Here is a 64,246-nt window from a genome sequence, read left to right on the forward strand (position 1 = left end):
ACTTCTACTTAGGAAACTCGTCGATATGTCAAATTGATCTCGATTCGCTTGGCTGAAGTCGTTAGCTCACTACTTGTTCGCATTCTTTGACACAGAAAGAAATCCATATTGAGCAGTTGGCCGGAATAAAAACGTTATTTGCGCTGAGCACGCAGCAAGATGCTTTAACTGGTTGCGCAGTTTCATAGCTACCCCCATGGCTAAATCCAACTTGCCATCGTAATTAAGGGCAAAGTTCCAATATTGTTCAAAACAATTCCTCTACGGCAATATTCCACTCAAAGCTGATCACCGAGGTAAAAATGATTTCGTTTCGATCATTAGCAGCCTGCTAGGAAGATTAAGTTCAGTTTTTCTTGTTTGTTTTTTTACCTTCCTCGTATATGCGCACCACTGATACGACGAAGTTGCTCCACGCTGCAACTGTCCATGTGCCTGCCTGGCGTGCCTTTTCCGTGGAGTGAATGCAACGAGACGTTCGCTTGAACGAGTTCAGGACAGCCGCGATGTTGCACCGGTGACTGGAGATTCCCCTTTCCGCTTTTGGATGTTGCAGAGACCGTGGGTTTGATAAGACCGTCCTTTTCGAGGCAACTGCAAGGTAGTCTTTCACTAAAAATAAATGATAGGATTATCCAGTACAAAGGAAAAAATGTAAATGCCACATAACATAGTTTGGTTATCAGTGCCCTCCTTATGTTTTTTTTTTTTTTTTTTTTTTGAAATCCTGAAAAGTTTATTTTTGGGTAATCCAGTCAATGACGTTTTCGTGGTAGACCCACCGGGTTGCAGGGACGCTCGACGTGACGGACTGGTTACAGCGAGAGGAGATTGTTGGTCGCTTAGTCCCAGCTCAAACAAACCCTGGGCCCTCCCTGAAATGGAATTCTAGGTAGCAAACTGATTTATTTGCACGCGCCGCTCTAGACTTTTCTCTCACCCTCCGAACGGTTATTAGATAACTATTGCCACCAAACGGAAAACTTTGGTGTTACATCCATTTATGTTATTATAATTTCGAATGACGAAGAGAACACAGTAGAACAGATTGTTTCTTTGTGTCGGGCATAATTTAGTTAATTATATGACATGACAGTCAAATATATGACGCAGTGGAGCTAGCTATATGACATGACACGTGACAGTTTATAATTTGCGCTAGTCTTCCTATTATAACCATGCGTATTTGTCGCCGTTGATGATAGTCACAGGCACATGAAGCCCTATCGGTCATGTGAATCGATCTGCATACGAGCGTACGCTAAATTGATTAACTAGATAATTCGTGTAAGACGTGTAACAACCCAAGTAGACAAAGTGCCAATTAGGCTAAGCTGCATTTGTATAATTACGCTCTGGACTAGGATAGGCCTGTCTGTTGCACGAATCGTTATGATTGTAAGTACATTAATCTTCCAAGACACTGACTCAAGATTTATTGGCTATATTGGAGATGTAACTGTAATGTCATTTAAATTCTGACAGGGGCACATTTGTGAGCACTTGCGCAAAGAGACTTTTCAGACAGCCTGCCAAGGCCAAACAAGTTTACATGTTAAGCTTAACATTCATTATTTGTGCACTGGTCTCCAAAGTTTCGGGAGTTATTGTAAAATTCGTTTTTGCGTTTTCTGGCTGCAGTGCCATGTTGTTCTGCAGTCAAATCAAATACGTGAATATGCCTTTGTTTTTGTAGCGGCTCCTTCTGGAAGAATATTTGTGGAAATTTGAAATTCTTTTTTTTTTAAAGAACTAGAGAGCATAACAACTGCAATGGGTAGGTTTCAGCTATCCAATCCTATGAAGTTTATGTCCAAAGGCATGACTCTGACGTAGATGTTATTTATGGTTTGATTAGATATGTTCAATTTGTTTCATATTCGGTTGTGTTTCTGAAGACCTGCACGGAATATCTTTCACTCGTCGTGTGTTTGATAAACTTTGAAGTTCTTGTCATTGTGTACGCTTAAAAATTTCGACTTCCTCGTTTCCCATGAGGCACGGACGGGGTTCGAACCCGCGATCTTCGGTTTACGAGACCGACGCCTTACCACTTGGCCACCGCGCCAGACGGCTTGCCCCATAGAGCAATTATGTTAATGCAAGATATCAGGAAGTTAGTTGTGTATCTGTGAAAAAAAATTACACAATACATTCTTCAAACCGCTAGCACATTGAAACGATGCATTTTGATTACAGTACATGGTGCAACTGTCCCCTATAGACAGGCCTCATGTATCACACTAATTACCCGAACGTCATCAATAAATCATAAACGTAGCTGGTTTGATGCTATTTTTAGGACACGCCTATGGCGCGTGCTCTGGACGCTCAGCGTACCGACGTGAAAGTCGGGAAAACCAACTGTGAGTGAGTGTGACACTAATTGAAATACTGTGTGTACTTTAGTTAGCGGGCGTGCATTGCTCTGATAATTGGTTACGGATGTTGAAGACATTCTTACAGATTTGTTTGTCAGCGGAAAGATTTCGGTAAGACTGCGCTATATGTGTTCTTTCTTTGGTGTGGCAAAGCATTGGATCGCTTGGTATTAGCTTGAGATCTTACTGATAATGGAAACTAATGTTGATTAAATGACGATTCTGAGATTACCGATAAATAGCAGTGTGCTACTTCCAACATCCGACATGACGAAGCACAGTATTAGCAAAGAATAAAACACACGCGTTTTGCAGGAATTAGCCTACATATAGGCCTAGGCTACTGGTGTTGTATCTGTTTAACAACCCTTATGTTGGCACCACTTGTATATACGTATAATCTCCAATTTGAGAGTTCTGTTGGTGGTTTGCATTTCTGTCGCGGTAAAAAGTGTTTCTAAACAACGGTTCTGTGAAAACTCACACTTCCTTGACGGATTACCTAATCCACTGAACACATGTTTGCTGTTTTTAAAATATGTTATGTAAATATCATCTAAGCATCTGTACTGACAAAAAAAGAACGTAAAATGAAATGCATTTTTAAAAACCTATAGCTGTCCGTCTCAATAGCCTACACTTTTTCAACCGCTGACGTAGAAGATGTAATTGAATTTTATTTTGCCCATCATTCCGACAATAAGGAATACCTTGGTGGCTATTTGCGTTTGACACGGGTTCGACGTTCCTACCACGGAAAATCTACTCATTGCTGCCGTTTCATTTTGTACAGTAATAATGGGGTCATTTTCATGTCCTACATTTCTGCGCGTACGTGCCTATGCATGCACGTGGACACGTGTATGCATTCAGGGATTGGGTATTCCTGTGTTGCATTTGTGCATGTGTACATACATGGATTCCTTGCGTGTGTTTGCACGCATTAATGAATTTACCCTTGTGTCTGTGTGTGGCTATGTACATTTGTGTGTGTGTGTATGTGTGCGTGTGTGTGAGCGTGTGTACGTGTGTGCACTCGCGTGTGTGTGTCTGCTCATGTATGTGTGTTTATGTGTGTGCGTGCGTGCATGTGTGTGCGTGCGTGCGTGCGTGTGTGTTTGTGCGTGTGTGCGTATGTGTGTGCGTGCGTACGTGTGTGTTTCTGCGTGCGTGCGTATGTGCATGTGTGTGTGTTTCTGCGTGCGTGTGTGTTTGTGCATGCGTGCGTGTTTCTGCGTGCGTGTGTGTTTGTGCATGCGTGCATGCATATGCGTGTGTGTGTTTCAGGTTGGCTGCAGCGCGCTCTATGCGGCCCTTCCCCGGGTCAGGGTGGCCCTCTCCATGGTGTCCCCCACCATGAAGGCCGTGGTGGACGCTGTCTGGGTGGTGTGGGGCATCGGCGCCTCCGTCTACGACTACCTGACCACCAGCGCCATGGAGGAGCGCATCCACGCGCTGGAGAGCGCCATCACGCTCCATCAGGTCATCATCGGTCTGCTGACGGCCAGCCTGGTCCTGCTCTTCACCTACATCCTGCTGAGGAAACGTTGAGGAAGCGTTGGGGAAACACTGAGGGAACGCTGAGGGAACAGGAGCACGCCAGCACCAGGGGGGATATGCACTGACCACATGACAGCTTAGCCGGCTACACACAACAGGCAGTGGCATGTATTTTGTGTAAAAAGTGTGTGTGTGTGTGTGTGTGTGTGTGTGTGTGTGTGTGTGTGTGTGTGTGTGTGTGTGTGAAGGGGGATATGATTTCTGACCTATTAGCTGCCCGTCATCTTTTCAAGTGATCTTAGTAGAGCAGTGGCCTAAGTAGAGCAATCCTGTTCCTGGAGATCTACTGTCCCGTAGGTTTTCATTTCATACCTGACTGGTTTCCACTTGGCACACCTGACTCTACTGATTAGCAGCTCAACAAGATCTCTTGCTGTTGAATGAGGCGTGCTTTGTTAGGTTTGGAGTGAAAACCTACAGGATGGTAGATCTCTAGCTGTTGAATGAGGTGTGGCTTTGTTAGGGTTGGAGTGAAAACCTTCAGGACGGTAGATCTCTCGCTGTTGAAGGTGGCGACATAGCTCTGGACCGATTGTCTGGCAGTCGGAGGGTTGCCGGTTCAAACCCTGCCCTGGGCATGTCGAAGTGTCCTTGAGCAAGACACCTAACCCCTAACTGCTCTGGCGAATGAGAGGCATCAATTGTAAAGCGCTTTGGATAAAAGCGCTATATAAATGCAGTCCATTTACCATTTGAATGAGGTGTGCTTTGTTAGGGTTGGAGTGAAAACCTCCAGGATGGTAGATGTCCAGGAACAGGGTTGGTTACCATTGTAATAGCGCATGGACTACACGGTACAATTGGAAGGAGAAATAGAACGCTGGATTGCACTAAACCTAAATCAGCCAATTGGGCATGGCGTTTCAGGCACTGGTTTGTCTGCAGTGCCTTCCTTTAAAGGGGGATGGGTAAGCTATGGAGCCAGTTGGAGAGCTGGAGGTGTGGACCTGGGACTCTATGGAGGGGCCTGGGGGGTCAGGCTTGTGTGCAGTAGACTTCCTGTTGAAACCAGGGACAGGCAGCTCCCTCTGCACGAGAAACACAGTTTCTGGAAGATGTCCGACCTGCTAAATTTCAGAGAAATTTGGGGCGTGCCGGTCATGAGCTGCAGTTTCCCTGTGTCAACATGCGTATTTCCAGAAACTTCTGCACACTCCTGGGGCCACACACGGAGGGAAATGTGTTCGTTTTCGGATTTGTGTCCCGTACAGTAAATGCCCCTTTTCGTGCCGTGTCCTGCACCACAGCCTCGTAGCTCCTCCCCCACAGCATGGCCACCAGCTCAGTGGATCCAAGGAGTCCCCAAATCTTTTGGTTCCAGTGTGGAGGGGCGAAGGGGTGTGCCCCGACCCTGCTTCCACCTGAGAGCCAGGGTCACAAGCCATATGGACCAAATTATTAATTCAATTAGCATAATTAATTATTATTAATTACACTGCTGTGGAAAAAAAAATCATGGATGTGCAGTTCTGCAAGGACAACAGAATTCTCTTGAAAAACTGGACTCTTGAATTTTATTCTGGACATTCAACAAGTTGGAATGTTCATAAACGTATAGGGAACAATTCTCGTGACTCAAAAACCAGAAAATGTATTTAAAGTGACCTTAATCAGTGTTAATATGTGGCCAAAATGCATTGGATTGTAGGTGATAATATGTGAAATCTGTGCTTTATGCTTCCTCCATATTTATTCCCTACTCTGTTTGCAAAGGCATTTTCATAATGCATTCAACAATGCAAGGGCCTGTAATTATTTTATTAGGTATAACAGTGAAGGCTTACGCTGCATTAGTTATTTGAATGTAGCTTTTTGTAAAAAGTCAAAACACTGGCTTATCAGTGTGCTGCTATGAAATGCCTTGCATTTCTCCAAACTGTCGATGTGACTGTATTTTTCCATGAGCTCGGTTTTCTGATTTTTGACAACAGTACAGGGCTTTCAATTTAAAAAAATAAATAAAAAACATTATGAACTCATGCTCAGGATGTATATGTACACCTTGTCTCTAAAAATGTGTGTATAGTTGTACAAATCAATATAGAGATTTAATTAATAAAACTGAAAAAGATCACAAAATAGATACAAAGCGGTTGAGTTTTTGTGACTCTTGTCCAGGCTACAGTTTCAAGTCTTGACGGTGATCATTTCCAGAAGAAGCAGCAGGGGTGAGGGGGTGGGGGGGTGGGGGGCTCTCGGTAGCGGTCACTGGGCTGTCAGGGCCACTGTTGTCTCTTGATGATTAAGCGATGAACGACGACTGAATACTCGACTAGAACGTGCACTTACAGAAGATGCCGGATGGTCCATAGGCCGTGACTGTGATGCGGTCTAGTTGCCCTTTCGGACCCAGTGTCCAGTGTCAAAACTGTTTGAATGTCAGAGGGGTTGAGGGCCAATCTGTCATCGTGCCTACACGGTGAAAAAAGTGCGTCTACAGGCAGGAAAAGGGAGACGTGGAAAAATGTCTTCCCTCTGTTTCTATATGAAGTATTTTGGGGGTATGGTGAGTTGCTGTCACAGAGGGTGGGAAAAAAAGGCAGCTAGCTGGCTAGCATTTCTTTTGCACCATAGGGAAAGCAACCACACCCTCATAGATTGCTAGTACATGGGGAAAGCCATGCCGTGGCGCAGAGAAAGTTAGCATTTCTCTGCTCACTCTGGAGAGGCTCTTAATGGACTCCCTTGGTCGTGGGTTGGGGTGAGGATGTATCTTACCATTTTTACACCTGCCCATTATTGCTGGTGTGTTTTTGGCTGGGCCGCAACAGCGTGGCCAGCCCTACAAACGCAAACGTCGGTGACTGAGTGAGTGACTGAATGATGAAGTTACGCCATTGGTCGGCCGAGTTATGAAGTCACACCATTGGTCGGCCGGTCCAGCCATATGCTAGGTTTTGACCTGGTCTTGTTTCTTTTGTGAACATTTCCATCTGTACAGTCTTACAGGCTTGATCCAGGAATGTGAGTCTATGTGACAGGGTGGACCAGGGGTGGGCAATTCCGGTGCTGGAGGGCCGTTGTTTACGCAGGTTTTTGTTTACATCAGTTACCCTGACTAAATGAGCTAACTGGCTGTATACGCCAAACACTGGTTCACTCATAGATTAGATCTCAGTAAAATGTTTCGTGGAGGGAGGCAAGAACAGTCTTTGGCTGTCGTTCGTGCGCTTAACGAGAAATGTAGCTAAAATGTCAGGTGGCGTAAACGTTAGGGGCTAATTAAGTAATTAAGGCCAGAAGCCGGCATGAAAACCGGAAACAGAGACGGCCCTCGTTGCCCACCTCTGCGGTTAGACTGTGTGTACACTTCACCGTCAGACAGCATTTCTGTTCTGAGAATAAGAGGAACATTTCTATTTCTGTAGATGGGAACAGGGTGTTCTGTCAGCAGAATGTGAATGGGAACCAAAATTTGAGTGCAAATGGTATGAGTGTGTACTGAAAAGGAGACAATGGGAGAAGCAAAGAAATCTTATACACACACACACACATAGATATATATATATATATATATATATATATATATACGTATAGCCAGAGAAACTGCTGAATTAACAGCTTTACCACCCATTCAACAAGGGAGGAAGGTTTTCTGTCTTCACTGAAGTGGGTTTAGAGCAGGAGCAGTGCGGGGATCGGAAGTCTTTATGTTGTGGGGGTGATAATCCAATCATCTGCAGACTTTGCCAGAAAGAGAAAACAAGACATTTTCCATAATGTCGCAAAAATGAAGCTACAGGTAGGATCGCTGAGGTCTCCTGCGACTGAACGTTTGTTTACACTTTCTCATTGCAGTGACGGTGAACGCGCTGCGTCCGGCATCACGCCGAACGCATTTTGTGTGTCGAAACAGCAGTTTCGTTTTTTTTTTTTTTTTTTTGCTCTCAGGCACAACCTCAGCTGAGGTTTTAACGTGAGCGGCCTTACGGTTGCATCAGAATCCGAAAACAACGGCGAATTTCCACGCGGCTGTAACCGTGTATGGGACCGTTGTGAAAAGGGGGCTGACGCAATGAAAACAAGCGCTCAATTGCATTAAGCCCTCTGGACTGTGTGGGGGCCTAACAGGTCAGCGAAGGACAGTCGCTCGATAGTCAGGCCTGGGCGGTTTCTATAAGCCCTTTATGTGGTGGTAATGGCGGTGCCTGGGCGGGGGGCGGGGGTTACGTAAGGGCAGTCGTAATCCTGAACACACAAACGACCAAGTGTGTGGGATTACGCTCTGTCCCTTTACATTACGTTACTGGCATTTAGCAGACGGTCTTATCCAGAGCGACTTACACAACTATTACATAGCATATACAGCTGGATGTATACTGAAGCAGTGAAGGTTAAGTACCTTTGCTCAAGGACACAATCGTAGTGTCCTACCCAGGAATTGAACCTGTGACCTTCAGGTTACCAGACCAGCTCATTACCCCATGACACTACACTACACATGATATTTAACAATGGGGAGGTAAGACCGGAGATGAGCACACAGCCTCACTTTTTTCGTTTTCTAAAATGATTTCTTCTGCCTTTTTAAATAGGGCAGGGGATTCGGAGAGCTGCCCCAATTTCTTCACCAGTGATTGAGGTTCCATTGGGGGGGTGTGGTGGGGGGTGGTGGGGGGGGGGGTTTCGGGGCATTTTGGGGCCTCCTGGGATAGCCTCGACCGCGTCTGGCCTCCGCGAGTGTTCCATCATCTCCGGTCCAGAGCGTCACGTCTTTGGGGTCGTTTCACGGCAGTTCGCCGGCTGTTAAAACTCTTTTAATGTTTATTTCTGGGAGATTCTGCTGACTACACCGCCACCATTACAAGGGCTGCAAGTGAGATGCAAGTTACATGTTTCATATTCAAGCAAGCATGTGAAAAATGCACAATGCCATGTAAAAGTATATTTGCCCCCATCCTGATTTCCTCTATTTTTGCATATTTGTCACACAAACTGTAATATTAGACTAAGGGAAACTGAATAAGCACAAAATCATACAATCATTTTTAAAATGTGTTTTGAGTTTGCCTAGGTTCCCCTTGTCTAATATTACATTTTGTGTAAAGATCTGAAACCATTCAGTGTGACAACAAATATGCAATAATGGAGGAAATCAGGAAAGGGGAAAATACTTTTACCAAGCCACACTTTTAAAGGCAGTAAATTGTGTGTGTGTGTGAGTGCGAGCATGTGCATGAGTGTGAAAATGATATAAGAAGTGTGTGTTATGAGGTTGATAAAATTGGAACTGATACCTGGGTTTGTTTCCTGCTGCTGTTTAAATCAGTGATGTACAAATTTATGTAGCACACAGATTGGCAATATAGTGAAGATATAAAGATGAGTGAACAAGCTATAATGTTTCAGGGCTTGGCATCTGAGGGGATCCAGCATTATCATCATTAACATTAGTACAGGTTACGTTTCATAAGTTACCTGAACTATCATATTGCTTAAAAATGAGATAATATTTAAAGTAAGCTTGCTTTTCTTAAGATGGTTGACTTTATGATGTGATTTTGAGTTATTCCTGTGTGGTGCTAATGATCAATTAAACAGAGAATTTGAGACCCTGTATATTGTTTCTGGATTATTACCACCCATGAATTGGTCGAATAGTTGAAGCTTCTCACTTATTCCACTGATTTTCTCAGTTTCCACAAGATATTGAACATGCAGGAATCTCTGCAGTGAATCAAGGTTAAGCCACAGAAACTTCTTTTTATCACTAATGACACTGCCAATGCCGATGCCAAACCTGAAATAGGCTACTTGTTTCTGCCATAGTGTGTTTCATCTATCTGGGAATGCTACAATGTTCCATCGGGAAGTCAGATGTAGAATTTAAACACTGAAACGCGCTGGCATTCTTCTCTGAGTGATTTCGGGAGTTACACAAAAAGAAAACGTGCAAGCAAATAGTACTGTTAAACATTTATCAATAGGGGCCGTCTAATTTGACGGCCGCTGTGCCCATAATGCACCATGGCATTCGTACACAGCGATTTCCCGCAAAATAGTTTCAAAGAGGAAAGGAGCGCGAGCGGCAAATTCTCCTCTCTACCGAACTTGTTTGTGGTGTCTGCGGGTGGATTGAAAACGCGTCAGACCAATTACAGTCGATAGAGTTCAAACAACCTCTTCTATTCGGTTACATTTTGAAAGAGGGCGGGTAATGTGTTCACAGCAAGTCACACTTGCCTTGTCCGCGAGGGAGTCAAACGGGAGTTCTGTCTGTTTTGGGGGGAAGCAATGATCTTAACATATTTATTTTAATCTTGAAAACTGCTTCCTATTATATACACATCTTTTCAGAAATAGAGAAAGGGGGTATCAAATGCTTAAACTGGACTTACATATACATTCAAGTGATTTCTAGCGACACTATTTATATCTCACCATTGAAAAACCGCCTGCAACAATTATTTCATGGCTTCTCCCGAGCAACTGGCTATAGAGCTATCTGTATCTGCTTTGCTAGCAAGCTAGCTACAGGACTTAGCTAGCTAGCTATCTAGTTGTTAGGTTCCGATAAGTAAACAGAGATTATTTCTCGTTGAGAGATAACTAGCTAGCTAGCTAGCTAAACCACAACAGGGATCACGCACAGCTATTTTCAAGCTAGCTAGCTAGCTTTCTAACGTTGTATTATTCTAAAGCCGGACGTTAAAACGTTAGCAAGTAGACAGCTAGCTACACACTTTAGCTAGCTGGCCACTGTTTTTGGCTGAAGAAGACTAGCTAGGTCTCTGTGTCCTTTGTTTTAAAAAAGGACTAGCTGAATTATTTCCGTCATCTGTGCAATCCGCCGTTTTCATGGCTCCTCAAAAGCACGGCGCGGGGAGTGGTGGTTCTGCTTCGGGTCCTGGTTTGGGTTGTACTAGTGGTAAAGCCAATGGTGGTGTGTACCAGTCCTCCGCTGTTGTGATGGCCCCGGTGAAGAAGCCGAAAATGGAACTCATACAAGCCGATCATGAGCTTTTCCTCCAGGCCTTCGAAAGTGAGTTAACGTTTCCCGTCCTCGGACTTTATTTTGATCAACGCTAATGATAAAAAAGTGGCTACTAGCTACATAGCATACCTGTAATTTAATTTAGCTTACCAGTTGTTTAACTTAAGTCGACTGCTATGCGGCGATAATGTGGTTGACTATAGAATACCTAGAAGATGGGCCAAGATTAACTTTAAACACTGGCATGATAACGTTAGCTGCTTTAAGATGATTGACGTGCTCAGTGGAATGTGCCTCCTGTCTTTGGCACTAGCGACGTGCTCTTCTATATTCCGAAAAACTGTCTTTGCCTGCATTTACTAACGTTAACGTTAACTGGCATAACCAGCTAGCCAGTTAAAGCTTTGCGGTTTGCTTGCTTGATATTGTGCTTGTTATCTAGCTAGCTAGCTGGGTAATGATACTTCATCAGTTGGATAACTTCGCTAGCTAACGTTTACCAGCTATCTAACCTCATGATGATTAACGCTATTTCATAACGCTAATTGTTAGTGGAATGGTTATGCGCTTTGTGGAATAAGTCGCTAGCAACCTCAGCTGACTAGCTAACGTGGCAGTATTCCACAAGTTATTGGCGTTATTTAAACGGCTAACGAGTTTGTGTTACGTTGAATAAATCAAGTCACTGACTAGCTGGCTGACTGTTTTATTTGGTGAACTAGCTACAAACTTGGTCAACCACTGCCTAAAACATGCCTTTACTATCTGGTGCATAAATTAGCCTAATAGTAATAGGTAACTAGCTAACGTTGTATGTAGAATCAAGGCTCTAATTTCGGTTCACCTTTTTGGTTTTCTCATAGCCAGCTAAGATTTTTTGAAATTGACGTTATGTTCTTCGCATACAAACGTTGGATACCTAAGGCCAAGGGTCGTCTTGATAGAATTCGTATGTTGTTCGCTTGTCAAATAATTAGCAGCATCTTACTTGAGTTTGTGGATGAAAAATTGACAGTCGACTCAGCGCACGAGGCCCTCCGGTTTAATGGTACATTTCAAACCAAATTTGAAAGGGACCATTGTTCAACCTGACAAAAACAAAAGTATCGAGCGGATCTTAAATTCTGCTGTCATATTGCATGCGTTGTAATGAACGTGTAGAGGTATACAGGTTGAGCCCACTTATCTCTGTTCTTGTGCGTGAGATCCATATCACCCAGGTGTGGACACATTAACCGGCACAAAGCTGTAAAATTAATTCTTGAGTGGCATCTATTTGCATTTAACAGTTCAAACGCTTAGCCAGGTTACCAATGTTTTATGAAATACCCTTTGACTGAGTGAGTCTGAAAATGGACAGGGAGGTGGGACCTTTCCATGTGGAGATGGTGAACGGTTGTGTTTCCATATTTTCTGTTCCTTGCAGAACCAACACAAATCTACAGATTCCTTCGCACCAGGAACCTGATTGCGGTACGTTTTTTTCTTTAACTAATAGAGATGTATTGCTCCAATACTTCCACACAGTAAGGTTGTGTGTGGAAGTGTCTGTATAGGCGATGGGTTGTTCTGCTGTGAACCTGAGGTGGTCTTGTGTCTGCTGTCCCAATTAACACTGGGAAATTTTTTTGTCCCTTTTTTTCATTTCAGCCCATTTTCTTGCACAGGACGCTCACGTACATGTCCCACCGGAACTCACGAACAAATGCCAAAAGGTAAACACAGGGAGCCGAACGGTGCTATTTTTTTTTTTTTTGAGCATTGTGCACAGATTGTATTTGAATGCTTTTGCTTAGAAAGGCACCCATTTGGCTGTTTTGCTGTTCGGTGTTGCCAGGACGCAGAAAGTTGGCTACTGTTTTCTGATGGAGTTCAACAGATTAAGAGTTGCCCGCAAGTGGAAAATTCAATTTCATGCACGCAGATTCATTCAGAAATGGAATTGGTCGTTTAAGCCCCCTGTCTAAGAGGCCCAGTGGATTAGAAATGTACAATCCTGGAACATACAGTAGCCAAATACTTTTCTGAATGTAGTAAAATATAAAATTCTGAAATGATCTGTTTCCTGTTAACATGAATTCACATTGTGCCTGCTTTACATTTCCTTGCATCTTTGTGGAATTAGCCTTCTTGCGTTCAGCCTTCCTCACACACTTGCAGTATGAGGCCAGTGGGGTTTCTTTTCCTTTTTAAAAAAAATAACATAGCACTTTGCAAAGCTTGACGAGTGATCTGACTAAATCATCTGCTGCGTTTGATGAAAGCGTCTGAAGATCTTGCCTTAGACACATTTGGAATCGGCTGAGATTTCTGAGGTCTCGCTCTTTGGGGGGGAGAAAAAAAACATCTGAATTGTATCATCAGCACGAGTGGGGGATGTTGGAATTGTTTTATTTGGCCTAATGATTTAAGACTGTGATTTCCGGCTCTTTTCAAGTGGGAAGACCTCCATGTGCACGGGCTGTTTCCAGCCCCTGACACCCCCCCCCCCCCGAGCCGTAAAGTATAAATGAAAGGAGGCGTACTGAGGCCGGGTCCTGCTCGGGCGCTGGGAGCCACCCGCCGCCAGTGCAGCAGACGCAGGCGGCTGCGTTTCGTACCAGAGTGTGCTTTCGCACCGAAGGCAACCCAAAGGGACGCTCGTTTACTTGGAACCGACGCTAAACCACAGCACGTCTTCCGACCGTTTGGATTTTTACTATTCCTCCTCGTTCCGAGAGAGCTTTGCAGGTTTTTTTTATTAAGCGCTAGCTGAGGAGAGGGAGTGGGATTCCGAACTCAAAGCAGTTTGTCCTGAATTGGTCGCTTACCTTGCGGTAGCTTGCCTAAGTGCTGAATTGCAAAACTTCGCTACTAGTTAGCTTTGACTTGAACTTTGCAAGCTTACGCATATAAGTATTGTTATTTTTTTAATACTAAGATGTGCACGGCTTTCTGTTATTACCTGTGTGCCTGCTGGAGTTCAGAATAATTATTTTAAGATCCACTGAGGGCTGCAAGAGTTTTAGAAAACAGTATTCCAAATATTCCATCCATTATCTATAGCTGCTTATCCTGGGCAAGGGTCGTGGGTGGGTGCTGGAGCCTATCCCAGCATGCATTGGGCGAGAGGCAGGAATACACCCTGGACAGGCCGCCAATCTATCGCCAGGACAAAAATATGACGCTATGAATTTCGTTTAGATTTTCAGGAAGGACTGTAGTTTAAAATGAGTTGTCAGTCTGTGTGTAAATGTGTGTACGTATGAGAATGTTATGTGGATGCTGTGATGATGTACTCTGACTGAGCTCCTGTGTTTTACTGGACTTTTACACAAGCAGGGCTGGAAGTTTGCACTGTTGACAAATAACTCCGGGCACATTAGTTCATATTGGCCTGAAATGGGATGAAACACAAGCCTTATGTGTCATTGCAATTTGCGAGCCCAAACTGTGTTTTTGTTGAGCATTTCAGGAAGAGAATCTGTTTTAGAAAACCGTAACTTTCTACATACTAATTCTTTGTAAAAAAAAATAAAATAAAAAAATATCATCAGATAAGCCATTTCAAAATAGTTGTGCATGTGTGAATATCATGATGATGGTTTACTGACAGGTTTTGCTTATGGTGAAAGTGCTACTATTTATTTCGATATTTAGGTAGGCTATTTCTTGAAAAGAACTTGCGCCGCTGGTTAAAATGAGACTGGCATGTTCACACTGGGGTAAAATTATAGCGTAAGAATTTTTGACTGGAATACACTGTGGGCTGTACCGGCTTGTCATTCGCTTACTGTTACGCGGCTGTTAGCAGAGGAGGGCGGTGAGAACCCGGTTGTTTCCACTCCGTGTAATCAACCACACTGCGGGAACTGCACAGTCATCAAAGAACAGGAAGGTGTACTTCCTTGGGTGAAAATTCTGACCGAAAATTCTGACGTTTTTCCGTCTGCATCTTGGAAACCTGGACCGCTTTGAGTTCGTAATACTGCTGCCAGACTAAATATTTTGTTTGTGAATGCAATCGTTTTTTAAAAAATATAATATGGTTCAGTTGACTTAGTCTGACTGGAGAGAAATGAAGTGGAAAGTGGTAAACCCTAACTGCTGCTGCTGAAGGTGAAGTGAGTCGCCTGCTCTCTGCCTTTTGGTGCCGCGCTGAATTGCGCGGCTTGCAGATGAACCGGCATGTGAGAGCTGGAAGTGCTGTTTTTTTTGTTCTCTGTAGATCTTTGTGGCGGTGGAGCTGGTTCCCGGCAGGATGCTGAGCTTTGTGTCGATGTGCTCTGAGTGGCTTTAAGTGTCAGTGAGCAGACGTGACGGCAGAGAGATTTTTACTTTAATGAAACAATCAGCAAGTTGATGATCTTGAAAAAGAAACTACCACTGAATTGTCCTTCCTAAGTTAACTTTTTTTTTGCGCTTTTTACACATATTAAAAGGTCTCATCCAGCTCTGTGTGAGCCCTGTAAATGCCATAACACAGTAACTAGCAAAGGCTTAAAAAAAACCTCACCTCACAACCTCACTACAATGCTGTTTTGGATCAGTTGTGTTAAGGAACTTTTTTGATGCTGTAAATTCCTCTCTTTTTATTTTTTTGGAAATGAGAAGTTTTTCTGCAGCAGTGGGCAATGCCTGTGTGTGTTTCTCTGCATTTCACGAGTGCAGTAGTCTGCGGAACCCCTGATGTGATATTAACCCCTGATTTTGTCTGTGGCTCCAGGAAGTCCTTTAAAGTGGACGACTTGCTGTTCAAAGTGGAGAAGATGAGAGGAGAGCAGGAGTCCCACAGGTAACAGCTGCCGTCGGGTTGCACGTGTGTTCACTGCTTCTGCCTGTGGTCGCTTAAAACTCAAACCTAGTTTTAAAAAACGATTTATATTTTCTCCTCGATTTAGATTTTTTTTTCAGGAGGAGAGGGCGGTCACGTGACTCCTCTGGGTCATGTGATGCGTGTTCTCGCTTCTTTTTCCACGCTTGCAGACGCACCGCCGATCACGCGCTGGCCCGTGTTGTCGGAGGACAACGAGGCCAGCGCGTTCCCGGTTTGTGCGTCCGCACGCGCCTGGTCTGACCAGCAGTGGCCGCTAGAGAGCGATGAGCCCAGCGGACCTAGCCGGCTCACCCGCTAACATTCCCCTGTGAGGCTGGCCCTGTTGTTGCCTCGCCAGCGTGACCTCCAGCCGTAGCCGGCACTGGTGCGACCGGGCCTCCAGCACCCGGTCACCGGGCTCACGTTTGGGTTTGGGACCGACCATCTTTAGAACCCGGCGTCTCAGAACCTAGTTTTCACCTGTCCGCCTCTCTCTCTCTCTCTCTCTCTCTCTCTCTCTCGTTTATATCGACTACTGCTCCCTGTCACAGACTGAATAAGCGTCTAACATGTTTTTTTTCCTGTCTCTCTTTCTCTCTCTCATTCTCTGGATCACTCTCTCTTTCTGTCTCATTCTCTGTCTCACCCTCTCTCTCTCTACAGCCTGGCTTCACACCTTCAGCTCACATTCACTGGATTCTTCCATAAAATAGGTAAGCTCTCCTTTTACGCTCAGGCTATGGGGGGATGATCCCTGCTTTGTTTTTAAAGTTTGGTGACTTGACCACCAATGCCTGAGATGCCTGCTGACATCCCATCGTTTTTATTCTTCACTGGATCCAGGGCAGCTGGAGTTGGGTTAATGTTGCCAAACTTTACAAAGTTCCTCTCTCTCTCACTCTCTCTCTCTCATTCCCCCCCCCCCCCCCCCCCCGCAGAAAAGCCATCGCAGAACTCAGAGAACGAACAAAACTCTGTGTCTTTAGAGGTGCTACTCGTCAAAGTCTGCCACAAAAAACGCAAGGTAAAAAAAAAAAGTGAACGCCAGCTTTCATTGTGTGACCACCTTGGGTCCCTTCAGCTCACATAAGATAACGCTGAGCGTTTAACGGTTAAATTGCCTCAGTCAGTCAGTCCTGGTAAGCATGTGAGAGTTAACACCGGTAGTACTACAGGGCTGGATTTGAGTATCCCTGGTGTAGGGCGTGTAAACGCACTGAATTTGTTCTGAATGCGATTTGTGCTCTTCCCCAGGACGTCAGCTGCCCGGTCAAGCAAGTGCCCACCGGTAAGAAGCAGGTGCCTTTGAACCCTGACGGCGGCCAGCCCAAGCCGGGAGCCTTCCCCTCGCTGGTGGTGTCCAGCAACGAGTTCGAGCCCAGCAACAGCCACATGGTCAAGTCCTACTCGCTGCTGTTCCGCGTGTCCCGGCCGGGGAGGCGGGACCTCAACGGCCTAGCCAACGGCGAAACCAACGAGAACATCGGCAAGTGCCCCGCACCCCGAGTCCTCTCGCCCGCACCCCGAGTCCTCTCACCCGTGCCCGCACCCCGAATCCTCTCGCCCGCGCCTGCTCCCCGAGTCATCTCGCCCGCGCCTCAAACAGCCATGTCCGCACCCCCTGAGTCATCCCCTGAATCATCCCCTGAGTCATCCCCTGAATCATCCCGAGTCACATAGCTGCATCTCGACTCCATCCTTTCCGAAATGCGTGGGTGGGTGGTGCGTGAAGCTCGGAATGCCTCGCAACTGAGCGCCTCATTGCATTCCACTTCAGAACATTATGGACGTTTTTTAATTCGTGAAATGGATTTCGGGTCATTTCTGGCATGAAATGACCCCAGCCCTAGTCTCAGTGTGTGTTTCTCTTTATCTTCTCAGCACACAGCCTTACCCAGGCTGCTTACGATACCATCTCTATGAGTTTATCAGCAATGCCCCGGATGGGATGTGAACCAGCAACCTCTGCAATTGCAACCCCTCTTCTACCGACTGTCGTATTTATAGTGCTGGCCCTTAAACTCGCAATTTGCTGTACTGTGACACTGTGGAGGTTAACACCGGTTGCGCGAGCTTATCTCTAAATTTCCTTTCCCTAGATGTCATGGAGGAGCTTCCAAACAGGAGGAGGAGGAACATGTCTCATCGAGAGGACGGGGAGACCACCTTCGTCGCCCAGATGACTGTCTTCGATAAAAACAGGTAACAGACGACCTTATTTTGAATGTCCTCTGTCTCGTAGTTGTGTGCTGATTGCACCCAGAGGTGATTAAATGCCGTGGCGTGGATATGTGGACAAAACCACAATTTCAGAATGTTAAGTAGTCAAGTACGACCATTTAAACATTGATATAAAGGATCATGGTACTTGTAGTATTATAGAGTACCTGGGAAGGCTTTGGATATCCTGTCCTGTTTTGCTGGACAGGCATTGCCAATTTGCATAGTTTGTCAGGGCAAATAAGCATACGCATGGATTTGCTTGTGTGAGTGATTGAGTTAGTGTGTGAGTTTAGCATATGCGTGTGTCTGCGGGTGTGCGTGCGTGTGTCTGCGTGTGTGCGTGCGTGTGTGTGTGTGCTTGTGTACGTATGTGTATGTGTGTGTGTGATTCCTGCGTGGTTGTGTCTGTTCTTTATTAAGCCTCACGGCTCTCAGTGGCAGTCTTAGTGCCTGGCTGGGGCATGCTGGGTAAATGGGCCTCGTCCCGTTCCAGGCGTCTGCAGTTGCTGGATGGGGAGTATGAAGTGTCCATGCAGGAGATGGAGGACTGCCCGGTCAGCAAGAAGAGAGCCACCTGGGAGACCATCCTGGATGGGAAGGTCTGTCTGTCTGTCTGTCTACCTGTCTGTATGTATGTCTGTCTGTCTGCCTGTCTGCCTGTCTACCTGTCTACCTGTCTGTCTGTCTGGCTATCTGTCTGCCTGTTGGTCTGGCTTTGTCTGGTTAATACATTGTTGAGGCATCTGCAGGAGTGTTGTCTAACTGTAGCGCGAACAAGGTCATGTGATCGTGTATTTCACACGCCTGATTGGCCTGAGGCATTGTGAGACTGTAGGGAAGGGTGAGAAGGGGGTGAGACTGTAGGGAAGGGTGAGAGGGGGGTGAGACTGTAGGGAAGGGTGAGAGGGGGGTGAGACTGTAGGGAAGGGTGAGGCGGGGGTGAGACTGTAGGGAAGGGTGAGAGGGGGGTGAGACTGTAGGGAAGGGTGAGAGGGGGGTGAGACTGTATGGAAGGGTGAGAGGGGGGTGAGATGTGAGGGAGTGCTGAGAGGTGGGGTGTGGTATGATGTCAGCTCCGCCCCCCTCTCCCCCCAGTGGCTGCCCCCTTTCGAGACGTTCTCTCAGGGACCCACGCTGCAGTTCACCCTGCGCTGGACGGGCGACTCCGCCGACAAGTCCACCGCCCCCGTGGCCAAGCCCCTGGCCACCCGCAACTCGGACTCCAGCGCCGTGGAGAGCCGGCCCAGCGCCGTCAAGCCCGCGCAGGCCCTAGGTGAGGAGAGGGGGCGGAGCCCCGTGGCCGTCCGTTTGCCCGTCCGTTTGTCCGGGAGGGACCGGCGGCGTGGCGCTCTGCGTCCCGGGCTCACCGGCACTTTGAGCGGGTCTGTGAGAGCGTCTGACTTCATTTGAGCTGCTGCGCTGATTTGATTCTTCTCCCTCTCTCTCTCTCTCTCTCTCTCCCCCTCTGTATCTCTCTCTCTCTCTCTCTCTCTCTCTGTCTCTCTCTCTGTATCTCTCTCTCTCTCTCCCCTATGTATATCTCTCTCTCTCTCTCCCCCTCTGTATCTCTCTCTCTCTCTCTGTCTCTCTCTCTCTCTCCCTCTGTATCTCTCTCTCTGTATCTCTCTCTCTCTCTCTCCCCCTCTGTATCTCTCTCTCTCTCTCTCCCCCTCTGTATCTCTCTCTCCCCCTCTGTATCTCTCTCTCTCTCTCCCCCCCCTGTATCTCTCTCTCTCCCTCTCCCTCTGTATCTCTCTCTCTGTCTCTCTCTCTCCCTCTGTATCTCTCTCTCTCTCTCTCTCCCCCTCTGTATCTCTCTCTCTCTCTCTCCCTGCCCCCTCTCTCCCTCTGTATCTCTCTCTCTCTCCCCCTCTGTATCTCTCTCTCTCCCTCTGTATCTCTCTCTCCCCCTTTGTATCTCTCTCTCTCTCTCTCTCTCTGTCTCTCTCTCTCTCTCTCCCTCTGTATCTCTCTCTCTCCCCCTCTCTCTCCCTCTCTGTCTCTCTCTCTCTCTGTCTCCCTCTGTATCTCTCTCTCTCTCTCTCTCTCTCCCCTGCAGCTGTTAAGGACTCCATTAGCACAGATATCCAGACGAGGAGAGAGCAGATTTCCGTTGAGCCGCGGCAGAAGCTGCGCATATTTTATCAGGTGAGCTGCGCAACTCCAACCGCCCCCCCCGCGGCCCCTCCCTGTCCCCCCCCGGGTTCACATCAGGCAGCCTGAAGTATTATGGGCTGGTTTGTACTCTTAAGTTCCACAGGATCAATTACTGATCCGATGCTTGGATACCGATGAATATTCATTACATAACATTACATTACAGGCATTTAGCAGACACTCTTATCCAGAGCGACGTACAACAAGTGCATTAGTTCAAGGTGCAGAGGTGCAAAAGAAACACACTAGAGTGAAGTAAGGATTGTAGTGCCAGAAGTGACCACATAGATCAGGACTCCAACCCTGTAGAGTAACCTGTTCAGCAAACAACAATCCTACCAAGTGCAAACTAGCACTGGAATCACATTTGCCTAATCAGACAAAAACAATCCTGCCAAATAAAAACTAACGTAATCGTATTAGCCTAACTAGGTACATTGAGCTAAACTATAGGCTAGGGAGGGGTGGGGAGAGGTGCAGCCTGAAGAGATGAGTCTTTAGTCTTTAGTATTCAACTCCGTCCTTCCTGTATGCGTCGTCATTGATTGGGCAAGAAAATGTTTTTTTTTTTTTTTTTTGAGTGGCATTCTGAGTATGCATTAGCCATTAAAAATATGGGATTATTCCTGGTGCATGCTGCACTCTGATCCATTCGGCTGAATAGCCACTGCAGGTTTGGCCGTGTGCCCTTCATCTTAAACACACGTCTCATTAAAAATGCATGCATGCGCTCGGAAGAGATGCAAACCAGAGCAGAACTCGCTTGCTGTCATGTCTTGCTCCATCACTGTGCTGATGGTGCTTGCAAATTGGACAGGCCAGGCCCACTGGTTTGTACATTCATTTCACTACAACCTAAAGGTTATTGGTCACTGGAAAATGAAGTGTGTTCCTTTGTAGACACAACATATTTTAGTTGTGGATCTCTAAATGTAGTTCCACTGTGAAACATTAACCATATAGCTCAAGGTATTCCTGACTGTTCTACCAACAAAATCCTTAAAATTATGCACTCTTCCATAGCTCTTTTTGGAATGTTGGTTTTTTAAATTTATTTAAAGCCAGTGTTCTAAAACTCTGTTGCCTTCAGTTACCAGTAGTGATTGTGACATCAGCACTGGAATGATTCGTTAAGATTCTAATCACGTATTTGTGACCTCACACCATAGAGTTAAAACATCATTGAAAATATATGCACCTGATCAGGGTGGCAAACCTGTTTCGACAACGGTCTGAAATGTCGCCCCCTGCAGTTCTTGTACAATAACAACACCCGGCAGCAGACGGAGGCGCGGGATGACCTGCACTGCCCCTGGTGCACTCTCAACTGCCGCAAGCTCTACAGTCTGCTCAAGCACCTCAAGCTGTCCCACAGCCGCTTCATCTTCAACTATGTGGTGAGTGCCCCGCCCGCACTGGGACCTTCAAAACCCCTCCCTCCCGCCCGCACTGGGACCTTCAAAACCCCTCCCCCCCGCCCGCAATGGGACCTTCAAACCCCCCCCCCCCCCCCCCCCCCCCGCCCGCAATGGGACCTTCAAAACCCCTCCCCCCCGCCCGTAATGGGTCCTTCAAAACCCCTCCCCCCCCGCCCGCAATGGGACCTTCAAAACCCCTCCCCCCCGCCCACAATGGGACTTTCAAAACCCCTCCCCCCCGCCCGCAATGGGACCTTCAAAACCCCTCCCCCCTGCCCGCAATGGGACCTTCAAAACCCCTCTCCCCCGCCCGCAATGGGACCTTCTCTACGCCCCTGTACCCGCGCTACCTCCCCCCACCCCCCCCTCCTATGCTGGGATCTTCCTTCCCCCCCACCCCCCAACCCATTCCTTGAGTGATTTCAGTTTTCCCACTTTGTCACCTTATAACAGGGGTTATAAGGTAATATTCAGCAGTAAAGCCTGTTGCTCAAAAACCTAGAGACTCCACCACCAGGCCTGATTGATCCTGTTGTGTGGATGTGGTTTACAAATCTCTGGGCTGTGGGGATGGTGGGGGGAGGGGCTTCTTTCTGACTCCGCCTCCCCTGTCTCTTTGTCCAGCCTCACCCGAAGGGAGCCCGGATAGACGTGTCCATTAACGAGTGCTACGACGGCTCGTACGTGGGGAACCCTCAGGACATCCACAGCCAGCCCGGCTTCGCCTTCAGCCGCAATGGCCCCGTCAAGAGGACCGCCGTCACCCACGTCCTGGTCTGCAGGTAGGAGCTCTACAGGGACACCAGCCACACACACACCCTACAGGGACACCAGCCACACACACACACACACACCCTACAGGGACACCAGCCACACACACGCTACAGGGACACCAGCCACACACACACCCTACAGGGACACCAGCCACACACACACACACCCTACAGGGACACCAGCCACACACACACCCTACAGGGACACCAGCCACACACGCTACAGGGACACCAGCCACAGTGTAGGTTTGTGGGGCGGGGCTCTGGGGTGGTTTTGTGGGGCGGGGCTCCAGGATGTTTTTTCGTGGGGCTTTAAGCGCTCTCTCTCTCTCTCTGCCCCCGCAGGCCCAAGCGCACGAAGCCCAGCCTGTCGGAGTTCCTGGAGTCGGAGGACGGGGAGCGGGAGCAGCAGCGCACCTACATCAGCGGCCACAACCGCCTGTACTTCCACAGCGACAGCTGCATGCCCCTGCGGCCGCAGGAGATGGAGGTGGACAGCGAGGACGAGCGAGACCCCGAGTGGCTGAGGGAGAAGACCATCACGGTGAGAGAGGGAGCGCACCCGCACCCGCACCCGCACCCGCACCCACCATGTGCTGCGGTGTTGGGGTCAGGCAGGTTGGGGTCAGACAGGTTGTGGTGTTGGGGTGAGGCAGGGTCTGGTGTTGGGGTCAAGCAGGGTCTGGTGTTGGGGTCAGACAGGATCTGGTGTTGGGGTCAGGCAGGGTCTGGTGTTGGGGTGAGGCAGGTTGTGCTGTTGGGGGTCAGACAGGATCTGGTGTTGGGGTCAGGCAGGTTGTGCTGTTGGGGGTCAGACAGGATCTGGTGTTGGGGTCAAGCAGGGTCTGGTGTTGGTGTTAGGCAGGGTCTGGTGTTGGGGTCAGACAGGTTGTGGTGTTTGGGTCAGAAAGGATCTGGTGTTGGGGTGAGGCAGGGTCTGATGTTGGGGTGAGGCAGGTTGTGTTGTTGGGGTTAGGCAGGGTCTGGTGTTATGGTGTTATGGTGTTGTCGCTGTGGTAACTGGCTTCTCTGTGTGTCTCACTGTTCGGGTAACAAATTTCTAATGACTATATCCCCCCCCCCCCCCCCCACAGCAAATAGAAGAGTTCACAGACGTGAACGAGGGCGAGAAGGAGGTCATGAAGCTGTGGAACCTGCACGTGATGAAGTACGGGTACGTATGATATTACGCTGTCACTTCAGACGCTGGAAACCAGATCTTACAATTTCAGCCTTTCATTCAAAGTAAAAATAAATAAAAAGTTAATATTGTAAATTGGACTTGGCGGTATCAGCCAGTAATCTGAAATTATGTTCAGTCAGGTCAAGAATTATTGGCATAATTGGACTGAATGAGGAAAGACCGGGCGTATGAAGACATGTGAAATCATTTTTCATGCTGTCGGTCGGGTGCTCTGCTCTAGAGGTTGTTTCTGGCGTCTGAACGTGACCAGAGCAGCGGCGAACGCCCTGCGTTGCGTGGTCACTCACCGTGAATCCCCCCCCCCCCCCCGCAGGTTCATAGCGGACAATCAGATGAACCTGGCCTGCATGCTGTTCGTGGAGAAGTGCGGGCCCTACATCGTGGAGAAGAACCTGTGCAGGAACTTCCTGCTGCACCTGGTCAGCATGCACGACTTCAACCTGGTCAGCATCGTCACCATCGACAAGATCATGGCCCGCATGCGCGACATGCAGGCGCGCAGCGGCAAGGAGGGGGAGGGGGTGGCGGAGGAGCCGCCCGAGCCTGAGCCCCAGCTGAACGGAGGCCACGCCCCCTGCGCCGAGGCGCCCTGTCGCCACGACAACCGCGAGGACGATGAGGAGGAAGAGGATGAGGAAGAGGAGGAGGAGGAGGAGGACGACGAGGCCTCCCTGCCAGGCGTTCCCAAGCACAGCAAGCGCCAGAAACTCTGAAGCTCCGCGCCCCCCTCCTTTAACCTCGCCCCCCCCCCCCCCCACCACCACCCTTTCCTCCGCCCTGTGACTTGGCTGGGCTTCTGGGGGCCTGCAGTTGGCTGGAAAAACAGGTTTTTTTGGGCATCAGCCACATAAAGTCCAGTCGGCTCCGGCCGTGGCGTTGGATTTGCGTCGCGGCGAACCGTATTTCCTGTCGTACTGAACAAAGGAAGGGGTTAACCCTTCTGCCACAGCCACCACGCTTTCCTTTCCTTTCCCGGGTCGGGGTAGGTAACTAAACGACGCAGCTAGAGATAGATGTTAATGCATAATGTGTTTGGGAAGGGAAAGGATCAAAAGATTTTTTTTTTTGTGTCGTCATCTTCCCCCTTTCTTCCGAGCCCCGGTGATCATGACGTGTTTCAGCACTTCTCTCGTTTTAGGTGCTGGTTTGGAAAGATGCAACTTTTTGTTTTTTTAATATATATATTTTGAATAGAGAGAAACTCAAAGATTTTCGATTTTTGATGGCTTTTGTTTTTGCTCATCAAATGTGGGGTCGTGTTTGATGCATTCTTGAAAACTTGAACTTTTTTTTTGTTTGTTTTTTTTTTTGTACACTTTGTTTAGTTTGTTGAAGTTTTGAGACGGTCCCTTCGTGGCCTCTGTCCGCCTGACTCTGAAACGCCAGCGCAGCCGTGTCCTGTCCCACCCTGTTCTGCTCTGGACCCGGAGCCAAGGACCCCCAAAGTGGTCCCCAAAGAGAAGGAGAGTCCATGCCCACCGGCTCCCCCCCCGCCCCCTCAGCTTTGCCTGCCCTCCTCTGCCTATGCAAGGCCACAATCGGCCCCCCCCCCCCCCCCCCATTCATAGGGTATTTTGGCGTGGCAGAAAACGGACCCCCCCCCGCCACGCCCGGATTACCCGGCCGGAAGCTGTTTACAGGTCTCCCCGCCCGTTTCCGCGGAAACACGGAAGGTTCTTTCGTCATCGCCGCTGCCGCCTGCTCCGTTTGCTGGACCCTTCTTTTCACGTCGCCAACGGCGGGGGGAGTTCGGGAGCTGTGGGATTGGGGAAGGCCAGCGAGCCAGGGCCTTCCCCACCGCACCTGTGACCCCGCCCCGCCCCGCCCCTCCCTCCACCGCCATCGCTCCGCACTTCCTGCGCTCATGCGCATTTGCGCTGCAAAGGGTTAACGTTTTTGCCCAGACCCCCCCCCCCCCCCCTTCTTTCTCTCTGGTTTTAAGATGCTGGAGTGACCCCCCCCCCACTCCCCTTTAAATGATTTTTTTTGAAGTCTTTTAGAACCTATAAACTCTTGTTAGAACAATGTGTATATACAGTATATATATAAGTCGAAGAAGAATAAAATGTTTGCTCACCATGAATATATTGGATTATAAAATGTTGGGATTTATAAGGGCAGGATCTTTTTTATAAACTCAAGAGGCTTTGAATGGACAGCAGACCAAAGGGGGGGAGGAACATACGTTTCAGCAAACTTTCTTTCTTTCTTTCTTTTCTAAATCCTGATACCACGCCAGCAGTAACACATCAGTGATGACTGTCAGGTTGCATTTTGAAGGACTGGTAACAAAAGCTTTTCTCTATTTTTTTTTGCTTTAATTTGCTTAAAGCAGCCCACGGGTGTGTGAGAAGGGGGTGGGACTTGGGATGACGGACAGGTGCGGGAGCCACTCGTGTGGCCTCACTGCTGGCTGCTTTCGCCGCTTCCGGAAGAAAAGACTGGCAGTATTTGCACAAGATAATTTTCTGTTTGCTTCTGAACGGCCCGGAAAAAGAGGGGAAATGGAGGAGAGGAGGGTGGAAAAAAGAAAAAAAAAAGTCAAAACTTCATGAACCAACATTATGTGAAAACCAGCTTATTAAAAGTTGTGAATTTTGTAATAAAGGAGGCATAGAAAATGTTTGTTTTCTATTTAAAATAAAGAATTTTTTTACCATTGTCATTTGGAGGTTGAGTGGCATCAGTGGAGGTGGTTTGACTGACATGGGCACTAGTGTGGGGTTTGGGAGGGGGTGGGGTGTGGTGGGGAGGGGAGGGGAGGCAATCCACAACATCAGCACTTTAGCCACCCAATTTATTCAAATGCAAACACAATGTGTGGCTCTCAAACACAGTAAAAAATAAGCGTTTTAGTGAACACAGGCACCGAGGGTGAGGTAAGCATCTCATACGTTGGTACATTCAGTGAAATGCGTCCGTTGTCCAGCGAAGGTGCAAATGATGCCATTTTTTTTTCGTGTTTTGTCTTTGCAGACGGTGGCGCCCGGTTGAGGTCCCAGGGTTTGGACGTACCTGTGAGGAGGAGGAGGGGGGGGGGGGGGTTGCGAACGCGCCGCGCTGGCCCTTCGCCCCGTTTCGGACGAGGACCCGGCCCGTCGCTGCGGTAACGTCCCAGCGGTGCCGCCGGGCGACTCTCCGCAGTCCGTTTCCAGTACCGTGGCCCTATTGGTCAGAAAATGCTGCCGAGGAGCCTGAGCCCGATCTGGCTGCTGGGAGGCCTGGGGGTCCATTTTGTTTTATGATTGGGCCAAAAAGCCTCAAACTGTTTTAGTCAATTACTTTTTTTTTTTTTTTGGTTTGTCTGCTTAGGCTGTTTAATCATTCATAAGTTCTGCTTGATTTTTTTTTCATGGCCAATTCAACAATACCCCCCCCCCCCCCCCACCCCATTCAAGATTTGATGGTAGAATAAAACTCATCTCAGAAGAAGTAGGCCTACACCCTGTTCACAGCATTTAACTAGAGTAAGTATGTGCACTGTGTCAACGATTTTAAAGACATGGTTGAAACCTACTAAACCGCACCAGGTTAAATTGGATATATGTACACCTGTTCTTGGCAGTTGATCGTGAAGGTCATGAGGAAATGTTTTAACAAGGAGCAGTGCAGTAGCAGAATGATTTCAAATACTGAACCCTTTTAGACACCAGTAACGTCCTGCAAATTACCAACCGTTTTAAGACATTTACCCAAATGAGAAATAAAAATCTTACATTGTACACTTTCGTCAGTACCGAGTTTCACCGAAATTCCTCAGGGATCTAAAGAAGTATTTTCAGAACTTGAGGTTCATCTTAGGGACCCAGTTCTGTGATGGTACTTTGCCATTCAGTGTCTGAATTGGGAGGGGAGTTAAAACATTTGTAAATACTGTTAAGATTGTCTCAGCAAAAAAGTAAACAACAAACTACTACTATTTTTGTAAAAAAAAAATTTTAAAAAAGGAACACAAAAAAACAACTCTTCCCCCCCCCCCCCCCCCCCCCCCCCCTCAAAAAAAGAGTAAACCGGATCAAAATAGCAGTACTGCGAGCCCTTACTCACCCGTCCAGATTGGAGGCTCCGAGCTAGTAATCCTCTCTTGAGCCTCAGCCTGTTGCTATGGAAATGTGGCTCTGGGCGTTCTCAGGTTCATAATCCACCCCCCCCCCCCCCCCACCCCCCACCCCAAAAAAAAAAGCAAGATTGTTTGCAGGCGAGCAGATGCTGTGCTAATAATGAGCTACTGGGCTCAGGTAAACAGCCTGCTGACCAAGCATCAACGTTCTTCTGCGGAGTTAAATCTGTAAACGTAGCGGCTCGTCGCTGTTCGCCCCGACGCTTGGGGGGAAATTAAAAGCACGTTGTTCTTGACGCTTTGTGATCTTCCTCTTCCTGCCCGTCCCGTCCCGTTGTGTCGAGTTTAGCGACGCTGGAGATTCGGGGCGGGAGGGGGGGGAATCAGAACACCAGAACCTTCCAGTTGGGGTAGGTGAAGGAGCAGCCGAAGAACAGGCAGTCCACACTCTGATCCAGCAGCCAATCAAATACCACCTCCCGGTTCCCTGAGCCAATGGTCACCCTCAGCTTGAAGTTGCCCCCGTCACCGAGGTTGTTGCCGACAGGGAAGAGGTTGACCACTTCCATGTCAAAGGTCACAGTGGAGCCGGTGGTGATGGCCGGTAGCTGGTTGGTCATCTCTTTCCCATTCACAAACACAGCACCTGGAGACATGGTCAGGGAGTGGGTAAAAGGATGGTTAAAAACACAGATGTATGCTTTTTTTATTTTAAAAAATTTGTGTTACTGTGTACTGTGGATACATATGAACTGTTCAGTATCCAGAAACAGCGCGCACAGCCATTTTGGGAGTGCAGGTTGTTAACTCACCGTTGGTGGAGATGCAGACGGCCTTGTCCCGCTGCAGAGACTCCGCCCCGCTCTGGTTGTCCACACACACCCCAACGCTGTCCCACCTGTCCCCCTGACCAGCTGCAGTGAACCTGAAACCCGCAGACACGACGTCCTCCGCGTTAGCGCTTGGAATGCATAGACATGTACGCTACGTTCATTAGTACATTTACACACTCGGTCAGTTAAGCAGGCCGCACTCACATTACACTTGTGTTTCATTTTAGACCAGGGATACTCAAATTTGGCCCTTTGAATCCAAAAATGGCCCTAGTTTTCTCTTCTCCCAGGTAATTACTACCTGAACAATTAGTGCTGCTGACAGGTCTGACTGTCCTCACAGGCAGTAGCAGAAAGTTGGTGTAGCAGGTAAGGAGGGGTCATAGACAAAGGCAGATGCTGGAAGTGGGTGGAACTGGTAAGGAGAGGGGGCGGGGTCACAGAAAGACAGGCACAAGCTGGAAGTGGGTGGAGCTGGTAAGGAGAGGGGGCGGGGCCTGAGAAGGACAGGCACAAGCTGGAAGAGAGACTGACTTGAAAGTGAGGGTCTGCCCGCAGAAGTAGGTGGCGGAGTTGGAGTACAGAACGCCAGCGTTGGAAGGGGAGGAGTCACTGCGCATGGCGATGTTCCTCCGGCTGCTCAGGATGTAGCCGTCAGTGCCAGGACACCACTCTGAGGAGAGAGCGACAGAGAGAGGCACAGGTAAGTACAGGTAAACGCACAGCGAGGTCTTCAAATAGTGTGAGTATATACGACTGTACAAGTCCCTATCATGTGTACCTGCTAGTGGGAAATACCACTGTGGTCATACAAACTGAACTTGTAAAAAAAACACTTAGTATTGTCACTTGGTAATTTGATTGGCTGTTACTAGTCTGTGATTGACAGCACACAGCACCTTCACTTGACATAGGGTTCATGAAACTTCACACCATCCGACCAATTATCCTGCAACACCAGGGTTGATGCCAACTCGTTTTTAAATTCGGTTAGTTCGAGAAATGCATCGAAATTTAATTTGTCAATGGGAAAAATGTTCATAAATGCTCCATGGAACTTTTTTTCAATGAAAATAATTCTGTTTTATTGGCTGTTTTTTTTCCAGGTTTCAGAAAGTGCAGGAAGTGTTTTAAAGGCCCGGGGCCCGGATTGAGCGGGCGGAGGGGGTACCGTGGGGAGCTAGCGTGGTGTAGCCCGTTTGTGGGACGCTCCAGGGGCTCCACTCGGTGCGCCCCTCGCCCCTGGCGCACACGCGGAACTGGTGGTCGGTGTGGGGGTCCAGGTGCAGCACCAGGTAATCCGTTTCCTTGCCGATGTAGGCGTCCTCGTACTGGGAGGAGGGGCTGCGGCGGAACTGCAGCCGGTAGTCCTGCACCGCGAAATCATCGTCCACCTACAGAGGGCGAGAGAGAGCTCACACTGTTATACACACACACACACACACACACACACACAGCTAGTACAGTAATCCTTCACCACAAAATCTTTGTCCACCTACAGAGAGAGAGAGACCTCACACTGTTACACGCACACACTTCTAGTACAGTAATACTGCGCTGTGAAGTCATCGACCACCTACAGAGAGTGACCTCACACTGTTATAAAAACACACACACACACACACAGCTAGTACAGTAATCCTGCACTGTGAAGTCATCGTCCACCTACAGAGAGAGGGACCTCACACTGTTAGACACACACACACACACACACACACACACACACACACACAGTAGTCCTGCACAGAAGCAGCGAGCACTGGCACAGTTGGGTTGATCAGCTGTTATTGGACAGGCAGTCTGAACCGGTTCTGTTGCAGCCACGAGTAAACTGCAGGTGCTCACTGGACCACTAGGGGTGCTATTGCACAACAATGCAGGTATAACCCCATCAACCGAAACCCTTGCCCTTTAATTATGGTCATTATTAGTAGGACTTTTAATAACAATAAAAATTCTAATTTCAAGAATCAGTATTATTGAGGATAGTAGAACAAATTACACTTTTTATTAATTCCTTTGCTTTTCCTGGATCTTCTTCCAGGGGGTGCGATTCAGAGATTCAGCCTCTCAGCACAGACTTCACTCAGCAGACCCACCCTTCCCTTCTCGGCTGGTACAGTACATCTCCTCTCCGCTCGGAACTGGGTGCTCCTGTTTTTCATGTTTCTTCCCTGCTTTGGTGCTTCCTCGGGGGAGAGCGCTAGCTGGATTTCTCAGGCCTGTTCAGACCTCAGCTGTGTGCCTGTGCTGTGATTTTGGATCCTGGCAAAGTTTAACTCTTTAACTCTGGCTCACAAAAGGAATGCGAGTATTACTGTGTGATTGTGCTACCCACTGGCTAGCCAATCAATCGCCAGATGTAATCAGCTCATCAAACTGTGTTTGTGAACGCTTTAATTACTAATTCAGCTTGTGTGCGTGAACATTTAATTGTGAGGGCAGAGGTTGACTGAATCAAGGCCGGGGTCAGGGGTGACCGGTATTCCTGTGGGAATCGGGGAGAGCCGTGATATCGGGGCGAGTCACCGTCAGTCCTGGACGACTGCATTCCGACACAGTTTCCCGCTCTTTTCAGCTCCCGGCAGTCTCATAGCTGGGGGGTTTTGGGGGGGGGGGGGGCTCCAATAACCAAATAACCAAAGGAGTCAGAGTGTTGCCATGGGCGTGGTTAGGAGTCAGAGTGTTGCCATGGATGCGGTTGAGAGTCAGAGTGTTGCCATGGGCACAGTTAGGAGTCAGAGCGTTGCCATGGGCGCAGTTGGGAGGAAGAGCGTTGCCATGGGTGCGGTTGGGAGGCAGAGTGTTGCCATGGCTACAGTTAGTAGTCAAGAGTGTTGCCATGTATGCGGTTGGGAGGCAGAGCGTTGCCATGGATGCGGTTGGGAGGCAGAGCGTTGCCATGGATGCGGTTGGGAGGCAGAGCGTTGCCATGGATGCGGTTGGGAGGCAGAGCGTTGCCATGGATGCGGTTAGGAGGCTCACCTTGCACCAGCGCACCAGCATGCTGCCGGGACGCTCCACCAGCTCCTCGATCTGCACGGGAGGGTGGGAGGCGACACTGGCGTGCCTCGCCACGCGCTCCCGCACCGTCTGCAGCAGCGAGTCGTCCAGCTGCGCAGACAGGCAGGGGACGTCCACCAGGACCGGCACCTCGGGGAGACTGAGAGAGAGAGAGACAGAGCGAGAGAGAGAGAGAGGCAGAGAGAGACAGAGACAGAGAGACAGAGAGAGGCAGAGACAGAGAGACAGAGAGAGAGAGAGAGAGAGAGACAGAGAGACACAGAGACACATACACAGGATCAGTACAGAGGTTTAGAGCACTTGTCACAGCCTGTTATAATGGCCTGACTTACCAAAAGGATTCCACCCAGCTCACAGTGCCCAGCGCACACGCTTCAACTCACAAGGCAGGACCAACATCTGGAGATCAACGAGGCCACCCACCAGTGGCCATTTACTCCTGCATAGTCACGTGCAATATGCCCAAAGCAGTGTGTGCAGAAATGATTGACATTTGCTGACAGGGGGCCAAACCTGCTGCAAAATCTAATTCATCCCGACTCCGGAGAGACTGTATTCCGTACTCCGCTCCGCTCCGCTCCGCTCCACTCCTCTCTCTCTCTCTCTCTCTCTCTCTCTCTCTCTCTCGGTAATCGGACCTGTCGAGGCTAGAACTCAAACGCTGGCTGGGCCTTCCGCAAAATTCCGAACGCTGCTGCCAGATTCCACAGCCCGCAGCAACCAACCCCGCTGTCCCGTCCGCGCACAGCCAGGAAGCAGGAAGCAATGCCTCATTCCGTCACCTCTGACCTCCTCCGACAGAGTGTCAAACTGCTCTTAACTCCGAACGCTGCTGCTGCTGCCGGGGTGATAACGATCCCCAGGAGCAGGTTCCGATTCGGAGACTTTGCTACCGAAAACTCCGGTTACCGTGGCGATACCGGAGCTGGGTCTGTCCGGGCCTGCGCCGTCTGCGGAACGCGTGGCCCCCCCCGGGTTACGCTCGGCCGAGGGGCAGGCAGCGAACCCCAGACAGCACAAATTCCACGCGAGGCTCCGACTGAAAAGCTCAGCCACCGCACCCCCGTTCTGCTTAAAACACCTGGGATGTGACCTAAGGTGTCTGTGAAAGAGTAGACTGCACATTCATAAAAAAATAAAATAAAATGCTTCGGTCTCCATTGCCGTGTGGATATTGCAAACTAAACCTGCTTCACCATTTTTCCTTCTTTCATCTGTTCCAAGTCGCTTATTTCAATTTAATTGAAAGTGGAAAAAAAAAATTGAAATTGCCTTTCAGGTTTGGGTCAGATTCTTTGCCTGCACTTAATCAGCTACTTGAACCACTTCCCTTGCACCCGTCCTAAAGTTAGTAAAGGTTTAGTAAAGCCTGCAATGGGTGGACTATGGGCCAAGCCACAGTACCACTGTGATGTCACTCATTGACACGTAAGAGCCAATCAAAAGACTTTTCTCTGTGCAGCATAGCACGATTGGTCCAAATCGTTAAGTCATGGATCTCCATCTAGTGTTCAGCCCTGGGCTTGTAACTCAAATGTTAAAAGCTAAAACCCAAGATGGGAGACTGTCGTTGTATCCTTGAAAAAAAATGTATTTAACCAAAATTGCTTCCTCTAAGTGTCCTGTTGTATGAAGTGACCTTTGACCTTTGAGCTGTCGATCCCACCTAGCGGTTTCGCTAGCTTTGCTCTGTGTGCCCTTCACTGTGCAGCTCACCTGTCCAGCTGGATCTGCAGAGCCTTCTTGGTGAATCTGCCCAGCATGTCGTCCTCCCCCGCTATGCCACAGCGAATGGCGGCCTCGCCTGCGGGCACGGGCAGAAGCAACGCGCTCAGACACCCAGCAGCTCTCATATTAACACAGGCACAACGCGCTGAGGCAATTTACATGAACCACATCAGATTATCTAAAAACTGTCACAGGAGTGTGTAAAGTGGTCATAGTGGTATGTATAGTTATACGTGGTCATAGGGGTGTGTAAAGTGGTCATAGTGGTATGTATAGTTATACGTGGTCATAGGGGTGTGTAAAGTGGTCATTGTGGTATGTATAGTTATACGTGGTCATAGGGGTGTGTAAAGTGGTCATAGTGGTATGTATAGTTATACGTGGTCATAGGGGTGTGTGTAGTTATACGTGGCCACAGGGGTGTGTAAAGCAGTCGTAGGTGTATGTAAAGACGTCATAGCGATGTGTAAAACAGACATAGCGGTGTGTAAAATTGTCATAAGGGTGTCTAAAGTGGTCTTAGGTGTATGTATAGTTATACGTGGTCAAGGGGGTTTGTAAAGTGGTCATACGGGTGTGTAATGGTTATAAGTGGCCATAGGAATGTGTCATAGATATAAGTGGTCTTAGGGGTGTGTAAAGTGTCTTAGGGGAATGTACAGTTATAAGCAGTCATAGGAGTGCGTAGAGCAGCCACGGAGCCCAACCCCGCGCTCACCTTCCTTCAGCAGCTCGTCGGCGGTGCTGACGCCCTGCTCGATGAGCTTCTGGCAGTCGTCGAGCGGCCGCACGCTGTCCTGCTCGATGGCGTCCACCTCCTGCAGCAGCGCCGCCAGCCGCTCGCCCAGCAGCCGCGTCACCATCGCCTGCAGGTCCTGGAAGTGCCGCTTCAGCGCCTCCCGCGTCTGGCTGGCGCTGCCGCGCACCTGCAGCCAGTGAGTGAGTACCGCCATCAGGCATCAGTAATCAACAGCCATCCATCAGGCATCAGTAGTCAACAGTCATAAGTAATCATCCATCACCCATCAGTAATCAGGCATCATCCATCATCAGTAATCATCTGTCATCCATCATCTGTCATCAAGTCATCCATCAGTAATCAGGCATCAATAATCATCTGTCATCAGGCATCAATAATCATCCATCATCAGTAATTAATCATCAGTAATCAGGCATCAATAATCATCAATAATCAGTCATCTATATGCAATCATCAATTACTAAATAAACCAGAGATCAATCATCAGTAAATTTAAGACAATTTAAAAACAAATCCTGGGTCAAGTACTTTATGCGAAATACTTCAGCAGTGTAAATGTGTAAATAAATGTATATAAATATATATAAATGTAACCCCCTCAGGGGAAAAAAAACTGGGAGGGGGTTAAACAAATATATAAAAGTCGATGGAAAGTCTGATGAGTGAAATGGAGAAGGATGTGAAGGAGGAAGTGATGTCGAGACTGGTAGCTCGCTCTCTCTCTCTCTCTCTCTCTCTCACTCTCTCTCTCTCTCTCTCTCTCTCTCTCTCTCTCTCTCTCTCCGAGCTCTTGTGTAGCGCTGCTGCTGCTAACGGCTACGCTGGCAGGTACCATTTTGAGGCAGAAACGCTCCTAGCTTGACAGGAAGCCATGCGGTTTCCAGTAAGAGCACCCGCTACAGTTCCTCTTAAAAAGGCAGCATTAATCATAACAAGACGTCCCCCCCCCCGCCCTTCCCCCTCTCCAAAACCCTTTCTGAAGCACCCCAAGCTGAGGGGAACGTGGTTGTTCTACCACTGAGAAACGAGGCCTGGTTGTAGTCATATCGATCGATAAACCGCTCGATCTCATTTATTATTCATAACGAGAGGCCGCGCTTTATGAAGCAAATGATGGGTAAGAATAGATTCATCTGCCCTTGAAAAGGCTGCAGCAACCGGGACGAGAATCTTGACGGACTCGCTGCATATTAACATGTGGAGTACAGTGTCACAGTGTCGTTCTGCTTTTAGCCCAGGGCAGTGGTGTCAAACTCGTGCCATGGAGGGCCGTGAGTATGCAGGTTTTCATTCCAGCCTCAGATCTTGATTATATAATTAGTTAAATTATTTGCTGAATTAGGGATGCAGGTTTGTGCACAATGGTGACCCGACTTAATTGGTTGGAATGAAAACCTGCATACACACGGCCCTCCATGGCACGGGTTTGACACCACTGGCCCAGGGCATGCTCCAAAACAGGAAGCAGACCTGGGTCAAATACGTATTTGTTTCGGATTCAAATACTTTTCTGTGCTCTGTTGATCTTGCCTGGTGTAACTGAGCCTGCCAATATGACCAGAAGGCGGGGTGTTTGCACTTTTTGAGGGTATTTCATTGGTTCCAATGCACCAGACAAGATAAGTAATTAAGCATAGAAAAGTATTTGAATCCAAAACTAATACGTATTTGACCCAGGTCTGACAGGAAGCAGGTAAAGTCATGTCGTGCACTGAACGGTAGACACTGTGTCCCAGGTAATCTGATAGCCAGCCAGCTAGCCCTGCAGGGAGCTGGCTGCAGCTAAAGCAGTCAAAAGGTGTAGTTAGAAGTTCGCGAGTTATGCTACATTAACTTTAAACTGAAGAGATCAGTTTTTTTTTTGTAGCGCAGTGGTCGGTTGTGAGTTTGGAGTTTTGCGTCTAGTGTTCTTTCCAGCCCCCCCCCCCCCCGACCCCCCCCCATACACAGAAACCAGGCCCCACCCCCCCTTTAGAACCACAAGTAATGAACTCAAACACAATCTGCAGGAGCGCCAAATAGATGGAGGGAATGAGGGGGAGAGAGAGAGAGAGCGTGAGAGAGTGAGAGAGAGAGAGAGAGAGAGAGAGAGAGAGATGGTTGAAAGGCGAGGGGAAGCGGAAGGGCCTGTGGCAGGAGCCGCTCACACTATCGTAGAGGATGCGCGGAGCCGATAAGCGGCAGAAGCAGACACGCGGGACAGGAGCGTAAACGGCCTCAGCGCTTCTGTATGCAAAGCCCCTCCCCCTCCCCCTCCCCCCCCCCCCCCCTGCTGCCGCTGCGGTCCTGAGGAGCGCCGCCCCCACAGACGCGTACCGCTAACGCTGTAGCGCTGCTCTCACCATCGCTGCGCTCCTGATATGACTGCGCTCCTGATATGACTCCACCCTGAACTGCACACACTTAAGAACGTTGTGACCAGCGCGCGTCAATATCCCCCATCTGCCAACTTCGCCGTGGCGAGCTGGAGAGTAGAGGGGAGGGGACGTCTGAGCAGGATGTTTAGACTAACCCCTTGCCTCAAGGGGGTCAGGGTTCATGCTGGGATGCAAGAGTCACGTCTTGCTTCACACCTCCCCCCCCCCCCCCCCCCCCCCCCCCCCCATCACCAAAATGATCTCAGGTTGCAGAAGTGTGATGTTACTCAGACAGTCTGGGAATGCCTGTGTGTGACCTGACTCATGTGGGGGGTGGAAGCTAGCCCCCATCTTCTCTCCGTCTGGTGTCCCTTAGCAGGGCAGGAAATAACAGCATTGTTTACGATGAGCGAGAGCGAAGGGGGAGGGAGACAGGAAGTCGGGGAGGATATCGAAGAGGCCTCCGAAAAAATTGTGCTAAAAAAAAAAAAACCCAAAAACTTCTGATTTCAGCCTACATCTGCAAGGGTGCAGTGGCCTGGCTCCATGAACACAAGTCAGATTTGACTCTAATCTCACACAGCGATCTACGCTCCTTTAGAGGAACTAAAATCTGCACTGCTCTGATGCAGATTTGAAGGAGGAGGGGGGCTGGAGGCCAGCAGGCTTGGAGTATGCACAGGTGTGGAAGGTGTGCCGCACCTGTTTGGGTTCGGGTTCGGGTGTGGGCGGAGGTGGACAGAGGTGGACAGAGAAGCCGGTACCTGTTTGCGGGCCTGGCTGAGTCCATGTAGCCGATGCTGCAGTTCAGTCCTGTAGTTCTGTGCTGCCTCGATGCTCTCCTTCGCTTCCTGCAGCAAAGCCTCTGTCTCAATCGACATCCTCCAGGCTCCTAACAACACAAGCGAACAGACACAGGTCCCCACGTACAATTACACACTACAAACTCATATACAGGTCCCCATGTAAAATTACATACCGCAAAGTCCTATACAGGTCCCCACGTACAATTACACACCACAGACTCCTATACAGGTCCCCATGTAAAATGACACACCACAAACTCCTATACAGGTCCCCATGTAAATTTACACACCACAAACTCCTATACAGGTCCCCATGTACAATTACACACCACAGACTCCTATACAGGTCCCCACGTACAATTACACACCACAGACTCCTATACAGGTCCCCATGTACAATTACACACCACAAACTCCTATACAGGTCCCCACGTACAATTACACACCACAGACTCCTATACAGGTCCCCATGTAAATTTACACACCACAAACTCCTATACAGGTCCCCATGTACAATTACACACCACAAACTCCTATACAGGTCCCCACGTACAATTACACACCACAGACTCCTATACAGGTCCCCATGTAAATTTACACACCACAAACTCCTATACAGGTCCCCATGTAAATTTACACACCACAAACTCCTATACAGGTCCCCATGTAAAATGACACACCACAAACTCCTATACAGGTCCCCACATACAAATACACACCACAAACTCTTACACAGGTCCCCACATACAATTACACATCATAAACTCATATACAGGCACCCAAGTACAAATACACACCACAAACCCCTATACTATGCACTAAATATGCAAAGGTACATACACACAGAAATATGGATTCCATTACCCCCCGATTCCCCCAACACACACATGCTAACAGGTAATATCTCCCCAGTGCATACTTGCATTCTAGACTTTTATGATTCAATATACAAAAACACGCAAGACAAAACTCCTTTCGTGCTACTTTACATTCGCACAGAGGAAATATTCACAAAGCATGTGCATGTATTCTCAATAAATCCCTTCAGTGCCGATGCCCACAGGACAGATGCCCATTGCATACACTCATTTCTTTCCAGTGTTCCACTTCCCAGCAGCATTAGTTACCCTCTCACACAAACAGTCCCATGCTGCTTTGCGCGTTTTGACTGCTTACTTCAGAATATCTCCCATTGACAAAACGCACGGACAACCGAGAGCTGGAGACATATTTAACCGTTATTTTACCACAATATCTTTTTATTCCGGCTTTTCGGCTCTCAAGAAGGTTCCGGAAAGTGCCCAGGGCCTCGCTTCCGTCTCACATGAGAGACGCCGTAAACTCTGTGCGGCATCGGTGATGTCATTTCAGCGATCGGAACTCTGGTAACAGCTCCCTGAGTAGCGTCAGCACCTTTACTGGCAGTGCTAGTCGCCTGACGTGCATTTCTGACACAACGCCAAAACCCAGCCAGCGTCTCGGCGCATCCATTATCGTTCAGACATCCACCCGCCGTCCATTATCGTTATGCGTTATCCATTGTCGTTTTTTCTGTTTGGCCAAAAAAAGTATTGCCAATACCATTGTGATGCTAGAAGGTGGAAGTACCGGCAAGAAAGTGCAAGACAGACCTAGGCCCAAAAGACGCCAAAACCACTTCCGTGAGCTGAGCAGAAAAACAAGCAGCCAAATGCCACAAACAGTTAAAACTATCATCCTCTTGCATGCTGTGGTGTGTTTTACGAAATTCACTGAAAGGTTTTCAGAAGAGATTTTTTTTTAATTGCCCATTGCCATTTTTATGGTATTGTCAAAAAGCAACAGCACAGTCTGCTTCTGAATTGCTTCTCTCTGAAGAAATGTCCAAACTGTTTACATACAAATTCAGGTGAAAGAAAAAAAGTGCTTTTATGATCATTAGCCCATTCTGAGACTAGAACGGGCCCCACGTGACTCTTTGGATCAAACGTGGAAAACAACTAAGAAAAACAAGGGCCGTCCCTGACAGGGTCATGGGGAGCAGAAGGGGGGTGGACGCTTAGCTGTTTTTCTAAAAAAAAAAAAGTTATCTTTGTTTACTCCTAACCGTCTGACTACGGCACCTTCCCCTAAACACTTACACTGACCTCTACTCAGTCAGAACTCTTAAACCTGCCAGGCTATAATATACGAGAAGAGCATATTCACGTGCAATTATCTACCATTACGCCCGCGGCAGCGTTAATATACTTCAGTTTTCCCACAGTGAACCGCGCGTGATGGCGTGCTGCAGCACAATTTTCCGAGCGAAAGAGCACGTGATCGCGAATACGAGAGGCAGCGGGCGTCCTGCCAAAAGACACTTGCGAACTCGGCGCAACCTGCATTTCATCCTCGGTCCTCTTTGGGGGGTGCAGTGTCCCTGGGGGGCAAATCCCCAGCTCTGTTTAGCGCGCGGGATCTTTACGTGGTGTACTGCGACTACAGACTCACTGCCACAGCGCTTAAATATCCTTACTGCTGAATGTGGCAGTAGCATACAGAACGTGTTTCGTCGGTCCCTTCTGTTGCCCGTGGAGATGTGAATTCTATGTTTTGCCATTCTTTCTTACGAATGCATTTTGAAGAATCACATGAACAACATTCTTTCAAGGTTGCACTGTCCAAGCCCCATGGCAAAAACATGCGTTTTTCAAAATGCTGCTGAGGATGTAACAACATTTTGCAAATACTTCCACACTCAAAACAACTAAGCTGTTCTACATATTCCTAAATAGCGACCTTCGGGGAAAGCGTTCTCTTCTAGAGCAAAGTGCTTTTACTTTCATGACAACTGTCATGTAATATAATTAGCGAGCTACTGTGCGTAATGTATGTAGTTACATGCGAGCAGTGCAAATAGGTTTACATTATAACATTCTGAATATAGCTAAACAACTAAATCAGCATCTGGTACACATACTGACAGCTCTGGCGCGCATCCAGTTTGCCTAACCACGTTATCATCGACTGATGGATGTTTCCGATACAATTTAAACTTCAAACATGTTTCTTTCACCTAATTTTTACAGGACGAAAAAGGCGCTAATTTGCCATTCATTTACTGTACATCCGCCAGTTATTAAAAAAAATTACTGGTTGATAAAAAAATAGATCAAAATAGCAAACATCACATAGCACGCACAGTCAGAGTGGCCAGTAAACCTTGGTTAGTAGTACATAGTAAATAGCGCCCAACAGCTGTTATTTAACGTTACACCCATACTCCACGGAGCAGACAGCAACTGATGTAACAACAATAAGTAACATGTCCTTACTCGTTCAGTATGAACAAGCCAACTTCCGTAATAAAACCCTCCTCGCCAGCTCAAGTTCGCAATCTAGCTGGTTGGCCATGTAGCAAACAATGATCATCCTCGTAAGACAGTCTGTCTGCAAACACAATATGTGACCATAACTACAGTAGTTCCCCAAATCGGATACCTACTCGAGTTTAAATGCAACTAAAAAGTTAACTGCACTCGGTAGACTGGACTTCCGATTGCGTTAGAAGCACTCCCTACTCCAGCAAGTAGCAAGCTTGCTAGCTCGATAGTCGTACAATGGTCTGTTCGTGTTAATGATTTAAATCAAGCAAAGTTATTTCATGATAATCGTATCGTTTATCTTCTTAAATATATGTATTAGACGAAAGTACCATTTATTGTGATTTACAACCCAGACGGTAATACAGTTATCCTTACCTGTCTCGAAGTCAGTCCAGGCTCATAGTATTTTCAAGACTTTCTCCGCTACAAATGCATTGAAATTTTTCATGAGCACAGATCTGTCACTCGTTCTATGCTTGTTGGTCCAATCCCGTGCCTGTCGTCTTGCCTGACAACCTATTTCAGCCAATCAAATGAGCCACGGAAAGATTAGGTTTACGCCCACCAATTCCGTTGTAGGCGCTAATCAAATTAGGCATCACCATTCATTTTTTTAATGTAGCTACCTAACTGTAGGCTATCCAACGTCAAAATTCAGGAGTTTTGCACGAAAAAGAACACAGAATAACAAGCAATTTTAAACTAGCTTTGATCTTAAATATAAAATGTATCTCATGAAATGTCAACAATTGTCTATTGGAACAGGAAGAAATGTCATATGAATTTACAGACCACGAACGAAAAATTAATAACATTTTTCTTTATTTTTTAAACGTGACAAATCCAGATCTAAAATTAAATGTATTTGTCTCAACGTTATTCAGTGTTCTCATTTCGTCCATTTTTGTATCCCCTGTAGGCTACTTGCGCTATAAAAGTGTATTATTTTGCATAATAATAACACTAATATAAACATTCAGCTGACGTTTTATAGCCTGCTCGAGATGACCTGCGTTTTCTATAGTGATGTGAAACAAACTGGAGTTGGTTCTAAGTCACTTGGGCTAATTCATTACGCAAGTTTTACTCCTGAATCCGAGTGAATGTTATTACGGTGTATGACGGTTTAAGAATGTGTTTTAATTTGACTGTCATTTTACTTGGTTCAGCAGAAATGATCCTTTTCGACACTGTGCAGTAACGCTCAATGTCCCGCAGGGGTCAGCCTCTGCTTAGTTTTGGCGCCTCTGAAAATCATACATTGTGTATGATGTATTTTTGTAGACGCATGATTTGCGTTATCAGTGGTTGTTTGTATTCGTTGCTATTTGTTGAAAAGCAAGAGGGGAGGAGAAGAAAACGGTGTTTTTTGCGGATCCGTTTCAATTACTGCCTAAGCAGTGGACCTAACAATCACACTGTGTAGCCTACACATAGGCTACTGTAGGTTACACATTCACATTCAAGTTTTTTTTAAATATATATTTTTTTTTTTACTCTACGGCATTTTCCACACAATGGATTAGGTTGGTAGGCGAGCTATTATCTGTGTTTTTCACTATTACGTAAATATTCAGTTGTCTAATGTCCAGCTTCTGAAGTAGACATTTCTAAATTAAGTACCGAGATTATGACGAGCACCTGCTAATTAAATAAACTACGAATATTATTGTAACAACCAAAATAATAAGGAGAGGTGGGACAGCTCATGTCGTGTTTATTTTCCACCGTAGACTGAAAACGCACCCGTTTATTCTGCATATTCTCTCAACTAATGCCGATCTCGGAACTTATCTTGGGTTTACTGGCCCTATACCTGTGCTCCATCTGAGGCTGTAACCGCGAAGTCCGTTTGTTACTTCAACCACTACTTCGCCGTGTCTCCTTGTTGTCCGTTATTGCCTTCTAGTTTGACTTAATATAGGTTAGGTCAGAGTAATGTACACTGCGTAAACTGGACTTAGTATTAGTACCTTATCGGACCTGTGTCTTGTAGTTGTTCCAGTGATCTTTGGTATGGACCAGAGACTGGTATAGGCTTATTGTACGTCGCTGTGGATAAAAGCGTCTGCCAAATAAATGTAATGGTATGGCACATAACTTGTCCTCATAGGTTTATACATTAACCACTAATGTAGGCTACTATTGGTTGTGGCATGTTGCCTAAATCTTTACATGCATTTATGCAAGTCACTCTGAATAAGAGGCTCCGTTAAAGGACTTAATGTGAATGTTGGCCTACACCATGTCTACAGTTTCTGGACCCTCTTTCGCCTACTCTGCACAAGCAAACAGGATGTGGCGCGTGCACCCCCCAAGTCTACCTTTCAACTGTTGTTGGTTTATTGTGGGCGTGCTTAAGTCATCGATGTGAATGCCTGGCTTGACACAACTAGCCGTGCAACACGCTGTCTCTAAAAAGACCAGGCTGAACATCCGTCATGCTTTGAAAATGGTCACGATACAAAAAAGTCTCAACTAGGCAAAAAAAAAAAAAAAACGAACAAACAAAAAAACAAACCAACCTGTTAGTTCAGCCCGGTCTTATTACACTAGAGTACATGTATACCACATTTATGCATCTGAGTATTTGAAGTAGTCCCCCATCTATTTACTTTTACTCGGTTGATGTCATCATCTTTGAAATGTGCTTGAAGGAGTGTAGCCTACTTGTGTAGGTTCTGACAGATAAATGCTTGTTGGTTGTTTTTTATTCTGGAATGAAAAACACTTGTGATGCATAATCTCGTTGATTGCAAGCTGTGCTATCCTTTTTTGTAAAGGCACATGAGAATTGTGCATTTATGTTCTGAAAAATGGCGAACTGTGTGCCCGATTTTTCTTTTTTCATAAAAATGCGGTACCAAGCAGTTTCGGAAGAGAGCATCTCGTTATGAGAGCAGGTCAATATGAAAAAAACCAAATAAATGTATATGTGAACAGTATAATAATAATAATAATAATAATAATAATAATAATAACAACAACAACAACACTACTACTTCTACTAGGCCTACTACTACTACTACTATTATTATTATCTATTATCCTTCCCTTTCTAACGCACATATTAACGTGCTATTGTTGTTTTGTTTTTTTTTTGTTTTTGTTTTTTAAAGAAAAAAATCTTTGGATTTATTTAATGGCATTTTATGCCGTTACATAGATTTGAATGTCATTTTTGTAATGGCATTCTATGCGTGTTTTTTTTTGTTTGTTTGTTTTTTTGCTGTAGTGTGTGTTTCTTAATTATTTTGCTACGTCATTGATTATACCATGTTGCCCGGTAACGCGCCGCGCGCGTTTCACTTCCACCCAAGCTTTCAAACCAGATGTTTGAAACGCATGAAGTGCAGTAGCCTACGCGCAGGCGTTCAGACGCCGCTACACACGGGCTACGTCGCGTATTCGCATTGTCAATATTGAAATCGGATGAGTAAAAGGCGTCGCTTGACTTGTTAGTAGGCTAGTTTTTCAAATTGCCGATACATTGGAAAGAAATCTTTGGATAACTTGGCTGTTTTTGAAGAGAAACGTAATGTTTTATTTAGTAAAAAATCGATGAATCTGTTTTTAAAGATGTCTCATACTTTGTTAAACAGACATCAACAGGTGGCTATCTAACCGAAACTTCTTAAGTCGGTAAGGGGCGCATTTTCCCTATGGCTAATCATGACAGAAATAAGAAGATATTGTTGGACTTGGTGAAAAAACCTGATAACAGCCGTTGCGCCGACTGTGAAGCTCCGGGTGAGTGTCGGTATTTCTGTTGGTCATTTTAAGACCTAGTTGAATTTTACAATATCGTTTTGTTGAAAATATACAGTATGTGTGCGGAATTCTTTCAAAGTGCGACATAAAAATAGATTAGATTAAGAAAATGTTGCCAAGTAACTTAACAAATTAACAAATTGACAAATTAAACCATGTAGGCTAAGTTGTAGTGATGACGGGAAGAATAGTCATTTACATTATTAATATTGTTGCTGTCTGCACACTGCAGAAATAATACTGTGGAGAGGAAACGATGGAGAGAAATTATTGAAGAGTAGGTTTTTTTATTTTATTTATTTATTTATTTATTTTAAAAAAAAAATTCTGAGTCAGTGTTGGCAGTGCAGTGGGTATCACTGTTGCCTCATAGCAAGAAGGTTCAAATCCTGGCCTGGGCCCTTCTGTGTGTGGAGTTTGCACATTCTCCCCATGTCTGTGTGGGTTTCCTCTGGCTACTTCGGTTTCCTCTCACAGTCCAAAGACATGCAGGTAGACTAATTGGATACTCTAAATTGCCCATAGGTATAAATGTGAGTGAATGGTGTGTGCCCTGCCATAGATTGGCAAACCTGTCCCAGGTGTATTCCTGCCTCTCACCCAATGCATGCTGGGAGAGGCTCCAGCACCCCCTGCAGCCCTGCCCAGGATAAGCGGGTATAGATAATGGATGGATGGAAGAGTCAGTGTTCTAGAATTCCATTGCTTTCACTTGCCAGTAGTGATTGTTACATCAGCATTAGAATGTTCAGTTGTGAACATTCTAATTGCATGATTGTGATCTCACACCTTGAAGGGTTAAAGAGTGGTTGCAGCTAGTAGCGGTGGTGTATAATGGCAGTCTGTTCTCTGTATGTGTCAGACCCGGACTGGGCGTCTTACAAACTGGGCACCTTTGTGTGTCTCACCTGCACCGGAACACACCGGAACCTCTCCAACATCAGCCGCATCAAATCCATACACCTGGACTTCTGGGATGATGAGCTGGTAGAGGTAGGCTGCTGGCTGCCTTGAGTATAGCCTGACTCAAAGTAGGCTCATAGGCTCAAAGTACCGTAAGGTTATGCCTAGTTTAAACTAGGATTTGAGAAGTCTGACCAAATGTACTTTGCTAATAAACCAATGCACAATTTACTTATTGTGAGAAATTATGATCTGATATATATGTGTGATTCTGTGATTCAGCCTTTATTGCCATTGAAAGGAATTTGTTTTGAACATTTGAGTTTCTCATAATTAAATTAATAATTAAAAAATGCATAATTAAAACTACACATTATTCACAGAATGAATAAGAGATAAATGTGCAAGTACACATTAATAACTGTATGATCTGTGCTGTTGCCAAATACTGTTGCCAAGGTATTAACATTTTCCGCAACATTCTAAAGGCTTTTGCATGCGGGGATACTTAGAGCTGTGTGCTGATCAGAAGAAAAAAAAAACACAGGCTACGGTTTCACTCGTCTTTTTCTTTTCTCTTTTGTTGTTGTTGTGTGATTGTTTGTTTGTGTGTTTGTGGGCGGGAACCTGTAGTTCATGAGAGCCAATGGAAACGCCTCCGCGAGAGCATTTTACGAAATGGCCGTCCCTCCTTTCTACTATCGCCCGCGGCAACAGGACTGCGCGTGAGTATCGGTCTGGGACGGGGGTTCCCAAACTGGGTCAGGACCCCCACTGGCGGGCTGTGGGATTGGGGTTAAGGTGGGTCGCTTGAGAAACAAGAAAAAAAAAAACCTAAAACTAACAGAACTAACCGCTGTATAAAAACAAGACAAAGCAAGCCTAGGCCGGCTGGATCCTGGACACAGCCTGTGGGGAATATCAGTCTGTCCGAAAACTGACCCATGACTTGATTTGTGAAAAACATGGGCGAGGCGTTGGTTTCATGTGTGCAATCGCCTGATTTTGAATCACGCGTGGAGCTTTGCAAGAATCATACATACTATCTTTTTTTACATTTTTTTAATTTATTTTATTTTTTTTGAGACGATGGTTGTGATGACACTAGTGAGTGTCCACAGTGCTCGGGAAGGTTTGAGCGGGATTTATTTTGAGCGGGTGACATTGCAAGGGGCCTCTTTGATATTTGGGGAAGTGGGGGAACTTTGACCCAGCGCAGCGGCGGTGGGCACAGGAAGGAAGAAACGCGGCTTTGTTCTCGACAGGAAGGGGAACTCCTCTGCATTGAGCAGCCGAGGTTTCACAAAGCCCATCTGCAAGGTACACCTTGGATGCCTTCTAATGGCCTGACAACACCAGGAGGCAAAGAGGACTCAGTAGAGCTGGGGCATCTGGGGGATTTGACTGAACCTTTCATGAATTTAAAAGGGATTAACGAGGTGGGTTACATAAGATACTTCAAAAATGTCACTGTGTCAGCAGAGGCGGGGAGTGAAGCTGGGGGGGAGAGTGAGACCAGCACAGCAGCAGTGTTAGCATTTTGGCTCATCGTCTCAAGCTTTCATCCGAACAAAAGGGCACTCACAGAGGGTGAGAAAAATAAGCGAAAAGGAAATATTGCGCTGGTATCAGGAAGTGTTTCTAAAGCGCAGGAAGTTGTTAATGCCTGGAAGAGCTTGGCAGGATTACAGAAGCAGAGATTGAGAGAGTCTGTTGGGCCGTTGAACACCAGGGTTAACACGCAACCCTAACCCCTAACCCTAACCCAAAAAACAAGGTCCCCGGGTGACCCGGCTGAGCCGTCCCTGTCGCCAAACGTGGAGTTACAGTCCTGTGTTTCTGTTCCAACGTTCAGTCGGAAGGCAACCGTGAGCCAAGGAAAACGTTCATGGTATTAAAGGGTAAAAAACAAAAAAAGAGTGGGCAACCCTGGCCCTGAAGTGCCAGAGGGTGTCCCTGGTTTTTTGCTCTGTCCAAACCTATAACTGCTTAATCGGATTAATTACTCAGATTGATGAAAACAGGCCATGACCATGATCTGGAGGTATTCAGCCCTTTCATTTTCATTCCGGCTCTGGATAGTCTCGTGGATAGGCCGCAAATAATCGACCAGCCTAACAAGATCGAGTTTGGATGGAATGAAAGCCGGAAGGATCACTGGCTGTCCGGGACCAGAGTCTCCCGCCCCAGGTTCTACACCGTGATCTTCTCAGTTCGTAAGGGAGGTCAGAGCAATGGCGGCAGCAGATGCTACGGTTAAAGAATGAGACTCACACTATACAGAGATCATACAAGGTCAATTTTAATTTAATTAAACTGTGAGCATATTTGAGTGGTTGGGAGTTGAAGTTGGTATCTCTCTCTCCCCAGGGTCCTACGGGAACAGTGGATCAGAGCCAAATATGAAAGGCAGGAATTCACCAGTCAAGGCAAGCACCTTCAGCAGGCCTATAGCTCAGGTAAGTCAACGCTCCATTCCTCCAATGGCTTCAGTCATTGACAATCCCAGTTATTATCTGGATGAACCCCAAACATACACCTGCGCAAACCTCTACGTGTCCAGCATCCCAAACCCACTGTTAGAAGCCCTACTAGACTGTGTTCGTGACCTAATTGTTTCTAGTGAAATATGGAGCTATAACCTGGTCCGGAATTCACTGATTGCAGGCCTGGGTCAAATCGTTATTTTAAATGTTTAAACCCTGCTGTTGATAAGGTCCTGAGGATGGTTTTTTTGGTTCCTCCCCAGGCCTGTATGAGGGGTCCCTGTGGAAGAAAGGAAGGGACAACGGACACTATCTGAAGAGGAGATTTGTTCTGTCTGAGAAGGATTTCACACTCAGATACTTCACCACTGACAGTGTGAGTAGGGTTGGCCCTCGATGACCCCCCCCCCCCCCCCCCCTTCACTGAGGGCCTCTGGGCCTCTGTCCATCTGTTTCCATGGTAATCTGGTCACACGTCACCACTCCACTTGTATGTAGTGGGAAAAAAAACGCGCGCATCCAAAATTTCGGGCAGCAGCCAAATGGCCTGTATGAGGAGTGTGAGTCAACACTCATCCTTTTCCTACCAAGCGCAATTAAGTTATTAGCACCAAATATCAGTGATGTTTCAAACCACTGTGAGCCAGCAGGTTCTGTAAATGCCAAGATGATCCCCACAGGTAACGTGGTCTGTCACAGGTATGCACATTTAAAGGTGCAGATTTCTAACTCATTTTTTGTATATTTTGAAAATATTGTTTTCCTGTTTTCCCAAAATCCTCTCATTCATAGCCACCCGAACCAGAACATCAGCTTCCCCGTCTGTGTTTGAAACCGGTTGCAAGTCTCACCGTTGCAGTCTCACTCTTTCATTCTTTTTTCAGCTCAGTCCTCCCCGTCCCTCTTTCTCTCCTGCCCTGTCCGTTTTCCACCGTGTCCCTGACGCACCGAAATGTCACTCCTGCTCGGTGTTAGTGAGGCCCTGGCAGTGTGGAGTGAACGCGGCGTGCCTCTTCTCATCCTTCTCCTTCACCTCTTCACCTCCAGCAAACCAAAGGCCCCAAAGCAGTCATCGCGGTGAAGACCCTGAACGCCACCTTCCAGCCGGAGAAGATCGGCCACCCGCACGGCCTCCAGCTGACCTACCTGTGTGAAGACCACACCCGGAATCTGTTTGTGTACCATGACGACGCCCAGGTGATCTGAACATCTGTTCACGGATGTCGACGTGAAACCGTGAATTCAGGACAGTATGACTGTGAAGTTAAAAACTTTTCTTGCACCTTTTTTGAGTCACCTTGGCCGAGATATTCTCTCTAAAATGCCTCGATTGTAAATCGTCTGTTCTATGGAAGCAGTGTTTTAAATTATGTGGGAGAAGAGTGCAGTGTTCGAATGTGTGCGTGTGTGTGAGAGAGTGTGAGTGTGTATGCGTGTGCTTGTGCGCGTGCAAGTGCGCATATGTGTGCATGTGCATGTGTGTTTGTGTGTGTGTGTGTGTGCATGTGTTTGTGTGTGAGTGTGTGTGCGTGCGTGCGTGCGCGCGTGTGTGTGTATGTGTGCATGTGCACTTGCGTGAATGTGTGCGCATATGTGTGCGTGTGTGTTTATGTGTGTGTGTGTGCATGTGTTTGTGTGTGTGTGTGTGTGTGCGTGCGTGCGTGCAAGTGAGCGTGTGTGTGTGTGTACGTGTGTGTGTGTGTGCGCGCATGTGCGCTTGCGTGAATGTGCGTGTGTTATGCACTGTATTTCCAGGCTCTGTTACCCTCTGTGTCCTCCATCCTCTCTGTCTGCCAAAAAAAGGGAACATCTGAAATCTGAGATATTCTGTGATTTTATAGGAGATCGTGAACTGGTTCAGTGCAATTCGAGCGATCCGTTTGGCCTACCTGAAGACGGCGTTCCCCATGGCCAGCGACAGTGAAGTGAGAACGCCAATAATCTCATAATCTTAATAAAAGCACATCCACTGGTCTCATAACATAGCATAAAATACCATAGCATAACACAATGACTGGAGCAGGCCATTCAGCCCAGCAATGCTTGCCGTTTCCCTGACTGCGTATGTAACGGGTCTGTGTGTATTTCTCAGCACTGCTGGCTGGATTTTTATTTTAAAGGGAATTAATGCTTTTCAGTCACCAGGTCCCTGTCTGGAAAGGACTGAGTAGCCCTCCAGTTTTGTCCATGCCTCCACAACAGCATCGTCAAATAACTGCCCACTCAAATGGAAAGACTTGTGACTCCTGATGCTTCAGTATTAGGAAACTATATTTGAAATGGCACAGCCTACAATAAACTATGCTATAAACCGGAAGCAGCAATAGATACACTTTCAAGATTCTAAAAAGTGCTGTTATTTCAAGTTTATATTTAGTTATTTAGTTTGATTCATCTTAGGTTTTAAAGTGCACGTTATTCAGTGAGAAAATGTGTCAGTCATTTATATTGTATTTAAATTCATTTTTTTGCAGTACTGGTTTGCTTTATTTCCCTCATCCTGCAATTGTGTGCGTGAATCTGTCTTTGCCATGGTCCCTCACCCCTGGGTTTTGTCCTGTCTCCTGAAGCTGTTGCCCTGGATAACCAGGAATTACCTGAAAGAGGGTTACATGGAGAAGACTGGTCCACTGGTGAGTGGCTTTTTAACATTGTATGGTTTGCCCTCTGAACATGTCTGTGTGTCGGGACAATGAGCTGTTTGTCACAGTCACATCTCTTGCTATTTTTGGGCAGATGCTTTGCCTGTGTGTCTCTGGGTGACTGTGTGGGGCGTGTGTGTTTTTTACAGCAACGAGAGCCGTTCAAGAAGAGGTGGTTTGTGCTCGACGCTGCGGACAGGAAGTTGCTCTATTTTAAAACTCAGCTGGTGAGTGACAGGCCCCCCTCCTTCATTTGGTGGCAGTTCTCGGGGGTGTGCGCGCTGCATTGGTGAGAATGTCTCGGTGCTAATTCATATTTCCATTTTTTAAAAATAGCCTTCCGTAAAGCTGGTAGGAGGCTACAGCTTTCTAGCAAGTTCTCTTTTTGTCTCTGATAGCTCCTTCTCTGTGTGTGTGTGCGTGCGGGCATGCGCATGCACGCACACACACATTTGCATGTGTTTTGTGTTTATGGGTGTATGTTAATTTCATGTTCACATATACGCACACGCGTGTACGTTTCTCATATACACACGTGTGTACGTTCACATATACGCACACGCATTTATGTTCACATGTACGCACACGCGTGTACATTTCTCATATACACGCGCGTGTACGTTCACATATTTGCACACGCGTGTACATTTCTCATATACACGCGCGTGTACGTTCACATATTTGCACACGCGTGTACATTTCTCATATACACGCGCGTGTACGTTCACATATACGCACACGTGTGTACATTTCTCATATACACACGCGTGTATGTTCACATATACACACACGCGTGTGCGGGTGTGCTCTTCTGTAGGACGCGGTGGAGCTGGGCGCGGTGTTCATCGGCCCGGAGAGCCAGGGCTACTCCACGGGGGAGTGCGAGCCGAGGGGCACCCGCGGCAACAAGTGGAAGTTCGGCATCATCGTGGAGACGCCAGACCGGCAGTTTGTCTTCATGTGCGAGCAGGAGCGCGAGCAGAAGGAGTGGGTGGCGGCCTTCTGCCAGGTCATCTCCCGGCCTATGCTCCCACAGGACTACACCAGTAAGCCCCACCCACTGCCCCCCAGGACTACACCAGTAAGCCCCGTCAACTGCCCCCCAGGACTACACCAGTAAGCCCCGCCCACTGCCCCCCAGGACTACACCAGTAAGCCCCGCCCACTGCCCCCCAGGACTACACCAGTAAGCCCCACCCACTGCCCCCCAGGACTACACCAGTAAGCCCCACCCACTGCCCCCCAGGACTGCACCAGAAAGCCCTCCCCACTGCCCCCCAGGACTACACCAGTAAGCCCTCCCCACTGCCCTCCAGGACTACACCAGTAAGCCCTCCCCACTGCCCCCCAGGACTACACCAGTAAGCCCCACCCACTGCTCCCCAGGACTACACCAGTAAGTCCCGCCCACTGCCCCCCAGGACTACACCAGTAAGCCCCACCCACTGCCCCCCAGGACTACACCAGTAAGTCCCGCCCACTGCCCCCCAGGACTACACCAGTAAGCCCCACCCACTGCCCCCCAGGACTACACCAGTAAGTCCCGCCCACTGCCCCCCAGGACTATACCAGTAAGCCCCACCCACTGTCCCCCAGGACTTGTATAGACTGGCATGCACACCACCTTGTGCCATCTGTATGAGAGAAACATCCTCTCCCATTCACCTGTACAGCCACATACAGTTTTATTTAAAATTCATTGCAGCTGAATATTTTCCACATTCCACTCAAGGGTAAAACGGCAGTGCCTCCCCTGGGATTTGAACCTGCAACCTCTTCAATCACAGGCCCTAGTGTCCCTAACCGTTATTCTACACTTCTGCCCTTATGACACAGGACCCAACACTACAGTGCCCAGGAGTCTTTTGTAATCCAGCTCTGTGTCTTTTACAGCTGAGGTGAACTTGAGGAGGCGAAGATGACTGCAGGAGACTCCTCACGCGGAGGAGACATGAGCCCAGAGACTCCTCACACAGTTGAGACTGGAGCCCAGAGACTCCTCACGCGGAGGAGTCTGGAATGCGCACAGCCAGCCAAACGACTCCGGACAGGGTGACGACCTCAAGGTCTGGAGGCGAACCACGGGAGCAAGATGAACAGGTTCCCACGGTTACGGCCTGCTCCTTGGCATGAACGGGAGACCAGCCTTAATATCACCCACCTGCTGATCACTGATAATGGACTTCAGAACTTCGTTTCCTGGACCTTTACCTCTGGACACCTGGCTACAGTATTAAAAGAAGTCTTTAAGGGATCTGTACATGTTGCAAATCTGCATTAGCTTTCAATATGGCGGGTGCTGTTGGCTGTTAACTTTGGAGGCTACAAAGATTAGGTGAACGACAATCTAGATCTGACATAAAATTTTAAATAATTTATTTGGGGGGTGGGGAGGGGCCACACCAGTGCATGGGAGCCTGTCGTTCAGAACTGGTTCTGACTGCCCAAATAAGGAACTGGTCTTCAAAAACACAGCGATTTTAGTGACAGGCAAATGAAGTTTGCTGAAAAATATATTACGACATGCTTCCTTTCTGACACGCTGCATGCAGAACATCCTACTGAAAAAGTTAGTTTGACACCAAGAGGTTAGATGCGTTCCTCTTTCGCAAGAAAATTAAAACTGTGGATTGTTCCGCCAGATTGAAAGTTTGTGTTCATGGCAAAAAAAAAAAAAACTCTACCAAGAATTGTGTATTTTACCTAAGTCATGATTCTATTTTTGTTGTTGGGGTCTTACCTCAGACGCTCCGATCCACAGAGGAACTGAAATTGGTTGCAAACTCAGTGCTGAAAACCACAGAATGCAGTGCCCCATTTACAGGAAACGTTACTGGCGACGGACGATGGATGCACGCAGTGTAACTCTTGTGAACTTCCCCTTAACCGTGGTTTTGTGTGGCCGTACATTTATTGGAGAGAAATATTCACAGATTATGAAAAACTGGCAACTCGGATCCCCAGGTGGCAAAGCCAGGTGAGAGTGCAGCGATGCACTCTGGTTCTCACACCTGTGCCCTGGGAGACTCTCAGAGGGAGGTACCTGGCCATAGTGTCACACAGAGAGGGAAGGTTCCACCTGCTGGGGTTTACCTTCATTGCAGGCATCAGCAGATCTAGAGTGGCTTACACAACTTTTTACACAGCGTTTACATCGCATCCATTTATACAGCTGGATATGTACTGAAGAGGTGCAGGTTAAGTACCTTGCTCTTACCTGGGAATCGAACCTGCGACCTTTAGGTTACAAGGCCAGTTCCTTAACCATGATATGACACTACCTTGTCAGCATTGACCCTTTAATGGTGTGATATCACAAATTATGTGATTAGAATGTCCTTCACTGTTCATTCTAATGCTGATGATGTAACAATCACTGCTGGTGACTTGAAAGCAGTGGAGTTCTGGAACACCGACCGACAAAAAACATTCCAAAAAAAAAAACCTGCTCTTCAAAGGGTTATATCACACAAGTGTAGCATCCTGGGTGAGTGCAGATGCTTGCAGTCTGCCAGTGCTCACTGCGCACAAAGGGGGGGGGGGGGGGTACTCCAGCACAGAAACCGCACGCCGGCTGGCACCTTGTGCCTTGGAGGACGTGCGTCGCTAACCGAGCGCTCCCTGGTCGACAGAGCGGTGCATTAATTGGGAAACTAATGGGACTGGCCTATTAACAGGGCTGGGCCTTCCAAATTGGGAAATTGTAAATGGACTGCATTTATATAGTGCTTTTATCCAAAGCGCTTTACAATGGATGCCTCTCATTCACCCATTTCACACACACCAGCGGTGAAAGGCTGCCATGCAAGGTACCAGACAGCTTGTTGGGAGCAATTAGGGGTTAGGTGTCTTGCTCAGGGACACTTCGACACGCACAGGGCGGGGGATCGAACCTCCTCAGCTATGTCGCCCTAATGAACAACAGGGGATAGATAGATGGTTATAAGAGAGAAGAACTGATATAATTCGTGCCTTACCTCTTCAGCCCTCTCTTCACAGACCGGTGACTGAGCTGTGATTAAAAGCCGTTGGAAATGGACGGCTAAAGGTAATGGGGCGACATAGCTCAGGAGGTAAGAGCGGTTGTCTGGCAGTCGGACGGTTGCCGGTTCGATCCCCCGCCCTGGGCGTGTCGAAGTGTCCCTGAACAAGACACCTAACCCCTAATTGCTCCCAACCTTGCATGGTAGCCTTTCACCGTTGGCATGTGTGTGAGTGTGTGTGTGTGAATGAGAGGCATCAATTGTAAAGCGCTTTGGCTAAGAGCGCTATATAAATGCAGTCCGTTTACCGTTTGAAGGTCACTACCGGCTCCACGCTCGTAGCTTTGTGTGGGGGGGGAGGCAAGAGAGCTTGTTCCACTGCCGTGGAAAATCCCCACAGTGCCGCGCCACCCCTTCCTTCGAAGATTCGTTTGTGCCAGGGAGAAAATTCAGGTGACTGTGTGCAGTGCACTGGATTTTGAAACATCACCCCAGTTAGAGCTGGTTGTTCACTGGCTGCCCGTTCTCCCGCAGACACGGGCTCGGGGGGCAGAGCCGTCTGTGTTGCGACCGTGTAGCCATCGATGGCCACCGTCGTAGCGGGACACACAGCGCCCGTGTGCTGTCACACGCACCTGGACGACTCTTACCTGTGCAGTCTCGGACTCGGCTGCTGTTTCGTGTATCTGCTGCTTTGCTCTGGTCCTGTGCGAAGAGCCTTTTACAAGAACACTTTACAGGAAACTCCACTTCCTGCATTATTGGTATAAACATGCAAACTGCCTGTAGGCTATATTTACTTAACCAGGGTAGGTTTGCTGAGCACGCACGCTCTTTTTTTTAAGCGACACCGCTTCACGCTAATACACATTCACACCTAGGAGCTGCCTGGTACAACCGCAATCCTCTATTTTTGGCCACTGAGCAGCTCCACTGGAGGGAGAGAACATTTTTTTTAAGCCAATTAAATCAGGGGATGATTAGGTGGCAAGTTTTTGCAAGAGCCAGTTCTGGGATTTTAGCCAGGACGCTGGGGAACCGGGGAACCCCCTACACTTTTTGCGAATAGTGTCATGGGATCTTTAATGACCACAGTGAGTCAGGACCTTGGTTTAACGTCTCATCCGAAAGACGCCATCTCCTACAGCACAGTGTCCCCATCACTGCTCTGGGGCATTGGGGTTTATTTGACCAGAGGGAAGATTGCCCCCTGATGGCCCACCAACACCACTTCCAGCAGCAACTCAGTATTCCCTGGTGGTCTCCCATCCAAGTACTAACCAAGCCCACACTTGCTTAGCTTCAGCCAGTTGGCAGGAGCAGAGTGTGTGGTGGTATGGCTGCTGGCAGTGGTGGTATGGCTGCTGGCAATATATATGAACAGATTGAATTTGGAGCCTTTATTCACACTTATATTTTTGGATTTTTATATCATGCTGGCAATTATTTCCTTGAGCACAACGGTCTCATTGAATGGGCCATTGAAAATTTTCCAACCAAAAATAAGTTGTAATGTAATTTTTTTTTTTAATTGTAAAGTTGGCAGGTTGTCAGAAACGTCTCAATATATCCAAAATATCCTTCCTCACTCACAAAAACACTGAATAAAAAAAAAAAAATCCAGTGTCCTATGAGGGTTACCCAAGATCCATCATAAAAACCATTGTAAAAAGTTTGAAGTTCCATTTTTATCGGGAAATGGGGACAAGGAAATTAGCCAGTAAGTTCAGTGTAATTCCCATCACCCATTATATCTAATGCAAGATTAAAGAGAGGAGGGTTAATTTGGTTTCCACTGTGAATAAACTGACGCCAGTGTTCAAGGAAACAAAAGAACTGCCAAATTCCTCTTTACTGGATTTTGTTGCCCCCTACTGGCAAGATATAGAATTATATGAATCATTTAAAGCACATTAACTTGTCTTGTAGACAGATACATTTTCATTTTAATGTATTTTATTCACACACAGTTCATTCATGAAGTAAAAATGAGAAAACAGAGCGTACTTTTGACTTGAAAATAGGTTAATCTGGGTTTAATTTGAACTGCATATTTTAAAGGGCTGTGACTAACTGTGCTAACTTCAAACGGAATGCTATGCTTACTGTCTGCATGGAAACAGAAAAAAAGAATGAAATTTTATGACTGTATTTCAGCTAGAAATGTTTCCATTTACTCCTCTGTACATAGCCTAGTCTGAAAAACTACATGAAATTGGTTTTCAAATTAAATGGTTCACTATGTTTGTATGAGTGTTTTTTTGTTTTTGTTTTTGAGTATACCATAGTTGAAGACAGACTTACTTTGCTCGGCCAACGCCCTTTTCTGAAGTGACTCATAGCACATATTTGAAATATCATCCAAATATCGGTTGATGTCTTTTTTTTTTTTTTTTTAAACATTCTGGCTAAATTACCCCTGCTAGTGGGTGCAAGGACAAATGCCCCAGGGGATATTCACAAACCCTGTCAGAGAGTGGAGCGCAATGTGTTCTGACGTTTAATTGAAAGACACTTTATTATCCACTCGTGTGGAGATTTGCCTTTGGCTACACGTGGCATATAAAACACATTAAAATGACATTACATTTATGCTTCTTTGAAATGTGTTGGGAATTATGTTCTGCGGTCACTTGACAACAGCACATAATTATTTCCAGTGCACAAGCACTGGGTGTTCCTCACACAACTGTAAACATAAAACTATATAGCAAGTGTAGAAAGAAATCAGAAAGCGTGCTTAGATTTCGGATAAAACATTATTTAAAGTCTTCAGCCCGTATGCCAACTGTTGAACGAAATGCAGTTTACGCGTCTATTTGAACGGGCAGACGAAACTGATACTGAGCAAAAATGAAAATGCTGGTAGTCCCTGTGACTATTTGCCAAATTTGATATTTACCATATAATAGGCTACTATTTTGACTATAGTATTATTTTTTAAACAAACCATGCACTATGCTGCTTCCTATTTTTGAAATGATTTGTTGCGCTGCTGTTTTCCAATGTACATCTATAAATCACAAACTCATCGGAAATGTCATACCAATGTGCATTCAAAACCGCAATTCAACGGCATCTGTCCCGCCCCGTGGGAAATCTTGCTTATGCGTTTTCTTTCCTCCGTTCGCACACTTGTCTATTTCGGCTTGCCGTAGAAGTCGATGTGCGACCGTAAGTCAGCAGGGGAGATGTTCTCCGCACCGTTTGGCTAACATAGAGCAGAATGTCATGGAATTAAAATTAAAAGGATGATAAACATGCGCGAAAGAACAATGTTGTGTTTACCTGACAGAAGTGCGAATCGCTTCTGATTGTTTGCATTCAATCACTGGAAGGACAAGGCAGAAGCACACGGAGAACCGAAATCCTCCTGTCCGTTTTGTCCTACACAGAGCGCCGGCGGAGTATTTGTCTTTGAAAGTGAACTGCGCAAGGCCATGATGCTCCATTAGCCGAACTGATATAACGTTAGTACAGCAACTTAGATGGTATTCGTACACGGACACACATTTAAATCTGCACAGAAACAAGAGCCGTGAAAACAATGAGGAAGGACGTAAGGATATTACTCGTGGGGGAACGTAAGTACATAACTGTTAGCTTGCTGGTTTATTAATTGGCAGTGTGTCAACGGATGGTGATTTGGTCCACGCATAGAAAGACTTGGTTGTGTTAAACGATGCCAAGACGATGCTTGTCCTATTCAAGTAGATCAGTGTGGCTTGAAATAACTAATTTGACTTAATTCCATTGCACAGTCCCATTTGCTTGCTAGTCAGCTGTAATGGGCTAGTTTTTCGGTCGCCGGTTACGGAGTTGGCTGGCGTAGCGTTAAGGTGGCAAGGACACAACCTGTCTAGTTGCTTGAATGGCTTGTAATTCTAAGTTTGGTAACGCTAGCCCACATTAATCTATTCCTTGTTTAGCTAGCTGTTCTTTCAGAATTATGATGGTTTGCTGCAGTGCGGTTAACTTATCCAAGTGTCAGATTAAGCGTTCGTAACCAGTGTGTGCTGAATAAGTGATCGCACGTTGCAGATTGGCTGGCTAGTTTCGTTAGCTAATCGCGAACATGTTTTTGTCTTAGCAAGTCAACATACTACACCTAAACCTATACCTAAATTCCTCCTTCTCTTGATCTGCAAAAAAGGAAGCTGTTTTGTTTGTAGCGAGTTGCCATTGGCGTTGCACTGGCTGCATACCGTGAGTATTTCTGAAGTCACACGCGGTTCTGCTTTGTCTCTTTGCACTCAGCAGTCACGTCTGCTTATCAGTACTATGTTTAGCGACCCCGTTATTTGGCGATGCCAGCTGGCCTCTATGCTAATTTCCGACACCGTGGCGGTGTCAAGTCCGTACTTGCGAATTTGTGATACGATATGAATTCAGTTACACCTATTGTAAAGGTATTTTCTTTCTACGGACATCCACCTGCAGCAGTCTCGGTACCGCGCACTCTGCTCGTTTGGAATGCAGGAGTTCAGAGTTGTTGACACGACTTCGTTCTCGTCTTATATTCGAGTGTATTTTCTGTGATCAGTGGTTCTACTTTTCCGAATTAAATTTTGAAACGAACATAATTCTTGTATTTCAATAAATAATCTAGGCCTGTATTTCAAGGGACGGAATAATGTCAGTGAAGCCAGTTTTCCTTTTTTTTATTTGAACGAGCTATAAATAATGTCTGTAAATGTAAATCATATGTTGCTGTGCAGAATTGTATTTAAGTGTTAAGTTTTGAGATATTTCAGCCTTGAACCGCTTGCCTCCAGCTGCTCGTTACTATAGTAGGCTACGTTAGAATCTTGTCTAATATATAGCCTATTCGTTTCTTTGATTGGTTGTTGTATGGTTGCATGTTGTACCCGAATTGCGCATTTCTATCCAAATATCGCATGCTAGATGTCAAACGTGAAGTAGTCACATTAACTGGATTACCCCGCTGGGTTTGAGGTGCATTCTCTTTGTTTCCACAGCCAAAGTTGGGAAGACATCCCTAATCATGTCCTTGGTCAGCGAGGAGTTCCCTGACACGGTATGGAAGCCATTTTGAAGTTTGTGCTAAAAGCAGAATTAATTATTCTACTCTCAACTTTTGACCCTCTACAGTTTTTGTATGACAAGCACTCTAGCAAAACCAAGGACAAAACCACTTCCACTTTGTTTTAATTGTATGTGCCTCCTTGCTTGCCTGACTGTTCACAGACCGTTTTAATTTCTCTGCTTTAGGCATCTGAGCTTGACACAGCTTTCACAAACTGTAATTCCAACCTAGGTTGTTGCTGCCTAATCATTTTGTAGTGTCTGGGATTACCGATCCAGCCTTGTTATATACCCTTACATTCAAGTTACTCTAACTAATCGCATCTTTTACATGATTTCGTGCAAATGCTTAGGTTCCTCGTCGTGCTGAAGAAATCACCATCCCTGCTGACGTAACACCAGAGAGAGTCCCCACGCACATTGTAGACTACTCAGGTAACCAAGACGGTCCACGATAAGCACTGTGTCGAGATCAAATTATTTCGCACAAATATTTTGCATCAAAGCATCAATCCATTCATTTATCCGCTATGGCTTTCTTGCAGAAGCAGAACAATCCGATGAACAATTGTATCATGAAATTTCAAAGGTTGGATTGTCATTATTATTATCATTATTATTATTAGTTATATGTGCTTGAGAGGTTTATTTCTAAGAGATATAAGCTTCTCTCTTTTGTGTTGCAGGCTAATGTGATATGCATAGTGTACTCTGTCAACAACAAGAAGTCCATTGAAAAGGTCAGTTCAGTGCATTGCATTGATGAAGCGTACCTGCGTTCAGCCATCGGTAATTGGCATCGCAAAGCGGAAAAGTGACACATCTTGAGTTGCTGGCATTTTCTAACTGGCGTTGTTACTTTGGTGCTCACCTTCCCGAGTGTGGAAGTAAAAATAGCTGCGTGTGTGCGTGCTGCGTTCGAATGGCGGCCAGCTTTGATCGGCCTGTGCTTTCTCACAGGTGACGAGCCACTGGATCCCGCTCATAAACGAGAGGACAGACAAGGATAGCAGGTGTGTGTGTGTGTGTGTGTGTCTTTTGTGTCAGGGAAGAGTAGGGGGAGCGTCTGTGTGCGTGTGCGTAGTGGGTGATGGTGGTGTGCGTGTGGTTAGTGGGTGATGGCGGTGTGCGTGTGCTTAGTGGGTGATGGCTGTGTGCGTGTGCTTAGTGGGTGATGGCGATGTGTGTGTGCTTAGTGGGTGATGGCGGTGTGCCTGTGCTTAGTGGGTGATGGCTGTGTGCGTGTGCTTAGTGGGTGATGGCGATGTGCGTGTGCTTAGTGGGTGATGGCTGTGTGCGTGTGCTTAGTGGGTGATGGCGATGTGCGTGTGCTTAGTGGGTGATGGCGGTGTGCGTGTGCTTAGTGGGTGATGGCGGTGTGCGTGTGCTTAGTGGATGATGGTAGTGTGCGTGTGCTTAGTGGGTGATGGCGGTGTGTGTGTGCTTAGTGGGTGATGGTGGTGTGCGTGTGCTTAGTGGGTGATGGCGGTGTGCGTGTGCTTAGTGGGTGATGGTGGTGTGCGTGTGGTTAGTGGATGATGGCGGTGTGCGTGTGGTTAGTGGGTGATGGTGGTGTGCGTGTGCTTAGTGGGTGATGGCGGTGTGCGTGTGGTTAGTGGGTGATGGTGGTGTGCGTGTGGTTAGTGGGTGATGGCGGTGTGTGCGTGTGGTTAGTGGGTGATGGCGGTGTGCGTGTGGTTAGTGGGTGATGGCGGTGTGCGTGTGCTTAGTGGGTGATGGCTGTGCTGTTGGTGTGGTTGTAGAAGCACTCACCTGTAGCTCTGTGTTGGCCCACAGGGTGCCTCTAATCCTGGTCGGCAACAAATCAGACCTGGTGGAGCACAGCAGCATGGAGACCATCCTGCCCATCATGAACCAGTACTCTGAGATCGAGACCTGCGTGGAGGTGAGAGAGGGGCCGAGACTGCTTCACTTAGAACCAGATACTGTGCATGTGACCTCTGAGCACTGCTTCACTTAGAACCAGATACTGTGCATGTGACCCCTCAGCACTGATTCACTTAGAACCAGAGCACTGCTTCACTTATAACCAGAGACTGCGTGTTCGACCCACGACCACTGTTTCGCTTAGAACCAGAATCCCATCCCAATTTATCAGGAAATGCTGATTTTTCAGGCCCTAAATCTTTAGAGCGGAGTTGGCGGACCTCAGTATGTCAAAAGCACACAAATCAAGGGTTTTTTCACTCTTGGGACAGCTCATGTCTGCAGAGAATGTTCAGCAGTAAAGCTGAATTCCAGCGGTTCCAGGGACATTTAAGGTCTGAAAAAAAAAAAACCATTTCCTGATTAAGCTGGGGAAATCACATCCTCGCATTTGCCAAAGGCCGTCTGAACACTCACTCTCCTCATAGGGCCTGATTTACTGAGACCTTTAGCACGTGCAAAACCTTTTTTTAAAAGAAAAAAGCTTTGGTTAATTTATATATATATATAAACATAAAACTATATTGTTTGCTGCCACTGGTAGAGAAGGTTAGATTATGAAATTACCCCTTTGTTTTTGAACAGGGTAAATTAAAAAGCTATGGACTGATTTTTGCATATGACAGTGAGTCTATAGACATTTCTGGATTATAGAACAGTGGGACCACAGACATCTCTGGATTATAGAACAGTGAGACCACAGACATCTCTGGATTATAGAACAGTGAGAACACAGACATCTCTGGATTATAGAACAGTGAGACCACAGACATCTCTGGATTATAGAACAGTGAGACCATAGAGACATTTTCCGGATGTGAAGGAAAACTGAGGTTTTGGCTTTTTGAAGAGACTTTTTTTGTTTTTCAGTGCTCTGCAAAGAACCTGAAGAACATCTCTGAGCTGTTCTACTACGCCCAAAAAGCAGTTCTGCACCCCACGGGACCCCTGTATTGTCCCGAGGAGAAGGAGGTATGACAGGCCCCCCGCTATTTACCATTCGACAGGACTGGTGCTTTATTAACTGTGTAGTACTCTTGTGTTGTAGCTGTGGTAATCTATATAAATTATGTCTGGGTCAAAGTTCTTTTGGCCTTTACATACCGGTAACATTTTTTGCAAGCCTCGGGGAGTGTTTAACCAAAGGTGAAATATCAAGCCAAAATGTGCAGTTATAGGAAAGAAGAATATTTACCAGAATTTGTGAAAGTAGATGCTGAGTTGTCAGGAAAAATTAATCAATCTGCAGCAGTGGGTTTACTGGTGTCTTAAGGGTTAAAATAGTTCAGGTAAAATGTAAGCGTCTGTGTGCTCGCTACTGGTGGCAATCAAATTTCCCTTGTGGGAATGGATAAAGTACACTACATTAAAGTACAAGTACATTAAAAATCATATTAATTCTGTTAATTCCATTCATAAAAGCCCTGCTGTATGTGAGATTTTGGGGGCTCCCTGATGCCCCCCCCCCCCCCCCCCCCTGTTCTCAGATGAAGCCCCCATGCATCAAAGCCTTGACCCGCATCTTCAAAGTGTCCGACCTGGACAACGACGGCGTCCTCAACGACCTCGAGCTCAACTTCTTTCAGGTAGAGGCTGGTGGCAGATCTCCAGGGTGGGGGTTGGGGGGGGTGGGGGCTTGCAGGGGTCGCCATGTCGGAAGAGGCAGTGTGTTAGTGCTGGTTGGTTGGCGGTTGGAAGGGGCAGTGTGTTGGTGCTGGTTGGTTGGCGGTTGGAAGGGGCAGTGTGTTGGTGCTGGTTGGTTGGCGGTTGGATGGGGCTGTGTGTTGGTGCTGGTTGGTTGGCGGTTGGAAAGGGCAGTGTGTTGGTGCTGGTTGGTTGGCGGTTGGAAGGGGCAGTGTGTTGGTGCTGGTTGGTTGGCGGTTGGAAGGGGCTGTGTGTTGGTGCTGGTTGGTTGGCGGTTGGAAGGGGCAGTGTGTTGGTGCTGGTTGGTTGGCGGTTGGAAGGGGCAGTGTGTTGGTGCTGGTTGGTTGGCGGTTGGAAGGGGCAGTGTGTTGGTGCTGGTTGGTTGGCGGTTGGAAGGGGCAGTGTGTTGGTGCTGGTTGGTTGGCGGTTGGAAGGGGCAGTGTGTTGGTGCTGGTTGGTTGGCGGTTGGAAGGGGCAGTGTGTTGGTGCTGGTTGGTTGGCGGTTGGTAGGGGCTGTGTGTTGGTGCTGGTTGGTTGGCGGTTGGAAGGGGCTGTGTGTTGGTGCTGGTTGGTTGGCGGTTGGAAGAGGCAGTGTGTGGGTGCTGGTTGGTTGGCAGTTGGTAGGGGCAGTGTGTTGGTGCTGGTTGGTTGGCGGTTGGTAGGGGCAGTGTGTTGGTGCTGGTTGGTTGGCGGTTGGAAGGGGCTGTGTGTTGGTGCTGGTTGGTTGGCGGTTGGAAGGGGCTGTGTGTTGGTGCTGGTTGGTTGGCGGTGTGGTGATGCTTCCATGTTCCGCAGAGGACGTGTTTCAACATCCCGCTGGCGCCTCAGGCGCTGGAGGACGTGAAGAATGTGGTGAAGAGGAACATGGCGGACGGTGTCCATGACAACGGGCTGACGCTCAAGGGTGAGAGACACACAAAGTGTCTGTCCTTCTCTCTCTCTCTTTCTCATTCACCATCTCTTTGTATCTCCCTCCTCTCTCTTTCTTTCCCCCTCTGTCCCTCTCTCTGACTCTCTCCATCTCCCTCTTTCTCTCCCTCTCTCTCTTTTTCCTCTTGTTCTCCATTTCCTTCTTCCTCTCTTTCTCCTCCATCTCCCTTTCCTTGTGGTCATGTAAGTGGGTAATACTGTGGGCTTGGTCAACTCTGGTTTGTGTGGGAGGTCGTGATCATTGTGGGGACGTGACTCATTTTTGTAAGGGTGCATGACCTGGGTGGGTGTGTCTTATGTGTACTGGCATGTGTGGGCGTGGCTTATTTGTGTGGGCGTGGCTTATTTGTGTGGCCGAGGCTGATTAGTCGCCTGTCTCGGCAGGGTTCCTCTTCCTGCACACCCTCTTCATCCAGCGGGGGCGGCATGAGACCACCTGGACGGTGCTGCGGAGATTCGGCTACGACGACGACCTGGAGCTCACGCAGGAGTACCTGTTCCCCCCGTGAGTCTCGCGTACCTGGTCTCTCCACA

The 64,246-nt window shown here is 47.3% G+C and overlaps 4 protein-coding genes and 1 non-coding gene across 10 annotated transcripts in view; 3 read left to right on the plus strand and 2 right to left on the minus strand.

Moving 5' to 3' along the window:
* Positions 1–1,996: 1,996 nt before the first annotated feature.
* Positions 1,997–2,068, minus strand: trnat-cgu. Its single transcript has one exon. It is a non-coding gene; the product is annotated as a tRNA-Thr (tRNA).
* An 8,034-nt stretch (positions 2,069–10,102) lies between these two features.
* Positions 10,103–24,210, plus strand: LOC118216821 (polycomb protein suz12-B-like). Of its 2 annotated transcripts, none has more exons than XM_035398346.1 (16): positions 10,103–10,923; positions 12,302–12,348; positions 12,526–12,590; positions 15,581–15,649; positions 16,334–16,383; positions 16,609–16,694; positions 16,925–17,156; positions 17,770–17,872; positions 18,387–18,492; positions 18,989–19,166; positions 19,953–20,041; positions 21,304–21,447; positions 22,093–22,250; positions 22,587–22,785; positions 23,336–23,409; positions 23,759–24,210. In XM_035398346.1, the coding sequence occupies exons 1-16, from the start codon at positions 10,740–10,742 to the stop codon at positions 24,156–24,158; spliced, it is 2,184 nt and encodes a 727-aa protein (XP_035254237.1). In that variant the 5' UTR covers positions 10,103–10,739; the 3' UTR covers positions 24,159–24,210. The 2 variants fall into 2 exon arrangements, with proteins under 2 accessions (XP_035254237.1, XP_035254236.1); XM_035398345.1 differs by having other exon boundaries at positions 23,336–23,415; positions 23,759–24,209.
* A 3,226-nt stretch (positions 24,211–27,436) lies between these two features.
* crlf3 (cytokine receptor-like factor 3) lies at positions 27,437–40,840 on the minus strand. 2 transcript variants are annotated; one of them, XM_035396962.1, is made up of 9 exons: positions 40,736–40,840; positions 36,972–37,099; positions 33,809–34,016; positions 33,079–33,166; positions 31,324–31,501; positions 29,510–29,732; positions 28,873–29,011; positions 28,318–28,430; positions 27,437–28,151 (listed from the first exon to the last, which is right to left on the minus strand). In XM_035396962.1, the coding sequence occupies exons 2-9, from the start codon at positions 37,086–37,088 to the stop codon at positions 27,889–27,891; spliced, it is 1,329 nt and encodes a 442-aa protein (XP_035252853.1). In that variant the 5' UTR covers positions 37,089–37,099; positions 40,736–40,840; the 3' UTR covers positions 27,437–27,888. The 2 variants fall into 2 exon arrangements, with proteins under 2 accessions (XP_035252853.1, XP_035252854.1); XM_035396963.1 differs by lacking the exon at positions 40,736–40,840 and adding an exon at positions 40,310–40,440.
* Positions 40,841–43,669: 2,829 nt separating this feature from the next.
* adap2 (ArfGAP with dual PH domains 2) lies at positions 43,670–52,818 on the plus strand. Of its 2 annotated transcripts, none has more exons than XM_035397081.1 (11): positions 43,670–44,110; positions 44,994–45,124; positions 45,668–45,759; positions 47,405–47,493; positions 47,784–47,896; positions 48,568–48,717; positions 49,362–49,445; positions 50,091–50,153; positions 50,312–50,389; positions 50,980–51,243; positions 52,056–52,818. In XM_035397081.1, the coding sequence occupies exons 1-11, from the start codon at positions 44,023–44,025 to the stop codon at positions 52,062–52,064; spliced, it is 1,161 nt and encodes a 386-aa protein (XP_035252972.1). In that variant the 5' UTR covers positions 43,670–44,022; the 3' UTR covers positions 52,065–52,818. The 2 variants fall into 2 exon arrangements, with proteins under 2 accessions (XP_035252972.1, XP_035252973.1); XM_035397082.1 differs by having other exon boundaries at positions 43,672–44,110; positions 50,980–51,208.
* A 4,425-nt stretch (positions 52,819–57,243) lies between these two features.
* LOC118217316 (mitochondrial Rho GTPase 1-A-like) overlaps positions 57,244–64,246 on the plus strand; it is a 20,491-nt gene continuing 13,488 nt past the window's right edge. The window contains exons 1-11 of one of the 3 annotated variants that reach the window (XM_035399218.1): positions 57,244–57,729; positions 59,125–59,183; positions 59,545–59,626; positions 59,737–59,780; positions 59,878–59,931; positions 60,152–60,204; positions 60,989–61,097; positions 62,009–62,110; positions 62,626–62,724; positions 63,578–63,686; positions 64,097–64,217. In XM_035399218.1, coding sequence (XP_035255109.1) covers positions 57,693–57,729; positions 59,125–59,183; positions 59,545–59,626; positions 59,737–59,780; positions 59,878–59,931; positions 60,152–60,204; positions 60,989–61,097; positions 62,009–62,110; positions 62,626–62,724; positions 63,578–63,686; positions 64,097–64,217 — 869 coding nt within the window. In that variant the 5' untranslated portion in view covers positions 57,244–57,692. The remainder of the gene's footprint in view (positions 57,730–59,124; positions 59,184–59,544; positions 59,627–59,736; positions 59,781–59,877; positions 59,932–60,151; positions 60,205–60,988; positions 61,098–62,008; positions 62,111–62,625; positions 62,725–63,577; positions 63,687–64,096; positions 64,218–64,246) is intronic. The other 2 variants (XM_035399215.1, XM_035399217.1) reach the window with 2 other exon arrangements.

The sequence above is a fragment of the Anguilla anguilla genome, chromosome 17 (genome assembly GCF_013347855.1).
Source record: "Anguilla anguilla isolate fAngAng1 chromosome 17, fAngAng1.pri, whole genome shotgun sequence".
NCBI classification, from domain to species: domain Eukaryota; kingdom Metazoa; phylum Chordata; class Actinopteri; order Anguilliformes; family Anguillidae; genus Anguilla; species Anguilla anguilla.

Excerpts from the sequence above, each read along its gene's own strand:
- LOC118216821 (XM_035398345.1), top strand. The coding sequence starts at position 10,740 with ATGGCTCCTCAAAAGCACGGCGCGGGGAGTGGTGGTTCTGCTTCGGGT. Across the intron at positions 18,493-18,988 it reads AGACCATCCTGGATGGGAAG|TGGCTGCCCCCTTTCGAGAC; the intron begins GTCTGTCTGTCT and ends CTCTCCCCCCAG. Across the intron at positions 21,448-22,092 it reads GCTTCATCTTCAACTATGTG|CCTCACCCGAAGGGAGCCCG; the intron begins GTGAGTGCCCCG and ends CTCTTTGTCCAG.
- crlf3 (XM_035396962.1), bottom strand. The coding sequence starts at position 37,088 with ATGTCGATTGAGACAGAGGCTTTGCTGCAGGAAGCGAAGGAGAGCATC. Across the intron at positions 31,502-33,078 it reads CTGCAGATCCAGCTGGACAG|TCTCCCCGAGGTGCCGGTCC; the intron begins GTGAGCTGCACA and ends TCTCTCTCTCAG. Across the intron at positions 28,431-28,872 it reads GGGCAGACCCTCACTTTCAA|GTTCACTGCAGCTGGTCAGG; the intron begins GTCAGTCTCTCT and ends TGCGGGTTTCAG.
- adap2 (XM_035397081.1), top strand. The coding sequence starts at position 44,023 with ATGGCTAATCATGACAGAAATAAGAAGATATTGTTGGACTTGGTGAAA. Across the intron at positions 47,897-48,567 it reads GATACTTCACCACTGACAGT|CAAACCAAAGGCCCCAAAGC; the intron begins GTGAGTAGGGTT and ends CTTCACCTCCAG. Across the intron at positions 49,446-50,090 it reads CCATGGCCAGCGACAGTGAA|CTGTTGCCCTGGATAACCAG; the intron begins GTGAGAACGCCA and ends TGTCTCCTGAAG.